At 44.2% G+C, this 72,089-nt stretch overlaps 2 pseudogenes; one reads left to right on the forward strand and one right to left on the reverse strand.

Moving 5' to 3' along the window:
• Nucleotides 1-21,892: 21,892 nt before the first annotated feature.
• On the reverse strand, nucleotides 21,893-22,011 carry LOC135052363 (5S ribosomal RNA; annotated as a pseudogene).
• A 2,909-nt stretch (nucleotides 22,012-24,920) lies between these two features.
• Nucleotides 24,921-25,039, forward strand: LOC135052426 (5S ribosomal RNA; annotated as a pseudogene).
• The last annotated feature ends 47,050 nt before the right edge of the window (nucleotides 25,040-72,089 follow it).

Here is a 72,089-nt window from a genome sequence, read left to right on the forward strand (position 1 = left end):
TTTGACGTCACAAACACGCCCTGCTTTCGGCCTGCCACTCCCCCATTTCTCCAGACACTCCCGCGTTTTTCCCTGACACGCCTGTGTTTTGTAGCAAACGCCGGGAAAACGCTGAGTTGCCACCCAGAAACGCCCCTTTCCTGTCAATCATTTACCGAACAGCAGTGCGACTGAAAAGTGCTGCAGAAGCCACAGCAAAACTGCTAAGTTTTGTGTTAAATAACTAAGCGCATGCGCCCTGCATGCCTTGCGCATGCACAATTTGCAACAAATCGCAGCATAGCGAAAATCAGCAACAAGCGAACAACTCTGAATGACCCCCATGGAGAGCAAACTCAGAAAAAGTTGTGAAGCCTCATCGGAAAAAATACTCAGCTAGAAAAGCAGCTTTCTGCAACTCAAAAAAGTAAACATGAAAGTGAGAAAATCAGAAGAGGAAAAGAAGTTGGATAACACTCAGGAATTTGGATTCTGGGCCCAAACTGGTGTCAGATCTCTTAACTGAACCTAGTCTTTCAGAAATACAAAACTCAAGCAGCAGTTACTCCAAAGTGATCATGAACAGGCTGGCATGATTATATACTACAGATGCAAAAAGACTTGTATGATAAACAGCTGACAAACAGTGAATTGCTTGAACGAATTAAGAAGTTCCAGAAGAAAAATAGCTGTCAGCAGCAATTGGACAATGGAGATATCCTCTTTAAATATCCCAGTGTGCAAGAAGGGGATGAAATATCAAAGTTGGTAAGCTCCCTAAAAGACTGTTACAAAAGTGGATAAGATGCCTTTCAGTTTCCCGTTATGTCTGAAGGAGTGAAGTCCTCCCAAAGTGTTACAATTCCAGACAGTAAAGATGTATATAAAGTTGATGATATGGATCTGACAAATACATATGGTGATTGTCCTGTGAAGCAAAGGTAAAAAGCATACAGAATCCTTCAGAGATATTGATGGCTTTCCAGGATGAGACACTTGAGGTGCCATGTGATCAGAGTGATATGAATGTGAACATGTCACACACTTTTACAGTGGAAAACAAAACATTACAGAAAGTTAATATTGACAGTATTTTGAAGAGTAATCCTGCTGTATGTAAAACAGTGCCTTTATTCAACCAGCGTGGAACTTGTAATGCAGCGGAAATTGTATGTAAGGAAGTGAATTTGTCTCAAACTTTAAAACTTGAAGCAAGTAAACCAGCTAAAGAGAATTTGAAAATAAAGACCTCTGTGGAGGAAGAGTATCAATCTGTACTGAGGGCACATGTTGAAGTTGTTCATCATATTTTCAATGCCTAACAAGCGGATGTCCAAGAAGATCCGAGAGTAATGAGCATTATTGAAGTTAATGATAGCCATCAAGACCATGAGATGAAATGTATGTATCAATGGAAAAAGCACTTGCATATGTTATGTGGACAGGAGAGTACAGAATCTGAGAGAGGCAGTGCCACTACGTCCTTTGATTATATAAATCCAAGGTGCAAAGAGTATGTTGATAGTGACTCTTTGAAAGATGGCGAGTTACCAGTGAAGTATGCCAATAGCCAATACAGTGCTTCAAGGCTGAAGTTTAGAGATGTTCCAAGTATAAGCTGGCCCTTGGGAGCCAATGTAAGAGGGTTAAAACAGGAAGAAAAAAAACTTTATTGTGTTATGAAGAAAATATAGAAAAGCTGAAGAACAAAACTTGCACGATTTTTATGCAGATAACAAGAGTAAAGATGAAGTATGTTACTGTTTGGAAAGTTACTTCAAATTATTAATGTCTAACGTTGTATCCAAGAATGAATACCAAATACTGCATACATAAAGCAAGGAGTTCAAGTGATACCATAAAATGAGGGGGGAAAGGAAACCTAAATGCCTGAATGATCTTGGATGTGGTAGATGGCCCTAATGAGAAAAGTGAAGAGGGACTACACGATGAGAATGTCTCATTCCAAGTTGCTCAACCGGGGTTTTGAGCTGGAGAAGAGGATAGGTGGCAGTAATCACATACAGGGCAATAATGAGCAGCAGCAGCTCTTACCTTGTTGGATGAAGGGGGCTCCTAGAGAGGAGTAGAGGAGACCACTGGGGGCCAGCTGGGTCCCGACTCCCATCATCTGCATAATGGATCTGGCAGGTGCCAGGACCGGTGCAGGTGACTAAGCAGTGGTGAGACTGTATATATGCAAAACGGGATCCGGTCTGAAGATCGACAGTGTCTAGGTCAACAATGTTTAGGTCGACCACTATAGGTCGACAGTCACTAGATCGACAGGGTCAGAAGGTCGACATGGTCAGAAGGTCAACATGTTCTAGGTCGACATGAGTTTTTCACATTTTTTTTCTTTTTTTTTACTTTTTCATACTTAACGATCCACGTGGACTACGATTGGGACGGTAAACCTTGCCCAAAGCATGCGAGGGTACATGGTGCACTAATTGGGGTTCCTGGTTACTCTACGAAGAAAATAACACCAAAAAAACATTAAAACCTCATGTCGACCTTTTGACCTGTCGACCTAGAACATGTCGACCTTCTGACTCTGTCGACCTAGTGGCTGTCGACCTAAATACTGTCGACCTAGACACTGTCGATCTAATGATCCACACCCGTGCAAAATACTAGCTTCTAGAGACTGCATAAGCAGCAGCTGAGATGGAGTGACAAAAAAGCAGGAAGTGGCTTCCCTCTGAAAGCATGCTCTCTGTTAATCAAAGACTGGACTGGCAGTCCTAGAGGGAGAAAAAAAAACACCCGCTGGGTCTGCCTGTCCCGTGTGTGATTGACAGGTAGCACTTCCAGTGGGAAGTCACTGCCAGTTAGAGTGTAGCCAGTGCAGTCATGGACTGCAATTGGCTCACTGACTGAGATTGTGGATTTTACTTAAAGTGCTGCAGCTCTGCAGCGCATAGATAAAATCTACCATTGATAATGAGGCATGGATTCTGTATGGAGCTGAGGGATCCAACAACACAGAAAAAAAGGGTGTGGGTCTGCTAGGGTGCTAGGGTGTACGGCGCCCTCCTGCAAACTAGAAATTTGCACCCTCTCATACTTTATAAAGGGACAGCATGCACCTTGAGAATATGCCACACAAAAAAGGGTGTGGCCTTACAAGGAAGGGGCACGGCCACACCACAGTATCCCAAATTCAAATTACACCACACAGTAGCACATTCTTATTCACATTACACTGCACATAGTGCCCCTGATTCATATTACACCACATACTAGTGTCCCTTTATTATGCACAGTAGTGCCCCTTATGCACATTACGCTAAACAGTAATACCTCTTATACATGTTATGTAACAAAGTAGTACCCCTTATATGCAATGCCAACAGTAGCACCACTTAAACACAGTGTCCACAGTAGTGCCCCTTATAAACATAATGGCCACTGTAGTGCCCCTTATACACATAACGTCCACAGTATTAGTTCTGATCAAAAAATAATATCAAAAGTAGTGCCCGTTATACACATAATGCCCACAAAATTGCCCCTTATACACATAAAACCCACAGTAGTAGTTCCCCTTATACACATAATGCCATGCAGTAGTGCCCCTTAAACACAATGCCCAAAGAAATACCCCTTATACACAATGCCCCAGTAGTACCCCTTATAAACATAATGTCCACAGTAGTAGTGCCATTTACACATTTTTGGAGGTGCTATAATATAAATATCACAATGTTCTTCATGCTTGGTCAATGAATGAGGTGGAAAATCTGGATCCCTGAAATTGGACTCAGCTATATAAGGAACGTATGGTTTATATTCAGTTTTATTGAAATATTCTGTGGCGCCTTGTGATATTTTACTCCTACCTTTTCTTTTTCATACTACTCTTTGGTGTCTATGGAGAGGCACCTATTCAGGTGTAAATAATCTAAGGGCAGCCCTCCTTCGTGTACATAGTTGCGCTGTTCGTGGTGCACAGGAAAGATTTGCTCTGTTTGCTGTCTATTTTGTTCTCCTACTTTTCCTGTGTTACGCATTGCGGCAACTATGTTTAAATATTGAGACCAGAGAAGGTCCATGCTTGATAATCTATTTAAGGATGAGGGCAAACATATTGATTTGTTAGATGCCAGCCTGGAAAATATAATGAGGAAGCTAGAAACAACGTTACTCAAGGAGAATAAGATTTGGTGGGAAACCGTGACACTAGAAAAGTAGATAGCCCATGATCTTATTCCAAAGGGTTTAAGGATTAACAAAAAAGCTTCCTTTAACACAGCTTCCGAGACTTTTAAAGACGAGTGGGATAAAATCGTCAATGAATGTTCTTTTGCTTTAATTAATTTAATTATTACTGAAAGAAGGAAGGAGTTAAGTGAACTAGATGATGAAATAAAAAACATAAAGATCTCATTGCCCCTTTCAGTGATCTGACTGACTACAAGGAGTCTGAAAATAGAATAGAGATGAACATCAAGAAACATGAAAAGCTCCTTGTGGACAGAAAGATCAGGAAGTTTATCAGGGATAAAAAAGAGGCTAAAGCATCTGAGGAAGAGACAATAGAAATTATAAATACCTCTCATGATTATATAGATGATCATTCACTTGAAAGACAGGCTACGCCACAGCGTAGCATTAGGCAAGGCCCAAGTAGAACAAATGGCTATCCAAGAGGGAGACCAATTAGAAAGGACAGGGAGGATAGATATACACCTAGATATCAGCAGAATAGACAAGAGGGAACAACAAACCAAAGGTATCAACAAGTTAGGTTCAGGAGATATGAGGAGAACCAAAATAGAAACTATTTTGAAAGAGAAAGAAATGGGGACCATCATAACATTACAAGGGATGATAATGAAGGAGTGAGAGATAGGAAAGAGTTAAGATCTAGAGATATAAGACCCATGCATCTGAGGAATGGGGTCTTAAATGAAAGAGAGGAGAATCTGCGTTTTTTAGACAAACGAGAGAGGACGACATGGTGGAGGTAAGATGTTCCAGGACCCATAGAGGTAAGAGAGGAGGGAAAAAGAAAACAAAGGGTCGGAGCACAAAAGATAGACAAAGAAGGAAAAACAAGTTGAAGAGGTTGAAAAAGATAGAAAGAAAGAAACCGACATCTATAGACCCATCAGATATTAGAGAGGACGGTCTGGAGATAAATTCTATAGAGAATCAGTCAGGAAAGAAAGATCATGGTGTGAAAATTTTCAATATAAGTTCACACACACTTACTAAATATTAGTGATGAGCGGGTTCGGTTTCTCGGAAACCGAACCCCCCGAACTTCACCCTTTTTACACGGGTCCGAGCCATACTCGGATTCTCCCGTATGGCTCGGTTAACCCGAGCGCGCCCGAACGTCATCATCCCGCTGTCGGATTCTCACGAGATTCGGATTCTATATAAGCAGCCGCGCGTCGCCGCCATTTTCACTCGTGCATTGGAAATGTTAGGGAGAGGACGTGGCTGGCGTCCTCTCCGTTATTGTTGAACTTGATTGTGCATTATTGCTTAATTGTGGGGAGGGCTGGGGAGCAGCTGTATAATATAGGAGGAGTACAGTGCAGAGTTTTCCTGATCAGTGACCACCAGTTATCCGTTCTCTGCCTGAAAAAAACGCTCCATATCTGTGCTCAGTGTGCTGCATATATCTGTGCTCACACTGCTTAATTGTGGGTACTGGGGAGCAGCTGTATTATATAGCAGGAGTACAGTGCAGAGTTTTGCTGACAGTGACCACCAGTATACGTTGTCTGCCTAAAAAACACTCCATATCTGTGCTCAGTGTGCTGCTTTATTGTGGGGACTGGGGACCACCAGTATAATATTATATAGGAGGAGTACAGTGCAGAGTTTTGCTGACCAGTGACCACCAGTATATAATATATAGCAGTACGGTACGGAAGGCCACTGCTGTACCTACCTCTGTGTCATCATTAAGTATACTATCCATCTACATTATATACCTGTGGTGCATTTTAGTTTTGCAGTTTGCTGACACAGTGACCACCAGTATACTATATATAGCAGTACGGTACGGAAGGCCACTGCTGTACCTACCTCTGTGTCGTCATTAACTATACTATCCATCTACATTCTATACCTGTGGTGCATTTTAGTTTTGCAGTTTGCTGACACAGTGACCACCAGTATACTATATATAGCAGTACGGTACGGAAGGCCACTGCTGTACCTACCTCTGTGTCGTCATTAACTATACTATCCATCTACATTCTATACCTGTGGTGCATTTTAGTTTTGCAGTTTGCTGACACAGTGACCACCAGTATACTATATATAGCAGTACGGTACGGAAGGCCACTGCTGTACCTACCTCTGTGTCGTCATTAACTATACTATCCATCTACATTCTATACCTGTGGTGCATTTTAGTTTTGCAGTTTGCTGACACAGTGACCACCAGTATACTATATATAGCAGTACGGTACGGAAGGCCACTGCTGTACCTACCTCTGTGTCGTCATTAAGTATACTATCCATCTACATTCTATACCTGTGGTGCATTTTAGTTTTGCAGTTTGCTGACACAGTGACCACCAGTATACTATTTATAGCAGTACGGTACGGAAGGCCACTGCTGTACCTACCTCTGTGTCATCATTAAGTATACTATCCATCTACATTCTATACCTGTGGTGCATTTTAGTTTTGCAGTTTGCTGACACAGTGACCACCAGTATATATAGCAGTACGGTATGGAAGGCCACTGCTCTACCTACCTCTGTGTCGCAAGTATACTATCCATCCATACCTGTGGTGCATTTCAGATGTGCGCAGTATATATAGTAGTAAGCCATTGCTATTGATACTGGCATATAATTCCACACATTAAAAAATGGAGAACAAAAATGTGGAGGTTAAAATAGGGAATGATCAAGATCCACTTCCACCTCATGCTGAAGCTGCTGCCACTAGTCATGGCCGAGACGATGAAATGCCATCAACGTCGTCTGCCAAGGCCGATGCCCAATGTCATAGTAGAGAGCATGTAAAATCCAAAAAACAAAAGTTCAGTAAAATGACCCAAAAATTAAAATTGAAAGCATCTGATGAGAAGCGTAAACTTGCCAATATGCTATTTACGGCACGGAGTGGCAAGGAACGGCTGAGGCCCTGGCCTATGTTCATGGCTAGTGGTTCAGATTCACATGAGGATGGAAGCACTCATCCTCTCTCTAGAAAAATGAAAAAACTTAAGCTGGCAAAAGCACAGCAAAGAACTGTGCATTCTTCTAAATCACAAATCCCCAAGGAGAGTCCAATTGTGTCGGTTGCGATGCCTGACCTTCCCAACACTGGACGGGAAGAGCTTGCGCCTTCCACCATTTGCACGCCCCCTGCAAGTGCTGGAAGGAGCACCCACAGTCCAGTTCCTGATAGTCAAATTGAAGATGTCACTGTTGAAGTACACCAGGATGAGGATATGGGTGTTGCTGGCGCTGGGGAGGAAATTGACAAGGAGGATTCTGATGGTGAGGTGGTTTGTTTAAGTCAGGCACCCGGGGAGACACCTGTTGTCCATGGGACGAATATGGCCATTGACATGCCTGGTCAAAATACAAAAAAAATCAGCTCTTCGGTGTGGAATTATTTCAACACAAATGCGGACAACAGGTGTCAAGCCGTGTGTTGCCTTTGTCAAGCTGTAATAAGTAGGGGTAAGGACGTTAACCACCTCGGAACATCCTCCCTTATACGTCACCTGCAGCGCATTCATCATAAGTCAGTGACAAGTTCAAAAACTTTAGGTGACAGCGGAAGCAGTCCACTGACCACTAAATCCCTTCCTCTTGTAACCAAGCTCCTGCAAACCACACCACCAACTCCCTCAGTGTCAATTTCCTCCTTACCCAGGAAAGCCAATAGTCCTGCAGGCCATGTCACTGGCAAGTCTGACGAGTCCTCTCCTGCCTGGGATTCCTCCGATGCATCCTTGAGTGTAACGCCTACTGCTGCTGGCGCTGCTGTTGTAGCTGCTGGGAGTCGATCGTCATCCCAGAGGTGAAGTTGGAAGACCACTTGTACTACTTCCAGTAATCAATTGACTGTCCAACAGTCCTTTGCGAGGAAGATGAAATATCACAGCAGTCATCCTGCTGCAAAGCAGATAACTCAGGCCTTGGCAGCCTGGGCGGTGAGAAACGTGGTTCCGGTATCCACCGTTAATTCAGAGGCAACTAGACACTTGATTGAGGTACTGTGTCCCCGGTACCAAATACCATCTAGGTTCCATTTCTCTAGGCAGGCGATACCGAAAATGTACACAGACCTCAGAAAAAGAGTCACCAGTGTCCTAAAAAATGCAGTTGTACCCAATGTCCACTTAACCACGGACATGTGGACAAGTGGAGCAGGGCAGACTCAGGACTATATGACTGTGACAGCCCGCTGGGTAGATGTATTGCCTCCCGCAGCAAGAACCGCAGCGGCGGCACCAGTAGCAGCATCTCGCAAACGCCAACTCGTTCCTAGGCAGGCTACGCTTTGTATCACCGCTTTCCAGAAGAGGCACACAGCTGACAACCTCTTACAGAAACTGAGGAAGATCATCGCAGAATGGCTTACCCCAATTGGACTCTCCTGTGGATTTGTGACATCGGACAACACCAGCAATATTGTGCGTGCATTACATCTGGGCAAATTCCAGCACGTCCCATGTTTTGCACATACATTGAATTTGGTGGTGCAGAATTATTTAAAAAACGACAGGGGCGTGCAAGAGATGCTGTCGGTGGCCCGAAGAATTGCGGGCCACTTTCGGCATTCAGCCACCGCGTACAGAAGACTGGAGCACCACCAAACAGTCCTGAACCTGCCCTGCCATCATCTGAAGCAAGAGGTGGTAACGAGGTGGAATTCAACCCTCTATATGCTTCAGAGGATGGAGGAGCAGCAAAAGGCCATTCAAGCCTATACATCTGGCCACGATATAGGCAAAGGAGGGGGAATGCACCTGACTCAAGCGCAGTGGAGAATGATTTCAACGTTGTGCAAGGTTCTGCAACCCTTTGAACTTGCCACACATGAAGTCAGTTCAGACACTGCCAGCCTGAGTCAGGTCATTCCCCTCATCAGGCTTTTGCAGAAGAAGCTGGAGACATTGAAGGAGGAGCTAAAACAGAGCGATTCCGCTAGGCATGTGGGACTTGTGGATGGAGCCCTTAATTCGCTTAACCAGGATTCACGGGTGGTCAATCTGTTGAAATCAGAGCACTACATTTTGGCCACCGTGCTCGATCCTAGATTTAAAACCTACGTTGTATCTCTCTTTCCGGCAGACACAAGTCTGCAGAGGTTCAATGACCTGCTGGTGAGAAAATTGTCAAGTCAAGCGGAATGTGACCCGTCAACATCTCCTCCTTCACATTCTCCCGCAACTGGGGGTGCGAGGAAAAGGCTAAGAATTCCGAGCCCACCCGCTGGCGGTGATGCAGGGCAGTCTGGAGCGAGTGCTGACATCTGGTCCGGACTGAAGGACCTGCCAACGATTACTGACATGTCGTCTACTGTCACTTCATATGATTCTCTCACCATTGAAAGAATGGTGGAGGATTATATGAGTGACCGCATCCAAGTAGGCACGTCAGACAGTCCGTACGTACACTAGCAGGAAAAAGAGGCAATTTGGAGGCCCTTGCACAAACTGGCTTTATTCTACCTAAGTTGCTCTCCTTCCAGTGTGTATTCCGAAAGAGTCTTTAGTGCCGCCGCTCACCTTGTCAGCAATCGGCGTACGAGGATACTTCCAGAAAATGTGGAGAAGATGATGTTCATCAAAATGAATTATAATCAATTCCTCCGTGGAGACATTCACCAGCAGCAATTGCCTCCACAAAGTACACAGGGACCTGAGATGTTGGATTCCAGTGGGGACGAATTAATAATCTGTGAGGAGGGGGATGTACACAGTGAAAGGGGTGAGGAATCGGAGGATGATGATGAGGTGGACATCTTGCCTCTGTAGAGCCAGTTTGTGCAAGGAGAGATTGATTGCTTCTTTTTTTGGTGGGGGCCCAAACCAACCAGTCATTTCAGTCACAGTCGTGTGGCAGACCCTGTCGCTGAAATGATGGGTTCGTTAAAGTGTGCATGTCCTGTTTATACAACATAAGGGTGGGTGGGAGGGCCCAAGGACAATTCCATCTTGCACCTCTTTTTTCTTTTTTTTTTCTTTGCATCATATGCTGTTTGGGGACTATTTTTTGAAGTGCCATCCTGTCTGACACTGCAGTGCCACTCCTAGATGGGCCAGGTGTTTGTGTCGGCCACTTGGGTTGCTTAGCTTAGTCACACAGCTACCTCATTGCGCCTCTTTTTTTCTTTGCATCATGTGCTGTTTGGGGATAATTTTTTTTATCTGCCATCCTGTCTGACACTGCAGTGCCACTCCTAGATGGGCCAGGTGTTTGTGTCGGCCACTTAGGTCGCTTAGCTTAGTCACACAGCTACCTCATTGCGCCTCTTTTTTTCTTTGCATCATGTGCTGTTTGGGGACTATTTTTTTGAAGTGCCATCCTGCCTGACACTGCAGTGCCACTCCTAGATGGGCCAGGTGTTTGTGTCGGCCACTTGTGTCGCTTAGCTTAGCCATCCAGCGACCTCGGTGCAAATTTTAGGACTAAAAATAATATTGTGAGGTGTTCAGAATAGACTGGAAATGATTGGAAATTATGGTTATTGAGGTTAATAATACTATGGGATCAAAATTACCCCCAAATTCTATGATTTAAGCTGTTTTTTAGGGTTTTTTGTAAAAAAAAAACACCCGAATCCAAAACACACCCGAATCCGACAAAAAAATTTCGGTGAGGTTTTGCCAAAACGCGTCCGAATCCAAAACACGGCCGCGGAACCGAATCCAAAACCAAAACACAAAACCCGAAAAATGTCCGGTGCACATCACTACTAAATATGAAAGAAGTGTGTTGGAAAAGGGGCTGAAATACGCACCTTCAGCCCCTATCAATAAATTTGAAACATTTGTGGACATACATAAATTTGTCCGGAAGCTCTGCATAAAGAATTTTTTTGCCACGAAACCACTAAAAGGAGATTTGGGCCAAGCGGAGGTAATCAATCCAACGCCCTTTAAACCAAAGTCGGTATTTTTTCCAGCACTTGTAAAGGGCAATTTTATAGAGACCTTCTGCGAGATGGTACAGGAGGATTTTAGGAATATAAAACCAAGTGGTTTTAAATGTAACCTTTCCTACAAAGAAAGGATAGCCCTCAAAGAATTAAGATCTAATCAGGACTTAACCATTAAACCCGCCGATAAAGGCGGGGGGGTGGTGGTTATGAGTAGAAAGTGGTATAACAAAGAACTAGAATTACACGTAAAAGATCAAATCCAATATTTTAAGCTCAGGTCGGATTCCACAACAAAGATAATCTCTAATTTACAAACACTGTTGGAGAAATATAACAATATGGGGGTGCTAGAGGACAGGGAGAAAGAATATATACTTAATATAACACCAACGATCCCAACCCTCTGTTTGCTTCCAAAAGTACATAAGAACGCGACACACCCTCCAGGTCGACCAATAGTGTCAGGGATTAATTCGGCCACGGCCAATTTATCGGAGTATATTGATTTTTTTCTCCAGCCGTTGGTACTGAATAATCCGTCTCACCTCAAAGACACGAAGGATGCTTTACAATTTTTGTCCACAATCATATGGGAGGAAGATTTTGTGTTAGTGACAGCAGATGTCAAATCGCTTTACTCCATTATTGAACATGATGCAGGGATTCTGACAACAAAAACCTTTTTAGAGATGAGTTCCCTGGAAAAGGAAACTCAGAATTTCATTTTAGAGGGCATCCAGTTCATACTTATCAACAATTATTTTATTGTGGACAATGACTAATTACGTTCAGACGGTGGGCACAGCCATGGGCACCAGGTTCGCTCCCAGTTATGCCAATATTTTCATGGGCAAATGGGAATCAGATTACATCTTTAACAACAACCCATTTGGAGCGAACCTGGTGTCCTGGAAGCGCTATATAGATGACATTATGTTTATATGGAGGGGAGATGTATCATCTTTAGATTCCTTCTGTTCTCATTTGAATAATAACTCCTTACATATAGATCTTACATTCACTATAGACAAAAAAATCTGTGAATTTTTTAGATTTAACTATCTATGTTGAGAATAACTGCCTCCATACAAAGACATACACAAAAGAAACAGACTCCTTAACCTACATTCATGTGGACAGTTGTCACCATTCCAACTGGTTAGATAGTATCCCTCAAGGTCAATTAAAACGTCTCAAAAGGAATTGTATGACAGAGGAAATGTATCAAAAACAAACACATGATCTGAAAGAGAGGTTTGAAAGAAGTGGATATAGACGGGAGAAAGTGTTAAATGCTGTACAGGAGGTTAATAAAATTGATAGGAAGGTCCTTTTAGAAGGAAATGTCCCGAAGCAACCGAATAAGGAGAAGTTTGAGTGGGCATTCGTCACGAGCTTCAATTCCCAATACAGATTACTGGAGAAATCTGTTAGACAAAATTGGCACATATTAAAAAAGGACCCTATCATAGGGAAGTCTATACTTGATCACCCGAAATTTATATACAAAAAGGCCCCTAATTTGAGAAAGACATTGGTCAACAGTTATCTCCCTCCTAAAAAACAGGAGGTAAGGATTTTGACACAGGGTTTTCACGCTGTGGATCCTGCATAGGGTGTAGGGAAATTCCTAATGATGGGTCTAAGAAGTTAGAATCCATATGTATAAATGGCAATAACATTAAGATTTTGGATTTCATTACGTGTAACATAAAAAATGTGGTCTATTTTATTCAATGTAGATGTAATCTTTTTTTATATCGGTCGTACTACCCGACCTTTTAAAACCCGTCTTAGTGAACACTGCAGAAACATCAAAAAAGGACTTGATACCCATGCATTGTCCAATCACTTTAAACTCCATCATGAGAGCTCTACGAGAGGAATAGTGAAATTTGCAGCAATTAAAGTAGTAAAAAATAATCAGCGTCAGAGGGATAGCGCGACATTACTGGCAAAAAAAGGAGATGCAACTTATTTATGAATGTAATACATTTCACCCTATGGGTTTAAACAAAGATTTCAAACTCAAGTGGTTCATTTAATACTATATTGTGCAGCATTCCAATTTCTGCTTTGAGCTTCCATCTTTCCTCCCTTCTGTCACTTTATTTATTTTGTGTCTCCTTTTATCCTCATTTTGTGTCTCCTTTTATTCTTGTTTATATATACAGTATGTTTTAATAAGGAGTTTTTCCATAAATGATGGTTTTTATGTAATAATGTGTTTTTCTTAAAAAGTGTTTTTATTATTTTTTATTTATAGTATATGTGACTTATAGACATTATGCAACGCATTAGCGGTAACCCTAATTGATAATAAACACAAAGTCACCACTATACTGGATTGTGGAGGTGCACACTTGACTTCCGCTATAAACAATGGACTTCCGTTACGGACATGAAATGGTGCGGCAACTCTGTGACACCATCTAAGCGACGTGGAGATGAGGACGCGACGGAAGTGAGCACACCTCCGCCGGAAGTGACACGCCGCGATGAGTGGTTGCCGTGGTAACATGTAAACATTCTGTCCCGGACGTCAGATGTCCCGCTGGAAAGAGACTCTCTGATTGGCTATTTTTACGTTTAAATAGAATACTCCTTTACATGCTCATTATGCCTTGAAAAAGACTCCAGGAAGGAGTCGAAACGCGTTGACTACCTGTACCAGCTACTTACAGCAGATCCGGCACAACAAGAACCAGGTTCCTTTTCCCAGTTTCCAGATCCGGGTAGTTTCATGGTGATTTAAGAGCTTGTTTGAGAACTGTTTTCAGGTTCTCAGACCATCTGGTAATTGTTCTGTGGATCTACTGTAGCTGCTATTCTATTGCATGTTTTATTGCATGTTTTGTGTTTATCAGTGTCCAGTTTGTACTGTTTTATGTGGGATTAAAATCAATGTTTTCTACACATGATGGTACTTTCCCCTCTATTTTACATAAATGTTGACAGGCTTGGTCAATGAATGAGGTGGAAAATCTGGATCCCTGAAATTGGACTCAGCTATATAAGGAACGTATGGTTTATATTCAGTTTTATTGAAATATTCTGTGGCGCCTTGTGATATTTTACTCCTACCTTTTCTTTTTCATAGAAGATATATCTACTAGAGATGAGCGGGTTCAGACAGGGCACCCCTGGAATTATATGGTAGACATATAGACATAGGTGGGTTTGGAAAATCTAGTTTTCTCCTGCAGTTGCCAGTGAAAATAAGTAGGAGATGTTGCCATGTCACATTCCGCTGGATTATGATTCTGTCTCTTCTGAGTCTAACTGACTTTGGCCACAAATGTGGTCTCTTCCCACTTTATTGGAAAATACTTTTTAAAACTTGGACTTTCCATTTCCAACTTTGTGGCTATATGTTTTTACAAATATGGTTGTGATGTTGAAGCTTGTTTCATATTCTGCTCTAGATTGTAGTTTAAACCTAGGATCAAGTACAGCAGCACCCCTGGAATTATATGGCAGCGCCTCTGGATTTATATAGCAGATAGGCAGCACCCCTGGATTTATACAGCAGATAGGCAACACCCCTGGATTTATGCAGCATAGGCAGCACCCCTGGATAATTACACAGAACATCAGACAGGCAGCAGCACCCCTGGATTTAAATGGCAGTGGGGAGCACCCCTGGACTGATAGGGCAAAGGGGCAGCACCGCTTGAATGATGTGGCAGACAAAGAAAAGACGTGTAAGATGGAATTGTCCTTGGACCCTCCCACCCATCTTATGTTGTATAAACAGGACATGCACACTTGAACAAACAATAATTTCAGCAACAGGGTATGCCACATGACTGTGGCTGAAATGATTGGTTTGTTTGGGCACCCACCAAAAAAGAAGCAATTAATCTCTCCTTGCACAAACTGGCTCTACAGAGGCAAGATGTTGTCCTCATCCTCTGATTACTCACCCTTACTTACATCCTTATCCTCACAGAGAAATAATTCCACACATAAGAGGAGGATTTTTTGGTATTTTGCCCAGGCATAACAATGGGCTTTTTCATCCCTTAGCCAACAACTGTCTCCACTGATGCCTTATTCAAACAAACCACATCACCATCAGAATCCTCATCATCAACTTCCTCCTCAGAGCAAGATACACCAATATCCTGGCATACAAATGGTGGTAGGAGCCTCCTCTTCCCATACAGTGTTTTGAAGGTCAGGCCTAGACATCGAAACCGCGGACATACTTGGACTCTGAACAGACAGTTGTTTTTCCCTGTGCTTTAACAAGCTTTATTTTATTTTTTTTGAGAGGGAGGAGGGTTTCCATCTTCATGAGAAGCTGAACCACCAGTCATGAACATAGGCCAGGGCCTTAGCCTTTCCTTGCCACTTCGTGTCGTGAATGGCATATTGCCATCAGATAATTTCTTTTTTTCTTGGTTATTAATTTTTGCTACTTGGATTTTACATGCCCTCTATGATATTGGGCATCGGCCTTAGCAGACGACGTTAATGGAATCGCATCATGAATGTCATGACTGGTGGCAGCAACTTCAGCACTAGTACTAGGAAGTGGTTCCTGATCTTTCCCTATTTTTTCCTCCAAATTTTTGTTCTCCATTTCACAGGACAGCACTATTTATTTTTACAGCACCCCTGTATTTTTATAACATACAGGACAGGTCCACAGCGTTCCTTTATATTAACAGCACCCGACAGGGCCACAGCGCTCCTTTATTTTTACAGCACCCCTGTATTTTTACAGCATACAGGAAATGGCCATAGCTTTACAGCACGCATGTATTTGTAATTTTTGACAGCATATAGGACAGGGCCACAGCGCTCCTTTATTTTTACAGCACCCCTGTATTTTTACAGCATACAGGACAGGGCCACAGTGCTCTTTTATTTTTACAGCACCCCTGTATTTTTACAGCATACAGGACAGGGCCACAGCGCTCCTTTATTTTCACAGCACCCATGTATTTTTACAGCATACAGGACAGGGCCACAGTGCTCCTTTATTTTTACAGCACCCCTGTATTTTTACAGCATACAGGACAGGGCCACAGTGTTCCTTTATTTTTACAGCACCCGAGAGGGCACGGCGCTCCTTTATTTTTACAGCACTCCTATATTTTTACAGCATACAGGAGAGGGCCACAGCATTCCTTTATTTTTGCAGCACCTTTGTGTTTTCACAGCATACAGGACAGGGCCACGGTGTTCCTTTAATTTTACAGCACCCCTGTATTTTTACAGCATACAGAACAGGGCCACAGTGTTTCTTTATTTTTACAGCACCCCTGTATTTTTACAGCACACAGAACAGTGCCCCTTTATTTACCCAGCACACAGAACAGTGCCCCTGTACAGCACAGGACTGCAACACCCCTGTACAGCACCCTAAACATGCCAGGACAGCACCCCTCTATAGCACAGGACAGCAGCACCCCTAACAGTACAGGGCAGCACCCCAAAACAGTACTCCTCCTGTACAACACAGGAGAGCAGCACCCCTAACAGCACAGTGTACCAGCACAGGACACCACCCCAGAATAGCACAGGACAGCAGCACCCCTAACAGCACAGTACACAAGCATAGGATACTCTCCAAGTCCAGAGTGAAAATGGTGGCAACACGCAGGTCCATATATAGAATCCAAAACCCACGAGAGTCCGACAGCGAGATGATGGTGTTTTGCATCAATCTGGGATTATAGTCTGGCGGGAAGTCCCGAGCCGGACTCGGATCCTGAAATCGAGGGGGGTCGGAACTCTGAGATCCGAACCCACTTATCACTAGTTATTTTGTACCTTCCAGTAACATGTTAGTTAAAATGCAATTGTAAGTGTACATTGCCAAATGTAAACTTTAAACATTCAAAAATGTCAAAAATTAGGCTAAACAGAGATGCTTCTTCTAATTTTTTTCACCTCCCCTTGTGCTCTGCAGACAATATAGGCTCACTGGTGGAAAGCAAAATGATTTTGCAGTGGGTACCACTGAGCATTCTTAAGGACGTCTATTGTTTTTTAATTAGAATTATTGAGCACCTAACACAAATATATACATATGGGATGCAGTCAATATACCGGCTATCGGGATCAAAGCGTTTAGGAGACTGACGTCATAATCATGACAGCCGGTGAAATACCGACAACAAGAATCCTGACACACGATTGGTATTCCCACTCGGATGGTGGGCCCACACCTCCAACCAAGTGTGGCAAGCGCAGTGAGCCTGCGAGGGGACACGCAGCTTCGCTGCCGGGATTTCAGCAGACGGGATGCCGCTGCATAGTGACAGCCGGTATCCCATCTGTCAGGATATCACATGTATCAGATAGATAGATAGATAGATAGATAGATAGATAGATAGATAGATAGATAGATAGATAGATTAAATTATGTGCTGTGTTTTTAGTCATGTGTTCATTTTAATAAGTATTAATTATATGCCGTTTTAATTTCAATAAAGCATCTGTGTTTTAGAGAGTGTGTTAATAGGATAGAATATACAAAATAATTTTATACACACATGTAAATATTGAACCATAAATAAAAGGATCATGTTTTTGGGCTATATAGAGATGGACACAGCAGCATCCATCTGGTCTGCGCGCGCGCACTGTCCATAGTGCGTGCACGTGACCCGTCCCCATGTGTTGCATAGTGATTAAAAGCCACGGGCATCGGCAGCATTTAGTGGGCATGGTCCGGATAATTCAGGCACGTTCGGACCATTTTTGGGGTGGCTGTGTGACGTCACACTCAGTCGCTCTGAGGAAAAAAATGGTGCCAGACCACTTGCCAGTGCAGCCAGGCTGCACAGGCATGGGTAGTACTCTAATTGATGCATTCACAATTAAATTGCGAACGCATCACGGGGCATGCCACACACATGCTGGGCAGCCCTGCCCTGTGCTGGGTGGCCCCCATCATGTGAGTAGATGGACTTAGATCTCTGAATAACCCCCTATATCCAGTAATGATTTGCTCCATTATCTTTACATTTAGCCTAAGAATTAAAAATAATGTAAAAGTCAGAAAGAAATTATTTAAAACACCAATATATCTGCAGATCTAACATTTATTTGAAACATCCAGAAAGCATTCATTTGGTGTATGCTGGTCTGGAATACTTTTGTAAATTTGTCATTATGTTCTTCCCTATTTATTTGTCCTCATAGCCTTCATAGAACGGCACCAGGATTTAATTTCTTGGTACTCAACATAAGATTTTCTCTTCAAAACACCAATTTTGTTTACAGACGTCCCCTAGCTCTCCAGTCTCCATGGTTACTAAAAGTCTCCTAGGTGTTGCTGACCTGTTGCTTTCGCATTGTAGAAGCCAAAAAAGAAAAATAAGTAGACAACAAGAGCGAAGTCTAAATGAACAGTTTTAGAATATCTCTTGTCTTATGCTGAGTGCTTGATATCTCCACAACAAATGAAAGTGTTTCTCTTGAAAAATAAGAGCAAAATTAGTCTGGAAAGTACATGTTAGTGTTCTTTATTTGAATAGTCTTTGAATAGTTTCAAGTACTTTGTTATTCGTTAACATTTTGAAAACTCAGTATTGCTGTATTAGAGGCATCACTCATGCAGTGCATTTGATATAGCCCCTTGTGTGCACTGAAGGCGTGCACAACCAAAAATCAGCATGGTCTTGTTGCAAAGAGGTGTAGCCTCTCAGCATGCCCCAGTTTTCATCATTCTGAGGGCATGCCCAGCATTCCTGGAGATGCTGGACTACCCCATGTCTGCACGGCCGGCGCCTCCTCATTGACAATAGCTAAGTACTGCGTAGAATGTCACAGTGCAGCACCCGGCTCCCTGTCACTGTGGAGGAGGTGGCATTTTGGTGTCAAACCCCCCCCCCCCCCCATCCCCCAAGGGTAACACCTGGGTGCAGATTCTGGGGTGGTAAGCACAACTCAGGGTAGGGTAAACTTGGGAGGTGGGGGTGGGGGAAAGGGTTAGCCTAGGAAAGGGATGAGTGAGTTTGCGTATGTGTTGGTGTCTTGATATCTAGTGTAGTGTCTTGTATGTCTCTGTGTTATTCAGATTATGATGGGTCGTTGGTTAAAAATTCAGTGGGTGTTTATTGAGTCACAATGCTCAAAAGAAGTCAGATTAGGAAAAATACAATTAGTCAGAAGAATTAAGTTCACAATTATCATTCAAAAGTTCAATGAAGGAATATGGGAAAAAGTTTGAAAAAGCATGAGGTTTGTCATGCAGACTACCCTTTTGCTGTATGCTATCCTTATTCGTATACCAGTGTTTAAAGGTCCCCCGTTAATGTTGGGTTATGTCAGGTGTACTTTTAGGGCACACCTTTACCATAGGATCTGATCCCAGAACCTATATCCCCTTTTTATGTATCCTTGTATATAAAATGGGATCTATTCGTGACTTACAGCGGCATCCCGCTGTTTCAGTTCCCCCCAAAGAAAAGATGTGACTTGATGTGATATGCAGTGACAGGGTTGCGGGCTTGTATGTTACTAAGTAACATACAAGCCCACAATGCCCCTAATACTGTTGTGACATGCCTGCCTTTTGGCTTCCACTTCCCATTACCTCCAAAAATGGCCTCTGCCTGTCAATCACTTTGTGAATAAATCTTCTCTGCAATCAGCACTGCCAGTGGAAGATGCTGTAATCTTCCATCAGCCGCCAATCTCAGAGGACCTCCCAGCCCCTTTGCATCCTTGTATCCTCCCCAAGTGTCCAATGTGCAGCTGATCACTGCTGTAACGTGTTTGATTATCCATTTTCTAATATTTTTCTATTCATTTTTTTAAACTATCGCTATTAATGTTCCGTTTAAAAAAAAAATTTTATAAAATTGTGTTGGACACCTTTTAAATAATCCATAATCAATCATAAAAACTCTGATAATTTCAGAACAATTTGTGTAAAAAATGTATTCAATGTTTTGTCACAATTCACAGTATTGCTGTATGTCACTGGGGACAGGGTTTCAATGATACAATTCACAGCGACTTGCAGCCATGACACCATGACCACCTCACTTCACCTGAGAAGTGGCAGCAATTTTGGGATGCTCACTTTCCCAGGAGTTTTTCCCTTAAATCCAGGAATATCCCAGAATTTCTTGAACTGGGGAATTTATGAGATATACTTCATGCATTGTCAGATAGCAGATTAATAGTAAATATTGTATGCCAAATTGCATATAAATACTTGCTGCTCGGCATACAAACATAATTGTAGGGGGGATTTGATAAATTTTGTGTCTGCATTTCATACAGAAAATGCGTCCAACTCTATATGAGGCCTTATATTGTCACAGGCTTGAGGGTCAGATCCATGTCAGGACCCGTGGACTAGACTGACAAGGAGAATAGGAAACAAAATGTGTGTATCAAACACTTACACATGGATTAGAGATATACGCCGCCATGGAATATGACCTTAGGTCATCAAGGAGATTGCTGACTGGAGCCCCTGGTCCAACACATGGAACCTATTGAGAGGAACTCAGACCCTGCTCTGACCCTCAAGACCGTAAAACTGGAACCAGTGTTTGAGGACTATGGATATGGGGAGGAGGCAACTCAGAAAACCAACAGTCTGACTAGAATCCACTGTAAATTATTCAACCCGACTACCAGAGCTGGGTGCCTGGAGCCTACACCCTCAAAAAGGGATGTAGATCCAGTACCCAGAACCCAGAGTTGACCACCCCACCAGAAACTCAGCACAAGCCCCAACACCTAATGAGAGATCCCCCAGGACAACAATCACCAATGATGGTCACAGTTATGATCCGATGCATAAAGAGTCCCAGAGATAAGCTTGGTGCAGATGTGTTGAGAAAAGTAGTGGAGACAACGTGGAACTCTCAGAGCAGCAATGCAGGCTGAAGTATCAAATACAATATCAGTCCACTTGAACTCACAATGAGGGTTCAACATTTTTTGCATGAGGTTACAAATGGTAGCAGACTGAAGACTTAGCACTTGGAAGCACTCTTACAGTTAATGGTAATAATTGGATACATCAGACTACTATAGCAATAACTCTGGAACCAGGCTGGGACTGGAATGTATTTAACAGACTTAACCAGACTGGAACCAGAATAATGGACATGGATGGAAACAGAGGCGTAACTGTGGGAGGCAATGGAGTCGGCTGCTGCTGGGCTCCTGCTCTGTTGTGGGGCACCTCTCCTCCTGTTCTGTGTTCAGCGACACCAGCTGCCGCTATCTTTTCCATGACCAACTCCCCCCCTCACTAGCCCCTGCACCTTACAAGTCACAACCTCTTTATTATAGATGCACATTTTAAAAGTGTCATACCCAGGATTAGAACCCACAACCTATTACACTGGAAGCAGGCACCTCACTGATGGAGCTATTTGCTCCTGTATAGAAAGTGTGAGAATTCTAACTATATGACATTACTTCTCTGACAATTACAAGTAACTTCATACAGTTAGAATTCTCAGTCTTCCCCAGTAAGGTAAATGTTGACATTCCAACAGAGGAAAAAAGCATTCCCTAAAAAAATTTTTGGAATGTTCAGATCTTAATTATGCTTAGATAAATGCATATTGGAAGATAGCTACATACCATGCTGCTTCCGTCTGCCAAAGATCTGTACAAACTGTGTTTGTATTAATAAAGCCCTAAATAGGGTTGATTTCGAGAGAGGGAACACCCCCAGACTGAGATCTAACCCTGATAATTGGAGTCTATCTTAGAGAAATTGTGTTCGATGGACAAGAGTGGGATCTTAACACTAAAAAATAGTGAGAATAAGTAGAAGTGGTGATCCTGCTGTTAGTGTTATCCCACAGGGAATGCGGTCTTCCTACTGCACTGAGTATTCCCTAGCGGTCGCCCGTCTAGATACTGACCTAGCCCACCTCCGTTTAGCTTCCAAGATCGGACGAGATTGGGCGTGAGCGTAGGGGTATGGTCGTAGGAAGACTTGCCCTGTGTCACTAATGAGAGTGCACCGAAACAGAGGAATGGGTTTTCTTCTGAGAGAGGGGTGAGGGAAAAGATGGGGAGAAAGAATGGGATAGATCTAATGAGCGTGAATCTGCTGTCCTCATTAGATGGGAGAAACGTGTCTCCTGAGGGACACGTTCACCAGAATCGTGGATGAGAGTTCATGGAAAAAAGAAAAGAATGGAAAGGGCAATAAAGAGAAAGAAGATTGACATTAGTGTTGGAACCACTGCAATGAGTGTTACGATATTGAGCAAGGACCAATATTGGCGTGCTGTAAAAATAGTACTGACAGGAGGAATGAGGTATTGAAAGACCCCCTGAGGACGTGTAACTACAGTACCTGCGGTGGACCTGATACAAGACCACACACCACCACTAGTCCTGACTGTAGGCTTTATAGGTTATACAATGGAGCGCCAGTGATATTAGTAGGTATAGTATTCAATTTTAAACACAATAAATCATGAACTGAAGCATCCAAAAACCTAATTAGTTGTGCCGATTTCAGTCTCTAGAACCACATGCAATTTATCAAAAAAGCGTAATATACACAGGACTCGACAGGATTAGGACAAAATGAAAACATGAAAAAAAACACAGTTTGAGATACTTTAAACAGACTTAACTGAGGGACCACATTCCACCTGTCCCTATGAGTTTCATGAGGGATTGAGCAGATATGGAGTATAAAGTATACCTGAGGATGCCTGCAATCACAAAGTAGGAAGTTTTTCCTGCACCTAGCAGTATAAAGGCTAAGGCATCAGAACTGGTATTTCTAGAGCAAATGATAGTTAGGTATCACCTCAAGCTTAGTTATAATACCCCTGGGAAAATCCACAATGGCAATGTGCAAAAAGGAATCTCACTAAGCTAGTGATAATTTAGGTTTAAGCCAAAAAACCAGTTCATTACTACAGGTAAATGTCAAATATCACCCATGCAGTCTTCAGGTAGAAGAGGGGCCTGCAGGAAAGAGGGGAAAACACGTTTCACCCGCTCACGGGCTTGTTCACTTCCATGGAGCAGCTGGTGTGTGCTGAGTAACTGAATATTTGAAAGCCCTTCCATTAACTAACAACCAATGATCATGGCTGGGGGCGGGATCAAAGTGGACAAGCCTATTGGCTGTATAACACTGGGACAGCTGCTATGTGGTAATGGGTGGGCAGGGGGATTGACAGGTGTACGGACGTTACATTCAGCCTAGTTTAAGAGTGGCGATGAGTGGCAGTATATAACCGGGAATCAGTGCTCTGAATGAGTCAGAGGACGTGGACAATAAAAAAGTTTTTTTTATATTTTTTAAATGATTGAATAATAAAAAGAAATTGTTATGGATAGTAACAAAATGATATATAAACAAAATGAAATAAAATAAAAACATATAGCAAAATAGATTGGTGGACAGATGTTGAATTTAATGAAAGCCATAAAAGTACATTGAAGAGGTAAGATGAAAATAATAAAAGGGAATTAGAAAATATTAATAAATAAATGGTGAAAAACAAATGAGGAATCTGTGAGTATCATAAGTAGCGAAGGTGAGCTGAAAATGATATGTGCGGGTTGAGGGGACATCTTACCTCCCATATAGTAAATAATTAATATGGGAATGTGTAGTGCAAAGTGTGAGACACAAAGGAGGAGTGTAACGTCCGTCCACCTGTCAATCCCCCTGCCCACCCATTACCACATAGCAGCTGTCCCAGTGTTATACAGCCAATAGGCTTGTCCACTTTGATCCCGCCCCCAGCCACGATCATTGGTTGTTAGTTAATGGAAGGGCCTTCAAATATTCAGCTACTCAGCACACACCAGCTGCTCCATGGAAGTGAACAAGCCCGTGAGCGGGTGAAACGTGTTTTCCCCTCTTTCCTGCAGGCCCCTCTTCTACCTGAAGACTGCATGGGTGATATTTGACATTTACCTGTAGTAATGAACTGGTTTTTTGGCTTAAACCTAAATTATCACTAGCTTAGTGAGATTCCTTTTTGCACATTGCCATTGTGGATTTTCCCAGGGGTATTATAACTAAGCTTGAGGTGATACCTAACTATCATTTGCTCTAGAAATACCAGTTCTGATGCCTTAGCCTTTATACTGCTAGGTGCAGGAAAAACTTCCTACTTTGTGATTGCAGGCATCCTCAGGTATACTTTATACTCCATATCTGCTCAATCCCTCATTAAACTCATAGGGACAGGTGGAATGTGGTCCCTCAGTTAAGTCTGTTTAAAGTATCTCAAACTGTGTGTTTTTTCATGTTTTCATTTTGTCCTAATCCTGTCAAATCCTGTGTATATTACGCTTTTTTGATAAATTGCATGTGGTTCTAGAGACTGAAATCGGCACAACTAATTAGGTTTTTGGATGCTTCAGTTCATGATTTATTGTGTTTAAAATTGAATACTATACCTACTAATATCACTGGCGCTCCATTGTATAACCTACAGTCAGGACTAGTGGTGGTGTGTGGTCTTGTATCAGGTCCACCGCAGGTACTGTAGTTACACGTCCTCAGGGGGTCTTTCAATACCTCATTCCTCCTGTCAGATTATTCTTACTATTTTTACAGCACGCCAATATTGGTCCTTGCTCAATATCGTAACACTCATTGCAGTGGTTCCAACACCAATGTCAATCTTCTTTCTCTTTATTGCCCTTTCCATTCTTTTCTTTTTTCCATGAACTCTCATCCACGATTCTGGTAAACGTGTCCCCCAGGAGACACGTTTCTCCCATCTAATGAGGACAGCAGATTCACGCTCATTAGATCTATCCCATTCTTTCTCCCCATCTTTTCCCTCACCCCTCTCTCAGAAGAAAACCCATTCCTCTGTTTCGGTGCACTCTCATTAGTGACACAGGGCAAGTCTTCCTACGACCATACCCCTACGCTCACGCCCAATCTCGTCCGATCTTGGAAGCTAAACAGAGGTGGGCTAGGTCAGTACCTAGACGGGCGACCGCTAGGGAATACTCAGTGCAGTAGGAAGACCGCATTCCCTGTGGAATAACACTAACAGCAGGATCACCACTTCTACTTATTCTCACTATTTTTTAGTGTTAAGATCCCACTCTTGTCCATCGAACACAATTTCTCTAAGATAGACTCCAATTATCAGGGTTAGATCTCAGTCTGGGGGTGTTCCCTCTCTCGAAATCAACCCTATTTAGGGCTTTATTAATACAAACACAGTTTGCACAGATCTTTGGCAGACGGAAGCAGCATGGTATGTAGCTATCTTCCAATATGCATTTATCTAAGCATAATTAAGATCTGAACATTCCAAAAAAATTTTTAGGGAATGCTTTTTTCCTCTGTTGGAATGTCAACATTTACTTATGTTAAACCTCATTATTGAGTTTTGTTTTGTGTTCCCATTTATTTTAAGAGTAGAAATAAAGAATTGATCATTTCTTAGACACATCACTAATCATTAGACACTAAGATACAACATGAGTGCACCCCAACAAGAGTCATACTTTTTCTTTCTTTGTTACATTTGCCTTCTCCTTGACTCTGGGCGCACCGCCACATGGACAGATGGGAATAATTAATATTTAATACCATTGTCCGATTTCTGGTATAAGTATCATCATCTCATACATACCTAATCAGGCCAGTGCAGGACAAACCCTCTTCTTTTCCCCAGTAAGGTGCCTGCTTCCAGTGTAATAGGTTGTGTGTTCTAATCCTGGGTATGACACTTGCATATAATATATATTGTATATAACATTTTATATATATATATATATATATATATATATATATACACACAGTTCCAGTTTCCCTGGGGGGCACTCTCCTAAACGGATGAAATCCAATCACAATCTTATGTAGTCATAATCGGCTTTTAATAGGTCGACGTTTCGGCTCTCCAACCAGAGCCTGTCTCAAGACAAGCCACGTACAATTTTCAAAATGTTGCAATGCAGTCAAGCAGTCATTTATAACGGCAAACTCAAACAGCTCCACAGTAGATCACTGTAATGGAATGGACTATCATAACAGCCAAAGTAACTTAACATGCGAAAGTCAGTGATCAAAAGTCCTGGTAATATCATGTCACCAAGTATAGGGGTCTCCCACCACGCTGAGAGGACCGGCATCCCTTCCAAATGCTGTGATTAGATTTCATCCGTTTAGGAGAGTGCCCCCCAGGAAAACTGGAACTGTTTGTGTATTTGTGGACCCACTAGAACTTGGTGGACTCCACTGGGTGCACCCCCACCGTTGAATTCATGCAGATGTGAGTGCAGGACTACCCTGGATATATTATATATATATATATATATATATACTGTATATATATATATATATATATATACATACATACATATACACACATACATACATAAAGCAGGGAGGTCCCGCACTCTCACCCAACACAGGTAGTTGCTGGGGTGCCAATCAAAGCCTGGCCCAAACGGGGTCAGACTAATAGTACAATACAGAGTACATCCACCAAAGTGGATGACAGATAGCACTCTCCAGACTTGCTTAATAAATATCAAAAAAGTTTTATTCAAAAATAATAATGGTTCCTTAGTCCATAATATACAGAAATGGAAAGGGCTCACCGACGTTTCGGTCCTCGGCTGGGACCTTTTTCAAGGTAATAGCACAGTAACAGATAATCCAGCAAAGTCACAGTGTCAGCAAAGTAATTCAAGGAACCAGGAGCACTGCAATATGCCTCCCAGGTCCCCTATAAATGCCCATATGCAAATTGGTCAATTCCATGCATCGGAAACATCAGAGTACGTCACTTCCGGTCCGCACCGGAAGTGACGTCGCGTCAGCGTCCGATCCTGGAGATAACATATATAAACAAATATACACAATTAGGGTGAATCAGTAGGTGCGGTGTAGTACATTGGGTCACGGTGGTGATGACACAGATAGCAGGTATATGGGGATATCGTAGGCAAAAGTACGAGGCCGCTACGTCACATCCGGTTTCCGGAAGTAGCGGTAACTATGGTAACGCCGCACGCGCCGGCTCATGCTGCATTAGTGACAAATTGTATACAGCGGTAACCATAGTGACGTCTCGTCACTGCTCAGTAATGCCGTTTACCGGAAGTGGACGTGGGAACGGTCCTGTGTGCAATTATATACAGGGACAGTGTGCAGGTTAAATATAATCCTGCACACTGATGGGCATCTGGTAATAAATCATAGCTGTCCCAACCGTATTCCATCATTAGAATACACACAATGCAAACTATGTGTATTCAAACTTTAACAGAGTAAGCATGGTATAAGCATAAGTAGTGATAACAATCAGGATAATTATACCGTGATAGAGCCACATTAATGCACTCACAATGTCGCAATCCCCCACTGATTGGAAGATGAAAAAAGGAATTCATAGGTGATAATACTCATAAGTGGTAGTGGTGCTGTGTGTAATTTATAGACAGAAATACCATGCAGGTAACATATAGTCCTGCATGGTGATGGGCATAACGGAGACCTGGTAATTACTCATAGCTGTCCCGACGGCAACAAGTTATTCAGATACACAGAACAGACCAGGTGTATCCATCTAAGCATGGTAATACGCATAGATTGTGGTAACAATACTAATAATCAGAACGTGATATAAACCACAAATTATCATCAAAGTGCCGCATTCCCACACATAATGAGTGATAAGAAAAATAATTCATAGGTGATTAGAATCATGATATGCTAGTAAAGTTAAACCAAAATCATCAATGTCCTAATAATAAAATTCCTACACATCAATGTGTAATGTAGAGTCATCTCGTGGAGCTGCAGGCATTAGACTACTTGAGAAATATAGAGAGGGGATTATTTTCATTCATCCCACGGGGGGAAATTGTGTCCAAATGATGGATCCAGTAACTCTCCTTCTTCCTAAGTGCCAAAACACGATCACCCCCCCGTGTAAGAGGGGGGACCCAGTCAATAATTTTGCACCGAAGATTAGAGACTTGATGTTGGTGTAGCAAAAAGTGTCTCGGTACCGGTTGGTCTGTTGTTTTGGAGGTAATTGCCTGGTGAATGGTGGTTCTATGGTTCGCCATCCTGTCACGAAAACGCCTCGCAGTCATACCCACATAATAAAGTCCACAGGGACAGGTGAGTATATAGATGACGTGGTCCATGAGGCAATGGAGTTTATACTTAATCTTTATAAGTCGTCCCGTGTGTGGGTGAGGGAAAGTTGGTCCAGTGAGCATACTCCTACACGTGGTGCAGCCGCTACATTTGAAGCAACCTGGCTTCTGCTCCTGTAGCCAGGTTGTCCTTATCGGTGCGGTTGGGCATCCTGTGGGTCTTAGTAGCAACTGTTTGAGGTTAGGTGCTTTCCTGAATGCCATCATGGGGGGTTTTGTATTCTTCATCTTAAGTTGGGTATCAGAAGAGATGATGGGCCATCTTTTCCGCAGGGCACTGCTAATTTTGTTTGAATGTAAATCAAAAGTTGTGGTAAATACCATGCGGTCAGGTTTCTGTTCGGAATGCCTTGGTGTGCCCTGCGGAAAAGATGGCCCATCATCTCTTCTGATACCCAACTTAAGATGAAGAATACAAAACCCCCCATGATGGCATTCAGGAAAGCACCTAACCTCAAACAGTTGCTACTAAGACCCACAGGATGCCCAACCGCACCGATAAGGACAACCTGGCTACAGGAGCAGAAGCCAGGTTGCTTCAAATGTAGCGGCTGCACCACGTGTAGGAGTATGCTCACTTGACCAACTTTCCCTCACCCACACACGGGACGACTTATAAAGATTAAGTATAAACTCCATTGCCTCATGGACCACGTCATCTATATACTCACCTGTCCCTGTGGACTTTATTATGTGGGTATGACTGCGAGGCGTTTTCGTGACAGGATGGCGAACCATAGAACCACCATTCACCAGGCAATTACCTCCAAAACAACAGACCAACCGGTACCGAGACACTTTTTGCTACACCAACATCAAGTCTCTAATCTTCGGTGCAAAATTATTGACTGGGTCCCCCCTCTTACACGGGGGGGTGATCGTGTTTTGGCACTTAGGAAGAAGGAGAGTTACTGGATCCATCATTTGGACACAATTTCCCCCCGTGGGATGAATGAAAATAATCCCCTCTCTATATTTCTCAAGTAGTCTAATGCCTGCAGCTCCACGAGATGACTCTACATTACACATTGATGTGTAGGAATTTTATTATTAGGACATTGATGATTTTGGTTTAACTTTACTAGCATATCATGATTCTAATCACCTATGAATTATTTTTCTTATCACTCATTATGTGTGGGAATGCGGCACTTTGATGATAATTTGTGGTTTATATCACGTTCTGATTATTAGTATTGTTACCACAATCTATGCGTATTACCATGCTTAGATGGATACACCTGGTCTGTTCTGTGTATCTGAATAACTTGTTGCCGTCGGGACAGCTATGAGTAATTACCAGGTCTCCGTTATGCCCATCACCATGCAGGACTATATGTTACCTGCATGGTATTTCTGTCTATAAATTACACACAGCACCACTACCACTTATGAGTATTATCACCTATGAATTCCTTTTTTCATCTTCCAATCAGTGGGGGATTGCGACATTGTGAGTGCATTAATGTGGCTCTATCACGGTATAATTATCCTGATTGTTATCACTACTTATGCTTATACCATGCTTACTCTGTTAAAGTTTGAATACACATAGTTTGCATTGTGTGTATTCTAATGATGGAATACGGTTGGGACAGCTATGATTTATTACCAGATGCCCATCAGTGTGCAGGATTATATTTAACCTGCACACTGTCCCTGTATATAATTGCACACAGGACCGTTCCCACGTCCACTTCCGGTAAACGGCATTACTGAGCAGTGACGAGACGTCACTATGGTTACCGCTGTATACAATTTGTCACTAATGCAGCATGAGCCGGCGCGTGCGGCGTTACCATAGTTACCGCTACTTCCGGAAACCGGATGTGACGTAGCGGCCTCGTACTTTTGCCTACGATATCCCCATATACCTGCTATCTGTGTCATCACCACCGTGACCCAATGTACTACACCGCACCTACTGATTCACCCTAATTGTGTATATTTGTTTATATATGTTATCTCCAGGATCGGACGCTGACGCGACGTCACTTCCGGTGCGGACCGGAAGTGACGTACTCTGATGTTTCCGATGCATGGAATTGACCAATTTGCATATGGGCATTTATAGGGGACCTGGGAGGCATATTGCAGTGCTCCTGGTTCCTTGAATTACTTTGCTGACACTGTGACTTTGCTGGATTATCTGTTACTGTGCTATTACCTTGAAAAAGGTCCCAGCCGAGGACCGAAACGTCGGTGAGCCCTTTCCATTTCTGTATATTATGGACTAAGGAACCATTATTATTTTTGAATAAAACTTTTTTGATATTTATTAAGCAAGTCTGGAGAGTGCTATCTGTCATCCACTTTGGTGGATGTACTCTGTATTGCACATACATACATACATACATACATACATACATATATATACACACATACATACATACATACATACATACATACATATATTTATCTATATGGGGGGGCACCAATATTTATCTTGCTTCCGGTCAACTGGGACGAACTTACGTCATTAGATGGAAACATACAGGCTTAACCGTCAGGGTATAAGCAGCTTAGTCCCTGGTTTGTAACATGTATTTGTTAATTCTGCATTCCAAATTTCAAGAGATTATTATGAACTTTTATTGATAAGACACAACAAGTTGTCTGTAGCACCATACAGTTTCCACAGCAACATATAATTGTATATACAGTAATTGTATAACACATCATTATAGAATAACACATAGCATAACATAAAACAGATAAAGCTAAATAGACAGTGTGAATTCACTCTGCCAAGTGATGAGGTTGGTGAAGTATTAAGGAAATCTGCATAGATAAATGAAATCCAAATGTTGCTGCAGAAACATAGAAACCAAATGGGGCAAATACTGCACACACAGAAGTAGAAGTTTGAATAAAATGACTCATCTCTCATCTAGATAACCCAAATGTTTATCATGAGCCAGCATGTGACAAGGGCAGTGACATAGCTCAATAAATCCACGTTAGTGCAAGATCATGCTGGAAACATATTTTCTTGTGAAGAAATAGAAGAAAAAATACATTTGCAGAGGGTATAATCACATCTAGGTGATGTAAGTTATTTTGCGAAAGAACACTTTAATTAGTTTCTGTAGTACAAAGAAACCCTTTATGAGAATCACTTAAATTAATTAATTTTAACAATACAGAATCAAAATAATCTATCATATGGGAAAGTAACACTGAATGTTGCTGTCTTGTTCAGAAGCTACAAAACATTTATAGCGATGATGGGTGGACACATTTACCACTATTAAAAACATTTTAGTACAATATATTATATACTGTCATAAATTACCTAGTGTTTTCAAAGCTGTAATACCACTGTTTTTGTTGAAATCTTTTGTACTCAACATTATGGCATCTGGACAATTTTCCAGTACTCTCCCAGGGAGCATAAATAACACTCCTATCTCATATTAATGTTATCTGCGATTTCCTTGCCTTCTATTCCAGCAATCCAGGTCTTGCCCAGAATAGACTTTTCACAGAAGCATTACATGGATTTCTCTCTTCCCAGTATGTTATACCATATATCATAGTACGATATAATCTTGTCATATAGTTTTGTATTAATCAAAAATGTAAAAAGATACAGACAATATTTCTTACCATATAACCACTTAATAATAGCCCTTTCTTTATTTTGAATCTAGGAAAACAAATCTGTCAACTCACAAGGCTCTACCACATTATAAAGTTTTTCACTTCACCATTGGTTGCAGCCCTAACTTTGTGCTTTCTACAGTAAACGCCATCCAAATGGAGTTCCCTATAAATGGGATTCACACTTAGGGGCCATTGCATAGTTACACAACTTTGGTTGATGCATATTTTTGCGCTGAAAATGCTCCAGACCAGAATGAACATAATTACAGGTGATGCAACTTAGTTGCATTTCCACTTGTGACTGAAGGAGTGTAACTGGGCGGTAATGGGGCGTGCACATTTATCTAAATTCAGTGAGGATATGGTGAAAGAACGTTTGGCTTTAAAGAGTTGTAACATGAACGTAACTAGACCAGTTTTCAGATTAATCTTTTGCACCAGTGATATTGCAGGTGCATGTGCTCACTGGTAATGACGATAGAATCAACGATTGCATGTGTACATGGCCGGATTATAGGAGGGGCAACAGCGGCGGTCGTCCTGGGGCCTTCACTCATTAGGGCCCCCCACAATCCTCCCTGTGCCGCAGCAGCTCTGGTTAGTCTGTGCCTCGCAGGATAATGACATCAAATCCAACGAGGCACTGACTAACCAGAGCCGCTGTGGCACAGGTAGGAAAGAACTGGTCGCCGCAGCTCTGGACCCCGTCCCTCACATGGTGCACATCGTCGGCACTGACTGTAGGGAAGCTCCTCAGCAGCACTGCTGTTAAGAGGACAGCTGAGCCGCCGAAGAGGGAGCTGGTCGCCGAGGCTCTGGACCCCCTCCCTCATGTGGTGCACATTGTCGGGGCTTGGATGCCAGGTATGCTGCTGTGCGACTCCCACACTGTCACCAATGGCGTGAAACTTAATATTTCTAAATATGGGTGTGTGTGTGTGTGTGTGTGTGTGTGTGTGTGTGTGTGTGTGTGTGTGTATGTATATATATATATATATAATTGATCATTTTATTGATTGGGCCCCCCACAAAATTGTTGCCCAGGGGCCCCCACAGACCTTAATCTGGCCCTGCATGTGCACAAACAGGACTGGCAACAGACATCTTGGGGCCTGGTACAGTGGTATCTCTGTGGCCCCCTCAGATTATATATATATATATATATATATATTATTAGTGTAACTGGTGCCTTGCGGTTGTTATAACACCCCTATTTTTCTGACAGAATCTTGTTTAGGAAAGCAAACAATATGTTCCAATACGCAAAATGTATTAAAATTTATAAAAGATAATTTGATACTGTATTGATATAACTGTCCATAAAACATTTCAACCACCACTAACATCCAGTGGTGGTCCACATAAGAGCAGATGTACAAATATTTATTTCGCAAACTCCTCCTTCAAGGATTGTAAATTGGAGGTCAGATCACAACAAATTCAATAACCCAACACATTTCGTCTCTCACAGAGACTTCATCAGAGGTACATCTAAAACATTAGAACATAATTTTAAGAACATATGTTCACAGGCTTACAAACATTTTAACCACAAGTTATAATACAAATAAAAATAAAAATTGGAATAAAAATTGGAACACAACTGTTAGACAGGCTAATGGAACACAATGTGAAGATAACATAACCGTTTGCATAGAGTAATATGTAGGCACATACCTTATTCGAGTAATTAGCCTCAAACAATCAATGTCCCGTAACTACCTGCAACAGAGCTGGACTCGGTAGAGCGGGTGCACACTCCCACCACACAGTCACTGAGTGTGAGAGGCTCCTGTCACTCTGAGGCTGCGCCCACACTACCTACAGCTTGCTGCCCTATTTGGACAAGACGGCTTATATCCCTGCTGGGCACTCAGTGGCAAATCCTTGGGGCCCAGTATAGGTGTCCCCTTTGCCCCCCCCCCCCCCCCCTCGCTGGCCCTATGCACAAATACTGTATATAATAATTTCATTTTGTGCACCAAATGCAAGAGCTATAATACCCCATTTCAATTCATCTCTACATATGGGCTGTGTATAGTTTGTAAGCAGTGGCGTATCTATAATGGGTGCAGTGTGTGCAGTGCACATGGTTCCCTGCCTTTGTGAGCGATTCAGCTTCTTTTTTAGCCACCTTGTTTGTTTTTCTCCTGTGATCTGCATTTTGCCTATGTTTTCCTTTTCATACCTTTATACTCTGTTGCTAGGCTCAATAGACTGTGGGGCTTATTGCGTAACACGATGTTGTGCCGCATTAGCATCTTTTGCCATAGTTGAAACTTTGGGGGTCATTCCAAATTGACCGTAGCTGTGCTAAATTTAGCACAGCTACGATCAGCAACAGACATGCGGCGGGACGCCCAGCACAGGGTTAGCCCACCCCGCATGTTAGTCCCTGCCCCGTCGCTGAAGTACAAAAGCATTGCACAGCGGCGATGCTTTGTACTTCAGGAGTAGCTCCCGGCCAGCGCAGCATTTGCACGCTGGCAGGGAGCTACTCATCGCTGCCCAGCTCGCAGCGGCTATGTGTGTTGTCACGCAGCCACTGCGGCCCGCCCCCCGCATGGTCTGGCCATGCCTGCATTGGCCAGACTATACCCACAAAACGGCAGCCAAATGCCGCCATCCTGCCCCTCACGCCCAGCGACTGCCTCTGCCTGTCAATCAGGCAGAGGCGATCGTTAGGCAACAACAGCCATCGGCTGTCAGCCATGCGCCGATGCACTGTGGTGCCGGCGCATGCGCAGTTCTGACCTGAACGCTGCGCTGCGAAGAACTGCAGCAAGTGTTCAGGTAAGAATGACCCCCTTGACTTTATGCTAATGCTAGTAAAAGCAATTCCCCTGGTGAACAAGTGTGCTTTTTAACGTACAAGGACTGCAGTGCCCACATTGTGCATCATTAGACACCACAATCCCACTTGGTGAATCTTAAGAGGCAAACATATAATTTTGCATCAGCCCTTGCTAGGTATAGATTCTGTATAACAGTTTTGCCCCCAGTGTAAGTGCTCAAGCCTCTGATTTTACACCAGTTATTTGACACTCCCGCTACAGTCCCAAAACACGCCATAAGACATCCATGCACATGAATAGCCACCGTCCAGGTATGCCCATTTACAGTACCAACACATTTCTTAGGTCACGCATCTCAACCGGTTTCTAAATATAAGCAATCAATTAAATGCTAGGATAGCAAGGCATACTTGCCTACCCTCCCAGAAGCTGCTGAAGACTCACAATTATTTGGGTAGTCCCCCACTCCCCCAGAATAGTAGGCAGGTCTCTCACATCCCATCCACTTCCTAATGAAGCGAGCAGGATGTGGAGTTAAAATGTTGAAATTCGCGTCCATGCAGAGAGGCTGGGACTAAATGACACAAATCACGTCATTTAGCCCCATTCCCTCCACACAGTCCAGCAATTCATGCCATTTTGCCTAATGCTCTAGAGAGCCTGTCCCCGCCCCCAAAATCTGTCAGCTTCATCTCGATTCCAGGCTTCTTCTGGAGAGGAGAGAAACAAAGTCGGCAAGTATGTAGAAAGGGTCAGTAAATTTGGAATTCACTTGATATGGGCAATTGTTAATATGCAATAAGTTATAAACCTTCCACTACTACTCCTTGGATATATTGGAGCACATGGCTGCTACAAATGTCTGGTATTCTAGCAATAACAGACCTCTTTTCAATGGAAAAGGCAAATTGTGACTCTCATTGGTATTAAAAAGCATATTCTAGAAATGATCTGTGAAGCAATGTCCTTCATGCCTAAACTTATCCAGCCATGGTTCCCTGGAGAATGGGGACGTTAGTGGTGGCATGGGATGTAGCTACTTGCAACAAGAAAGAAAGGGGTAGCATTGTGGTGCACTCTGTCAATAAGCTTAAAGATAATTATTAAAACATAACTTTTATTAGATATATCTAAATGCAATGAATTCCCCACCTACCAGTTAAAAAGTGAAATATTTAAAAGATAGAAGTAAATAAGAATGAAATATGAAAATATTGTGCTGGAATGCCTGTAGTAAGTCCTGCTATAACTCAATAACAGATTCATATATCAATCAATCTGCTGTGACTGGAAGTGGTCTTATAGCATATCTTAGCCACTAGCTGTATTGTCATGTGGTTCACTGGGATGAGCAGAGATCACTCCTCTTTAGTTGTAAAAATATTAAATATATTATATTTTCTAATCATAGAGTGATCAGTCAGAGGCTCTTAGTCCTAAAAATTGAGCATAATCCTGCCCAATGCAAATCTGGCTAATATTTACTGTGGGAAAATGGTCCACTAGATGATTCTAATTGTGTTATATTTATTTTACCTTATAGCTGTCTTCAGACTGAACTAATGCACCCAGAGTTATAATACTGCAGTTAATGAGATAGTATAGTTGTTCGATCGCTGCCGTTTTTAGCAGAATAGCGATCAGGCTAAAAATGGGCGATTCTGCGCATGCGTATGGGCCGCAGGGCGCACGCGCTAAGTATTTTCACACAAAACTATGCAATTTTACACAGGTCCGAGCGACGCTTTTCAGTCGCTCTGCTGATCGGTGAGTGATTGACAGGAAGTGGGTATTTCTGGGCGGAAACTGAGCGTTTTCCGGGAGTGTGCTAAAAAACGTAGGCGTGTCAGGCTAAAACGCAGGAGTGGCTGGAGAAACGGGGGAGTGGCTGGCCGAAAGCAGGGCGTGTTTGTGACGTCAAACCAGGAACTAAACGGACTGAGGTGATCGCAATCTAGGAGTAGGTCTGGAGCTACTCAGAAACTGCAGGGAAATATTTAATAGCAGAACTGCTAATCCTTCGTTCGCAATTCTGCTAAGATAAGATACACTCCTAGAGGGCGGCGGCCTAACGTGTGCAATGCTGCTAAAAGCAGCTAGCGAGCGATCAACTCGGAATGAGGGCCATAGGGGGTAATTCTGAGTTGATCGCAGCAGCAAGTTTGTTAGCAATTGGGCAAAACCATGTGCACTGCAGGGGGGGGGGGGCAGATATAACATTTGCAGAGAGAGTTAGATTTGGGTGGGTTATTTTGTTTCTGTGCAGGGTAAATACTGGCTGCTTTATTTTTGCACTGCAATTCAGATTTCAGTTTGAACACACCCCACCCAAATCTAACTCTCTCTGCGCATGTTATATCGGCCACCCCCCCACCCCCCGCAGTGCACATGGGCCCTCATTCAGAGTTCTTCGCTCGTTGCTGAGTTTCGCTATATTGCGATTAGTCGCTTACTGCGCATGCGCAAGGGTCGCAAAGCGCATGTGCTTACTTATTTTACTCAAAAGTTAGGTATTTTACTCACGGCATAACGAGGATTTTTCATCGTTCTGGTGATCGGAGTGTGATTGACAGGAAGTGGGTGTTTCTGGGCGGAAACTGGCCGTTTTATGGGAGTGTGCGAAAAAACGCTGGTGTTTCTGGGAAAAACGCGGGATTGTCTGAAGAAACGGGGGAGTGTCTGGGCGAACGCTGGGTGTGTTTGTGACGTCAAACCAGTAACGAAAGTGACTGAACTGATCGCAATGGCTGAGTAAGTCTGGAGCTACTCAGAAACTGCTAAGAAATTTCTATTCGCAAATCTGCTAATCTTTCGTTCGCAATTCTGCTAAGCTAAGATACACTCCCAGAGGGCGGCGGCCTAACGTGTGCAATGCTGCTAAAAGCAGCTAGCGAGCGAACAACTTGGAATGAGGGCCATGGTTTTGCCCAACTGCTAACAAATTTGCTGCTGCGATCAACTCAGAATTAGGCCCATAATCTTTTCTGTCCTCTGTGTAGTCTATTTCCCACACAGTAAAAGGTTATAAGAATGTATCCATGTTGTGTTTATTCATGCACTGTTACATACTTTCAGGGTAAATCCTGTAGCATTGTTGTAACAATTTATCTTATTGCTAAAACCTCTATGTGCTTGCTGCTCGTATGTAAAGTCAGATCTTAATTCAATGGTCAGCACATATTATAGATTTTATATATTTTTTATTAATTTTCCTTGTCCTTAGGGTATATGGAGTTGTGTTTACAAATAATCCCTAGGTATGTATGTAACTTTATATATACTGCTTTGTAAGAATTCAACATGAATATATTGTTCATGCGACTGTATAGCAGGGCGTCTCTCACATTGTAAGTACCAGCTTGTGGGGGAGGCTTGCTGGGACTTGTAGTTCCACAGCAAAAGACAATTATTATTTTTTTACACAAAAGCTATGAAGTCGCCACCCACAGCTCAAGGGTGGCAGCCCTAGCCCAGGCTTCATCCCTGTCCCTTGGGTGCCTGGAGGGGGGACCACTTTATTTGGAGGGTCCCTACACCCCCAGGGAACCCCATCCAGGGGTGACTAGTTGGGGAGGTAATGCCATGGCTGCAGAGCCGGCGGATCCCGCTCAGCAATGGTATGCATTGCTGGGAGGTGCCGGCCAGGAGAGGCGCTCTCCCCTCTCTGCTACCATGCTACTAGGTCCACCATTGCTGCCGCTGCACTTGTCAGACTGACAGACAGCAGCAATGTGAAGATCGGCGCCTCCTCCTTCTGGTTGTGTTACCGGCGTTTCTGGGTAGGTTTCAGCGCCAGAGCCTGCACAGCTTCCTCAAATATCCACTCCCTGTATAACTCTGCTGACAGGGAGCAGAATCCTCTCTCACACTGAAGGCTACTATCGGGTTTGTGGAGGTAGGCGCTCACACTGTATGATCAGCCGAGCCGCAGCTGGATACAATGTAGGGCTCCACATAAGTAGCACAGGCTGTTAGTGTTGCGGCAGGGTTCCCTATAGTGTACAGGAGGCGTAGCCCTGCGCAACATCAAAGGTCAAAGGACGCAGAAAAGGGGGATGATGAGACTTCTGCCACGGAGGCTGAAGGAGGATTCCAGGATACCAATAGACAGAAGGTACTGCAGTGTAATCCTAACCCTCCCCACTGCAGCCTAATCCTACCCCTCCCCCCCTCCCCACAGCCAAACCTCAACCGCCCCACAGCCTAACCCTACTCCCCCTGCAACCCGATCCTCCCCACTGCAGCCTAACCCTCCCCCGCAGCCTACCCCTAACATCCCCCCCACAGACTAAGCCTATCCCTCCCCCCGCAGCCTAACCCTAACCTTCCTCTCCCTCAGCCTAACCCTCCCTCCCCACAGCCTAACCCTAATCCTCCTCCCCGCAGCCTAACCGTAACCCACCCGCAGAGTAACCCTCCCCCTGCAGCCTAACTCTCCCCTCCCACAGTCTATCCCTAAACCTCCATACCCACATCCTAACCCTAATCCTCCATCCCCGCATCCTAACCCCCCCCCCGCATAGGCGTGCGCAGGGGGGGTGCCTGGTGCACCCCCTAATGTCTGTCACCCCCTCACACACACCTGCTGCTGCTGCAGTATAGGCGATCGCCGAGTGTGCTCATTTCTGTCCTCACGCCCATTGCGCCCGCCACCCCCTCCACTCTGGCTGTCATTCATTTGTAAGGGTGCAGCATCACTGACGTAATTCTACTCCTAGTTCCTCTAACCTGTGGGATGTGTCGTGATGATGTCATGCCGCGTGCATGCCCGCTCATGCTCCCACCAACGCTCTCTCTCTCCTCATCATGTGCCAACGCCACAGAATACAGCGTTCCTCTTGGAGGAGGGCAAATTCAAATTCAATATCAATATATATTTCGAGAGATTAGGATATTATCTATGGTAATAAGATATACAAATTGAACATATATTAAACTGATATATATATATATATATATACATACATACACACACATATACACACACAAACAGAAAGTTCAGCATATATGTATATATATATATATATATATATACACATACATACATACACAGGGTACTAGAACCGGCACTCACCCTGTTTCACTTTTCTCCGGTGCCCTCTGGAGACATTAAGATACAACCAGTAGAGACATGCAGCGGCACTCAGAGACTTCTCCCGAATGGTTTAAAGTGCAAACTGTATTTAATGCATCATAAAATCATCAATTCTCTATATTATTTAGTTTGCATTGAGTGCCAATACGTGGTGGTAGACACGCCTGATAGGTGGTGCTAGACACGCCCATTAGGTGGTGTTAGACATGCCCAATAGGCGGTGCTAATAAAATGTCCTGTGCACGCCTATGCCCCCCCCCCCCGCAGTCTAACACTAACCCTCCCTACCCGCAGCCAACCCCAAACCCTCCGTCCCCACAGCCTAACCCTCCCCACAGCCTAACCCTTCCACTCAGTCTAACACTAACCCTCACTAACAGCAGCCTATCCCTAATCCTCCCTCCGCATTCTGACAGGTGTCTGGATTCCGGCACTGGTCTCCTGACATGCAGCCTTCCCAAGCAAAAGATGCAAGGCAGGCCATGATTACCATCTATTTAGAGGGAGTAAACCGCCACCCTCAGACCCCACCCTCTCAAACGACCGACCCCTATCAGGGCTGCTTCAAGTATGTATACAGTGCCAGCGCAACCCTCTCAGTGGAACCTGCTACCCGTGGGCATTGTATGTATAAAGGGGCTACTACAGGGGGATTGTGTGCATAAGGGGCACTACTACTGTGATCATTGTGAATAAGGGGCACTACTGTGTAGCGTAACGTGGATAAGGGGCACTACTATGTGGTGTAATGTGAATAAGATTGTGCTACTGTGTGGCAGAATTTGAAATGTGGTTATTTTTGTGTGACCATGCCCCTTGTGAGACCGCATCCCTTTTTTGTGGCACGTTATCCCTTTGTAAAGTATGGGAGGGAGGGCGTAAATTTATTGTTTGCAGGAGGGCGCCGAACACCCTAGCACCGGCCCTGCATGGACCAGTTTAAATGTGTCGCCCGGCTGTGGAATTATCCCCTTGACTAGGGGAGCCCAGTGCTGGTTTAAATAATACGGGGGACCCCTACGTCCTTTTGTTCCCCATATTTTGGGAACCAGGTCTGATCCAAGAGCCCGGTGCTGTTTTTTTAAAACACTGGGAACCCCTACACAGTTTTTCCTCCCGCATATTAACAACCTGGACCATCTCAAAGAGCTCGGGGCTGGTTATGTTCAGGTGGGGTGACCTCATGCAATTTTTTTTTTAACTAGTTAAATACTGTACACAATGAAGCCCTGCCAGATCTCAGTGATCCGGCCAGGATTCATTGTGTTATGTCCGGCAGTGTTTTACTAAAATCTCCCTTAAAACACTGCCCAACAATACAAATTACATCGACATCAGAAAACTCTAATTGAAAAACATGGTAGTTTAGTAAATTACCGTGGGGGGGGTTTCCAAAAAACTTGCAATCTCAAAAGCCCGATGTCAGCTGAGATTGATCTCAGCTAGAATCTGCTGCAACACAAATCTTAGTAAATTTACCCCAGTGTGTCTAGTCCACAGTCAGAACTATATGATACAGAGATATACACGCATCAAAACAAAATGCACAGATATGTCTCAAATGTGACTTGTGCTGGGATTTGGAAATAATGACCCGCCGAGCACACCATCACAAATTCAGCAATTTTAATCAGAATAAACAAAGAAACTTTCTGATCTCATGGTGGTATGCTAGTTCTGGGTGGTAGCAGCCATGGTGGACCAGGAATCCATGCAAATTGACTTAAGTAGGCCGACTGAATATATTATGTGCGGATTTATTTGCTCTCGAGGCTCACAATTTTGCAGTCTTAAGGTCATCATGTCACAGCTTTAATTGATTTAAAATACTATTTTTTCACCTAGCAGAATAAGAGAAAACAGTGCATGCAGTGAGCCAGCTTATAGCTGCACAGAAGGGCTTGTTTACTTGTAGAAATCAGAGGTAGGGAAATCAAAGATGATTGTGATGTACTGTACAGAGCCCTTTCAGCATACGGCAGTAAGAAGTAAACAGTGTAGGTCAATGCTGCTATCTATGTAAGACAGGTGCCATCTAGTGGCTAAAAGAATACACAATTTAAATAAGAATTGCGTGGATCTGTAGTTTTGTGATGACACTACTAAATCTTCACTTTCTTCTACCTACTTATCCTTAAAAATATATCTACTAGGAGTGTACTATTGAAGAGGAAATTCTGCTTTTCAAATATGAATATAAATATGATTTCAAACTCTACAGTTCAAGCTCTTGCATTTGAATGGACATAACTGGGTGGTAACAGGCAGTGTCGGACAGGGGTATGAAGGGCCCACCGGGCGAATGCAGTGATAGGGGCCCATACTTAGGGGTGTGACCAGTCTACCATGTATAATACAAGTGCACAGTCTGGAACCTGATCCCTAGAGGAAGAAGTGGGCCAGTCCAACCCTGGTAACAGGGTGTTCATGGATAGGCTAAATTCAGTGAGGGTGTATCGTGGATGTGTAGTCAGAATTGTGTGCTATGCAGTGGCGTGCGGTGAGGTCAGTGGCTGGTGAGGCACTACAGCCATAATGTCCGCTGAATCCTGGCGATGACCCCTACCACCGCCGAGCCAATGCCCGCTACTGCCTCTGAGCCGCTGCCACAGCCAATGGCTTACAAACTCGCCCACCATCAACTGACCCAGTCCTCCGCCAGTAATTTGCATCTCACTCTGATGCCGCCAATGCTCGCTGCCTGTCTGCTCATCAATACTTGTGATATACTGTACATTTTTATAGGAAAAAATACAAATGAGTGTTTGGGACTGGGAAGGGAGTGGAAGAAGGACATGAATGCAATTTTGTTGTCCAGGGCTTCCATTAACTTAATGGAGAAGGGTCTGAATGGGTTAAAAAAAATACGTGGGGTCCCCCCTCCTAAGTATAACCAGCCTCGGGCTCTTTGAGCCGGTCCTGGTTGTTTAAATACTGGGGGAAAAATTGGACAGGGGTTCCCCATATTTAGACAACCAGCACCGGGCTCTTAGGCCGGTCCTGGTTCCAAAAATACGGGGGATATAAGATGTAGGGGTCCCCCGTATTTTTAAAACCAGCACCAGGCTCCACTAGCCAGGGACATAATGCCACAGCCGGGGGACACTTTTATGTAGGTCCCTGCGGCCGTGGCATTACCCCCCCAACTAGTCACCTCTGGCCGGGGTTTCCTGGATGAGTGGGGACCCCTTAAATCAAGGGGTCCCCCCCTCCAGGCACCCAAGGGCCAGGGGTGAAGCCCGAGGCTGTCCCCTGCACCCCTGGGCGGTGGGTGCCAGGCTGATAGCCATGTGAGTAAAAAAGAATATTGTTTTTTGTTGTGGAACTACAAGGCCCAGCAAGCCTCCCCCACTTGCTGGTACTTGGAGAACCTCAAGTACCAGCATGTGGGGAAATAACGGGCTCGCTGGTACCTGTAGTTCTACAACAACAAAAATACCCAAATAAAAACACAACACACACACCGTGAAAGTAAAATTTTATTATAACACACACACTCACACATACTTACCTACATCCCACGCCGATCACGTCCACTTGTCTAGTAGAATCCAATAGGGGTACCTGTAAAAATGAGAGACAGATTACTTACCTACATCCCACGCCGGTCACGTCCACTTGTCCAGTAGAATCCAATAGGGTAGGGGGACCTGTAAAAATGAACATTGTACTTACACATCCACGGGAGAGAGAGAGAGAGAGAGAGTCACACAAACTAACCTGCTGCTGGAGGACGGAGGCGGCGGAGAAGGACGGGGGAGAGACGCATGTACTGCCGGCCCACCGCTGCTGGGTGTCAGGTGAGCAGGAGGACGGAGCCGGAGAAGGAGGATGGGGGGGGAGAGCCGCACACACTGCAGGCCCACCGCTGCTTCCCGCTACCTCCAACGCCACTCACCGCCTCCAGCGCCGTGTGTGGGTGATTGGACAAGCGGATCCAGCCCTGGATCCGCTGTGCAATCACAGGTGCCTCGCTGACATGGGGGTGATGTCCCTGTCAGCGAGGCACTTGTTTAAGTGCCGCTTTCCCTGTCTTTTTTAATGGGCTTTTACAGCCCAGTGCTTGGCCCCGACCCCCGCTCTGTTCCCGTTCCCATTATCCACGGGAGGCACTGCTATCAGTGCCTCCCAAAGTACTTTAGGGACCTCAAATTATTAGAATAAAATAAAGAAGATACTTATGACACAGAATGTGTGTCATAAGTATCTTCTTTTTATTATTTTAATAATTAATCACAGGGGAGGCCACTGCCTCCTACCTCCCCTGCCAGCACATCCCTGATACAGGGGGGCAATGGGCTGAATGGGAGGACACTGGGCTGGATCGGAAAGGGGGGCAGTGAGATGGTGATTGGAGGGGGACACACTAGGCTGGAGAAGGGGGACTCTGAGCTGAATGAGGGGGGACACTGTGACTGTACTGGCTGGGGGTTTCTGGAAGTAGGGGTAGCATACCTCCCAATATGACCCCCACCAGGAGAGACACAATGCTCTGCTTCTGAACTTTTCTCATCATTTATGATTACCAGCACCTGTGTTGAACAGGTTACTGGATAAGAAAGGTGTTTCACCACAGGTGATGGCAATCATAGATTAAGAGGGAAGTCCAGGGGCAGAGCATTCTGTCCCTCCTGGAGGGGGTCATGGGGTAGTGAGATGGCTGCAGTGGGCTGGTAGGGGATGGAAGGGAGACACAGGGATGGGGGAGTCAGTAATGGTGGGGGACAGGGACACCGGACTGAGCACTGACCTGTTGTTGTTGCTGTTGTCCCTGGTGCCGCATGCTAGCTGCAGCATCACACCCTCACACAGCAGCCCCTCAGATGCCTGGTCGTGCTCTTCAGTGGGATCCTGAGGAAAAGAGACTGTTGTGCCCAGCGTTTGTCTCATGCAGCCTCCATCAGCGAGAGGCTGACCTCCTGTGAGGTCAGTAGGCGTGGCCTCTCTCTGACTCCGTGGCTGGCTCCTGATCAGTGCTGGCAGAGGCATGAGTCATGACAGATGACTTCAGTGGCCCCCACACGGATTGATCTACTGTGTAAACTCCTGGTAAATCCGCCTCTGGTAAGTGTATTGTAAGCCATAAAAATGCATCCGGCCCGTGGGTGGGGTTGGGGGGCGGGGGGGGGGGGGGGGGAGGGCGGGGGCATCTGACTCTCTGCCCATCTGTTCCAGCCCACCCCCTGCCGCTGTCCAATGATTGACAGGGGTGTGCCTTGATGTGAGCTAAAGGCACAGCCCCTGTCAATGAGGCAATTGTGCTGGTGCCGCTTTCCATTCATTTTTCAATGGGCTTTTCCAGCCCGTGATATGGATCCGCCCCCTGCCCGCCCCCCTCTTCAGACACTTTATTATTGTCACTGGGAGGAAGCGCTCTCGCTGCCTTCCATTGAGATTTGGCTGCATTCTCAGGCTAAAAATTATTAAAATAATACAAAGTAGAATCTGTGTTATTAGTATCTTCTTTGTATTATTTTAATCATTATGACAGGGGAGGCACTGCCTCCCCTGCCTCCCCTGCCTGCACGTCCCTGGTGCTATGCAGTTGCGCATACAGTATGTACAGATATGACAAAATTCAGACAGATCTCTTGCACCATGTGTGAGTCTGGTGCATGTACTGGTCCGCATGATAGTGTGTGTGCGTGTGCGTGTGTGTGCGTGCGTGCATGCATATAGATAGTAAAATGTAAAATTCAAGTGCACAATCTGGAACCTGATATCTGAAGGAGGAGGTGGGGACCACAATCAGTGGGACTCACCAGGGGTTTCTCCAGTGCCCCATTTGGATCCATGCACGCAGTGCGAGTTCACTTGTGGTCAATTGAGTGCAACTCAGAATCAGCCTCACAGGGGCGATGCATCAAACCTTGAAGAGAGATAAAGTGGAGAAGTTGCCCAAAGCAACCAATCACGTTCTGACATTTTTCCTAGCACAGTCTTTACAATGACGGAATATGATTGGTTGCTTTGGTCAACAACTCCACTTTATCTCTCTCCAAGGCTTGATACATCTCCCCATAAGTATGATTAATTAATTAATCAATCAATCATATCATATTGAAATATATCTATGTGTATATTGTAGGAAGGTTGAGCTAGCCAGTAGGCCTATAAACTAATTGCACATTTAATGAAAATGTTAATAAATGCATTATATTTTCGTATAGTATTTACAAATTTATAGAATAGTATCATTTTCAGTCATGCCCAAAGATGATACTGACAGATTACCCTTGTCATCGCCACCTGCTAACAAGGCTTCCAGGTGGTCTGGTTATACAGCTTGAGCACTAGTCTATTGTACTGGATCTGCTAATCTTTGTAGCCAGAGACACATAAGCCAGAGGGGTTCTGATGGAAGGTGGGGGATATATATTAAATTGTGCATACCTCCCAACATGTCCTATTCCAGGAGGGACAAAATGCTCTGTACCTGGACTTTCCACTAAATGATTGGTGTCACCTGTGGAGAACTATTTCATTGATAAGAAAGGTACTTCAACACAGGTGATTGCAATCATAAATTTAGAAGGAAGTCCAGGTAGAGAGCATTTTGTCCCTTCTGGAACAGGTCATGGTGGGAGGTATAGATTGTGTATATTTAATTTAAACCAATGGTGTATATTAGTTTTAATTAATAGTTTAATAATGCCTGGGTACTGTTTATAGGTCCACCTAATTGAAAGACAACTATTTTATAAACCTTTCTTATAGCGGAACAAAGACAAATTAACCTTAAAATACACATAGAAAAATAAAATAATTTATCTTGTCACATGCAAGAATAGCAGAAGAATCTGTATTACTTACACACTGGAACAGGACTCAGGAGGACTCTGTGTGTGTGTGTGTGTCTCTATCTCTAGACCCAAATGGCTTAGTTACATAACAGTTTACACAGACTCAGGCACCCAGAAGGGGAGAAGGAAAAGCTGGGATCCCTGTGACACTGATCTCTCCACCCTCCTATTTCTCTTCTGGTCAGAATGCTCTGTCGGTAGCTCATGAAACATGATATTCTTGTGTCTCTGCCTGCACTGCATACTGTCCTGCTCGAATTCTGGCTGCTGGTTCTGCTGTTTCTAAAGCTAATGATGTCAGTGTGCTCTGGCCATGGGGCCCCCTGACAAAGGGGAGCCCAGGGTACAGTATGCCCTGTATCCCCTCCTTAATCTGGTTATGGGTGGGGTATGAGGAGCAATGCACCTTGGTAGTGTCACCCCTCTCCTGCTTCTTCTTATCTTGGCAGGCAGATTGAAACAACATCCTTGTTTCCTTAGACTTATACCCCTTTTCCACCTACGTACCGTGTCCGATCCGGGATGTTTAACACGGCTACAACCCGTGTCGGCTCCCCCGTTTCCACTACACTTCGACACGGGTTATTCCCGTGTCTGATCTGTTTCCACCTAACCCGGGTAAGCTCTGTAAAAGCCTATTGCTGTCATTACAAATGGACTTTTTACTGTCTCATCAAGATGATGTCATCAAAAGGACCAAAACAGAGGGGTGGGGCCTGCTCACAGCATTGCAGCAATGGACGCCGGTGCAGTAGCTGTGTCTAGCATGGAGTCGCAGACTGTTTGCAGTTTACTGCTGCTTTCTGCTACAGACAGCTTGATGCAGCTTTTCACCTTGTGCTACCTACTGCAGAGCTGGAGAAGGAGAGCTCAATTCTTTGCAGAGAGGGCTACCTATCGACGCAAATATTTGAAAAGGAGGAGAGCGCGTATATCATCCACTGTTGTTATTTCTCTCATAACAATGAACTGTACACCAAGCCGAAGAATGTGGATGAGAGATCGCAGACATGGGGAAGCATTCATGCAGACTATTCTAGCATATCAGGAGGAGCAGTGGATGGCAAACTTCAGGATGTCTCGCGCTACATTCAAGTATGTTTTGGAACTACTGTCCCCCGCAATAACCATGCAGACCACCAGGTTCCGTAAGCCCATTGAGCCAGCCAGGAGATTAGCGATTGCTCTCTGGTGGTATGCTACCCCTGGAGAGTATCGCACAGTTTCCAGTTTATTTGGAGTAGGGATTGGCACGGTCTGCAAGATTGTCTACCAGGTCACGCGGGCATTGCTGGATACCATGTACCATCGCTTTATTTCCTTGCCACAAGGACAGCAGCTAGATGAGACTATAAAAGGGTTTAAGAAGCGTGGCTACCCACAGTGTGCTGGTGCCATAGATGGGACCCACATCCCCATCGTCGCCCACCGTGACAACCCAGCAGACTATTACAATCGTAAGGGTTGGCATTCCATTGTTCTGCAAGCGGTAGTGGACCACAAATACTGGTAAGCACTGTTTCACTAATGTGTTTGAAATAGGCTTGGCCTGTTTTATGATAATGCATAAACCTTTATTTTTAGTTTCACAGATGTCTTCATAGGGTGGCCCGGACGGTCACATGATGCAAGGGTTCTCGTCAACTCCGATCTTTACAGTATTGCTGAGGACAAGCTTGGTGGATGGCTTTTCCCTCGAGAGGTAAGATTATTTACTACTTAAACTGAAATGTTCGCCCATAAACCAATAGTCAAGTTTTACCCCTGTAATAATATTAATGTTTTATTAAAAGAAATCGGTCCATCTCATTGGTGATGCAGCAAACCCATTACAGCGCTGGCTAATGAAGGGCTACACCCAGCATGTTCACTTATCCCCCGAACAGACATCATATACCCATGCCCTAAGTTCGGCCCGTATGGCAGTGGAGAATGCGTTTGGGCGTTTAAAAGGACGCTGGCGCTGCCTCATGAAGAGGAATGATGTGGACTTGAAAAGATTGCCAGATATAGTAGCGGCCTGCTGCATTCTCCATAACATATGTGAGATTCAAAAGGAAAACTTTCTCCCCGAGTGGAATATACATAATCATGGGGCGGGGGTCGCTGTACATGATGCACCAGGCTTGGTGGGGGGGCATGACGCTGCCAGCGAGTGCATAAGGGCCACCATTGCAGCTAATCTTCAAACAATGTTGCAGTAGAGAAGACAGACAAGTTTTTGTGTGCAAACAATTTTTGTTTATTTCGTTTTTCAGTTATAAAAATTTGGTTCAAAAGTTGTTATTATATTTTTTCTTTTAAACAGTTGGCACACATTTTCTGAGGTAACAATATAAAATATTTAAGTGCAAACATGTCACTGTAAAATTCCACATAACGCAAGGGGTCTTCAACATGTGTCCCTCCAGCTGTTGTGGAACAACATGTACCAGCATGTGTTGCTATGTGTTTCCACAACAGCTAGAGGGCCACATGGTGAAGACACCTGCCCTGAGGTAAAAGAGTAAAGTGCAAACAGGGCACTCTGTAAAAAAAAAACCCTAATGTTTGGTTTGGCAGGTATCGGGTTACCCCCAATATTTGGATCACACTGCCGCACATTTTCTGAGGTAACAATATAAAATATTTAAGTGCAAACATGTCACTGTAAAATTCCACATAACTCAAGGGGTCTTCAACATGTGTCCCTCCAGCTGTTGTGGAACAACATGTACCAGCATGTGTTGCTATGTGTTTCCACAACAGCTAGAGGGCCACATGGTGAAGACACCTGCCCTGAGGTAAAAGAGTAAAGTGCAAACAGGGCACTCTGTAAAAAAAAAACCCTAATGTTTGGTTTGGCAGGTATCGGGTTACCCCCAATATTTGGATCACACTGCCGCACATTTTCTGAGGTAACAATATAAAAAGGTAGCCCCAATATCTGGATCCCACTGCCCATTTTCTGAGGTAACAATATAAAAGTTTAAAGTGCCAACAGGGCACTCTGTAAAATCAAAATAATGTTTGCATTTGTAGGTATCAGGGTTGAGGATACAGTGCAAACAGAACCTTAAAACACAAACATTGTTTTATAACCCGCTGCTCTAAGGCAGTTGTCTATATACCCAAAATTCTGAGGATTGCGGGATTTCTGTTGGGGGATTTGAGGGAGGCTCATAGTTGTATGGACCATATGGGTGCTGTGGGTAGGCTGTGTCTTGCTGTTGTGTTTGTGTGGTATTCCCTATGGTACGTGCAAACGTGCGTTCAAAAAATGTCATCTGCCTATCATGCATGGTCATTAACTGACTCATAAAAGTTTGATGCATTTCTTTTTCTGACGCAAGAAATCTCTCAACCCGTGCATCTTCCTGGGCATTGAGCTCACTATCTGCCTCACGCAGGTGATCCACGATAATGGACTTCATTGCTTTGACCGTTTGTTCTGTTTTGTTCAGTTTCTTTTTCCGCTGTGGAACGTTGTAGACTGTGAAGGAGATGAAACAGAATGTAAGCAACAATATAAAAATAGCAGTGGTAGCATATACGTGTTTGTGGCCTTCTCCCACCTGCACACTAGCTATACTCTGCAACATTACCATGATTCTATTAAAAAATAGCAGTGGTAGCATATACGTGTTTGTGGTCTTCTCCCACCTGCACACTAGCTATACTCTGCAACATTACCATGCCTTTACATATAGGGACTGCTGCAACTGTATTTGTAATGGTAATACTTACTATTTGAGCGCAAAGTCGTGGTCTTGGGGGGTTGCGACGTCTCCGCCTGAGACTGTGGTACGTCCTCAATAGTGGCACTGATGGAATCATCATTGACGGTCGAGTCTTCGAAACTGCTGTCCGATATAAGCAGCGGGGATGATGGGCTGCATTGTGAGCTGGGAAGGCTGTGCTGTGTTTCGTCACAGTCCTCGTCGACTGACATCTGGCGACTGGCAGAGCTGGATGACGATAGTGCTATGGGATTTGTTATCGCAGTTTTGCCGAAGACACTATAGCATAGGTCCAGTGGCGGTTCTTGCCACGGGCAAGCAGGACTTTTGCCCGGGGCGCCGCCTTCCGGAGGGCGCTGGCGCCATCCAGAGGGCGCCGCACCGTGGCAAGATCCGCCACTGCTGCCCGCTGTGTCCCCCGTCCGCCTCCGCTGCCCGCTGCCGTCCCCGTCCTCGGCGCCTCCTGTGAAGGGAACTAGACGCTATGCGTCTAGTTTCCCTTCGTGGAGAGTAACTGCTGAGCGGTGCGCGATGACGTCATCGCGCACCGCACAGCAAAGGTCCTCTCCGCGAAGGGAACTAGACGCATAGCGTCTAGTTTCTCTTCGTGGAGAGGACCTTTTGCTGTGCGGTGCGCGATGACGTCATCGCGCACCGCTCAGCATTCAAGCGGCGCTTTCAATGTACAGGGGGCGTGACTCACCACGCCCCCTGTATTAGGCCACGCCCCTTTCCTGCCCGGGGCGCTCTGCGCCCTTGAACCGGCCCTGCATAGGTCATAATATGCCCATTCCATACGCCCAGCACCACTTTTCTTGCAGTTATGGTCGTGTACTTTGGTAAATTGTCTGCGTAGTGCCTTCAATTTGTTAACGACTTGTTGCTGGGTTTTTTGGATGCCCCTTTCTGCCAGCATAAGGGATATGTTCTTGTAGATGATAGCATCCTTAACTGTTCCAGTCACCTGCCTTCTTATTTCTTCCTCTCCCCGAATATTAAGCAGCTCTTTGATCTCTGTGTCTGACCAGGTATGGCTAGCCATGTTGCTGTGCTGGAGCTTCTGCTGCTGTATATTGTCTGTTTGTTTGGAAGCTGCTGCAATAAAAATATCTGTATGTACCCAGCGCGACTTCAGAGTGTTTTGTTTGCAAGCTGCCTCAATGCCTGCACGTGCCCAGCGTAGTGTTGTTTGCTGCTGCGGTGCCTGCATGTGCCCAGCGTGTCTCCCAGGGATGACATCATCTTCCAGTGCCCCAGAAGCAGCCAATCAGCGTCTCAGAGCGTTACTCGGGTCTGAAAACACGTGTAATGACCGTTTCCACTGCACCGCTATCCGTGTCATTACCGTGTTCTACCCAGGTAAATAGCCGGGTTGGATTCCCGGGTCACTCAACCCGTGTTGACCCGTTTCCACCTACTAAAAATCCGTGTCGATGCGCGCCCCCGTGCAAAAACACGGGTAAAAACAGCTAGTGGAAAAGAGGTATCAAAGTGTTTCAGGCACTAGTCTGCAATATCATAGCCAAACACCACTCTCCGACCATCCCCATGTAAGAAGCTTCTGTTTGTTTCTCCTTCAAGTCAGCTGCAGGTGCTATCTGTGGGGGTGCAGCAAAGGCATTGCAACAGTGGTTCATTGAAATACTGTTATATTATTACCACTGACATCTGTGGCAGAACCCTGTTGATAAATGGCCCCAATAAAATATTGTGACAATCCTCCGAAAACATCTGTTTACAGAGAACTGACCACAAAAACACCTTGACATATAAGCCTTTAGTACTTATACCGGGTTCTTGGACATTTATAGATATGAGTGCAATTTTAAAAGCTGTCCTTGTGAAATATTCATGCAATTACACGTTTGGCTGGGAAATGTCATACTTGGTAGCGGTCCTATCCCAACCAAACCACACAACATAATAAGTTAACCTCAGTCATTCTAACTCTATGTATGTATTTGTTATGTACAATCACTGAAATATAAATTGATAAATACAATGTGGAATTGCAAAGCAAATGACTAATTATAAGATTAGGGGGTCTATGTAGTAGGGGGGTTATTCAGTAAGAATTCCAGATCCTGCTAAAAAGCAGAATTTGCAATCCTTTCTATCGCATGCTGGGGGCCGCATGCTGAATGGCCTGCCCAGTGGCTGCGACTGTGAATTTAATTGCGGTCTCAGCAACTGTGGACGACCCCCTGCAGTCGCAGCTAGACTGTGTATGCTGGCAGTCCGCTGCCATTTTTCTTATCGGAGCGGCTGCACATGATGTCACGCAGCCACCCCAAAAACACAGCTGACCTGCCCCCATTTTACCCTGGCTTCCCCCCGCAATGGTCCATTGCTGTACCCCTCCCACCCCAGGCAGCGGTGTCAATCAGGCAGAGGCGTTCGCAGCCAATCACATTCGGCGGCTGCGCACGTGCAGGATGGGACCTGCATGTGAGAACTGGGATATTGCGGTCGCATCACGTTGCTGAATAACCCCCTCTGTAGAGAAATTGAGGGGTCTATTTACTAAGCCTTGGATGGAGATAAAGTGTACGGAGATAAAGTACCAGCCAATCAGATCCTAATTGTAATTTTTCAAACTCGACCTGTAACATGGCAGTTAGACAGTGATTGGCTGATACTTTATTTCTCTCCACTTTATCTCCATTCATGGCTTAGTAAATAGACCCCAAAGTGGATGGAGATAAAGTACCAGCCAATCAGCTCCTAATTGCCATGTTACAGGCTGTGTTTGAAAAATGACAGCTAGGAGCTGGTTATTTGGTACTGTATCTTAGAGATCACAAAACTACATTCCACTGCAGAATAGCCGCCTCCACTATGAATATTGACTTGTGCAGCCACAACATCAGTAATCTCTATGCATACTGTGGGTTTCTAGTGCCTACAAACAGTACTCTATGCATATTCTGAAGCTAGATGCTTGCTTGCATCCATACCTATATATTACTGCTACATACTGAAATGGCTAAAAGTATTACTAATAAAATGGGTAATTACCAGGTATAAAAAGAAAATAAATGTTATGCACAAAAAGTCAACCAAATAGCTCCTTTAAATTATAGTTTGCAAGAAATGTAACACTAAATACTATGCAATTTATTCATATTTTAAAAACATGAAGGTGTTTTGATCCTTTAATGCAATCTATTAAATTGCCTGATTTTGCCACAATAAAATAGAAGCAGTTACAATTGATTTAATAATGGTTATAATTGTAGAGTTCTGGGCTAAACAAACAATGTGGTTTCCCTGTCTGAAAGGCATACAAATCTGTACTATAATATACTATTGTTTCCTTTAATTACAATCTAACAGGATTTAATAGATGCTGTATAAAGAGCAGTGTAGCATTTAATACAGCCGGAAAGGACAATGAACTTGACATTCATGTTCAGAGAGAATTTGCTTACTTGGCAGTGGAAGTAAAGTATGAACCAATTTACTTGTTCAAGTATCTGATTCAGGTGGACTTTTGCTGTCAACGAGCATATAATGATAACTTTGTTTCTAGGCACTTCTTACATCTTAACCTATACGTGACTGAAGGGCCTAAATGATCAGACCAATTTTCATGTTGTGTGTGTGTGTGTGTGTGTGTGTGTGTGTGTGTGTGTGTGTGTGTGTGTGTGTGTGTGTGTGTGTGTGTGTGTTTATACATACCCAGGCATATATACTGTATGTACTGTAAATACACATATATAATATACAGTGTTGGACTGGAGCATGAAGGGCCCTCCGGGGGAATGCAGTGGTAGGGGTCCATGTTTAGGGGTGTGGCCATTCTACAGAGGGGGTGTGTCCAGCCTCCACAGAGGCTTGGCTAACCACTAGAGAGTGCATGGTCTGGGCCCCTTGATATATTTATATAGTAAATACTGCTAATGCATCATAATGTACCAGATTAATAACAGCAATGTAGAAAATACAACATAGTGCAGTATAAGGTAACACATGTAAGGTATAAAAGTGCACAGTCTGGAACCTTGATCCCTAGAGGGGAAGGTGGGGCCCAACAGGCAGTGGGGCCCACCAGTGGCTTGCCCTGTACTCCCTGTGGGCCAGTCCAACACTGATAATAAATATATATATATATATATATGTATGATCAGTATGTTTTACCGGGAGATGGGATGTTGGCTGACAGTGGCATCCCATCTGTCGGAACCCAGCAGCGAGGCAGTGAGTCCCCTCGCGGGCTCGCTGCGTTCGCCATGCGTTCGCGGTGGCTCGTATTGCTCGTCACAGTTTATGTTCCCTCTTGGTTGGTGGTATGGATCCACCAACTAAGTGGGAATAACCTGCAATGGTCGGGATTCCGTCCGGCAGTATTTCATCAGCTACCGGATTCTGGGGTTGGTCTCCTGAGTGACGGGATCCTGACAGCCGGTATTTTAACTGCACCCCATATTATATATATATATATATATATACACTGTGTGCATGTGTATGTGTATGTATGTATATATATATATATATATATATATACATACACACACACACACACACACACGTAAACAAACACATTGCACATTGTAATATATGTACAGCCATTATGTCCTTAAACATGGTGCCCTATGTCTGATATGAATTTTCCAATCCTCTAAGCCTCAATATTTAAATACAATTAAGTATTGTCATACAGTATATATAGTCAGAAGTATTTTGTTCTATTTATTATTATCGCTGATTAGAAAGGTGACAGTGTTATACAGCACCAGACACTGGAGAAAACAGGTCATCCTCTACAAAATAGACAAAATAAACTCTTGAGATCTTACATTCTAATTGGAAGATATCATGGGCTAAATATAATAACCTCCAAGTTGCCACGTTGTGGCACTTTCTGCCAATCTGACCATTTATTTAAGAGCAGCAATCATTTACAAGGCAAAACCAGGTTGTATTGCTGCTTTAGAAAAAAACATACATCTATTTTCATCCAAAGCTGGAGGCCAGGATATATGCCCACACTAGGCCTCATTCAAAGTGAGGAGCAAATGAAAAAACAAATGTTTTCACCTTGTTAAAACTGTGTTGTACTGCAAAGGAGCATAATAAAATGTGTACAGAGATTTGGGGCCAGATTCAATTACATGTGGTAATTTACTGCGGCAGGAAATGATTACAACCCTCTTTCCTTGCAGTAATTAACCACACCTAATTGAATTCAGCCCTTTAAAGTTAGGAAGGGATGTTGTACCTTAATTGTACATTGCAATGTGAAAACAAAGCTACGTGAAAAAGCAGCCAGTGTGTTGAGTATCCCTTTTCCAAAATTCAAAATCACACATTTTTGGTTCCTCTACTGAGATAATGAACCTAAAAGTTACTCAGATGACCGACGGTCACGCAGAGTGATGTGATGGTGTGTCTTGAGACACAACAGCGGATCACGGAAGCAAACAGGAGGCGTCTATTTGTATCAGACGCTTCCTGCTGCATTTGCATAATAGCAGTATGGTATTGTACAGCCACTTCCTTGTGGCTAGGCAGCAGAGGCGGATTTAGACCTCATGAGGCCCTAAGCAAAATACTGATTTGGGGCCCCCCTACCTCAAACAATTCATTGCACTATAGTTTTGTTCTGATTTATGTCCCCTTACATTACAGATGGAGCCATGCTAATCATGGCGCCATCTGAACCTGGCCATAAGCCCACCCCCCCCCCCCTCCCCCCAGATGCGCCTATCACCACGTCTGGGCTGCACGTGTCTGTGACATGCACACACACCATTCACCAGAATGGGAGCGTCTGTGTGCACTCCCGGCGGGGCTAGGCGGTCAGCAGTCAGATAGAGAGTGTTTGCAGTGGCAGGGAAGAGAAACTTCCCTCCGCTGCTGCTCTCCGAGGAGGTTAGGACAGGGAAGAGAGGTGAGAGAGATTTGAAGACGGGAGAGAAAGGGAGGTGAAGATGCGAGAGAGAGTGAGGTGAAGACAGGAGAAACAGATACAGGGAGGTGAGGACGAGAGAGAGGGAGGTGAGGATGGGTGAGAGAGAGTTGGGAAGGTGAAGGCAGGAAAGAAAGAAAGAAAGAAAGAAAGAAAGAAAGAAAGAAAGAAAGAAAGAAAGAAAGAAAGAAAGAAAGAAAGAAAGAAAGAAAGAAAGAAAGAAAGAAAGAAAGGTGAGGATGAAAGAGAGAGAGAGCGAGCGGGAGGTGAAGACAGAAGAGAAAGACAGAGGGAGGTGAGGATGGAAGAGAGAGAGAGAGAGCGAGAGGTGAATACAGGAGAGAAAGAGAGAGGGAGGTGAGGAGGAGAAAAAGGGGAGGTAAGGATGGGAGACAAAGAGATGGAGGTGAAGATAGGAGAGAGGGAAGCGAGGACAGGAGAGAGAGAAGTGAGGATGGGAGAGAGGGAGGAGAGGACGGGCAAGAGGGAGAGAGAGAGAGAGGCGAGTTAGCCAGGGCAAGTGTACACCTGCACTCACCCTCCGCTGCTGCTCCCAGAATGCCGTGTGTGATGACATTGCTCCCACATCGGCATTCTGGGAAGGAGGGATGAAAAAGAAGAACGCAGCAGTAAGGATGGATGGGGAAAATATGGCAGCGGGCATGCAGGCAGGGTGACTGTGGCTGCGCTGTGAGATCACGTCAGTCAGCCTCTCCCTAAATATACATATACAATTAAATACATATAAAAATACACACACAGATATATATATATATATATATATATATACACATACACACAGTAAATATACATACATATATGCAGCATGCCTATATTTGCTGGACATTTTTGAATAAAGTAGAGCAATTCTGGGTGCTGTGTTCAGTGCGCCCCTGCATTTGTACAGCACCTTTGTAGTGGGAAGGGAGGAGGAGAATGGCGGCTAAGTGTCCGGAGTCTGACTGACTCCGTAGAGGACCATGGGAGGAGGAGCTGCTGCAGCTGGGCATGCGCAGCAGCCCTCCTCCCCGATTGGTGGTCATATTTGTTAGGGGTAGCCAGGGGTGTCTGGTCTTCTGACGCTGGCATACCCGTCCCACACTGCCCAGCGATGCATCAGCGAACTGTCTGTACCCACTCTGGCGCTACCGCTGTTGGCTCTGCTCAGTGTGCAAGAGCAGAGCTGCCTGCAATGCCGATGAGCGGGTGCTCCACAGACCACCACCGTTGGCTCTGGTTGTGACTGCAGTTTTCGGGGGGCCTGTCTCGGGCCCCTTTGGACCTGTCAGGTCCTAGTCAACCGCTTAGGTTGCCTAGCGGTAAATCCACCTCTGCTGGGCAGTAGCGTACAACTCTGAATTAGATCCTATGTATGGTTACTTTTCCACTTATTGTCTAAAGCCAGGTACACATTGCAGCGATGTCAGGACGATTTGCTGTTTCGTAACAACAAATTGCCTACATCACTCAGTATGCATGCTCAATATGCGTGCTCCCGCGGTCACATGCAACATCATCAGGGTTGATGTGCTGCACATCATTAGTGGGGTCTAATTCAGATCTGATCGCAGCAGAAAATTTGTTATCTAATGGGCAAAACCATGTGCACTGCAGGGGCGGGGCAGATATAACGTGCAGAGAGAGTTAGATTTGGGTGGGTTATTTTGTTTCTGTGCAGGGTAAATACTGGCTAATTTATTTTTACACTGCAATTTACATTTCAGTTTGAACACACCCCACTCAAATCTAACTCTCTGCACTTGTTAAATCTGCCCCCCCGCAGTGCAGATGGTTTTGCCCATTAGCTAACAAAAAACGATATGTCGGACCGATTTCACATCACCTGAAGGTTATTCTAGTGTGTAGATGAGCAACAATAAATCGCATGTGACCAAACAATGCAATATAGCGATCAGTAGTTAGCAAGATTGCAGTGTGTGTATGTTCATTGGGGGTCATTCCGACCTGATCGCACGCTAGGTCTTTTTCGCTGCGCTGCGATCAGGTCAGAACTGCGCCTGCGTATGCACCGCAATACACAGGCGTGTTGTGCGGCTACAAAGCGGATCGTTGCTGGGCGATGGATTGTATGAAGAATCCATTTGCACGGCTGATCACAAGGAGATTGATAGGAAGAAGGCGTTTGTGGGTGTCAATTAACCGTTTTCTGGGAGTGTTTGGAAAAACGCAGGTGTATCCAAGCATTTGCAGGGCGGTGTCTGACGTCAATTCCAGGATTGGACAGGCTGAAGTGATCGCAGCTGCTGAGTAAGTTCTGAGCTACTCAGAAACTGCACAAATTGTGTTCGCATCTCTCTGTTGCGAAAGCGATCGCACCCTTGCATAGCAAATATACACTTCCTGGTGGGCGGCGACTATGCTTTCGCACGGCTGCTAAAAACAGCTAGCGAGTGATCAACTCGGAATGACCCCCATTGTCGCTTGTTCTTGGCTCTAGGAAAATCGTCAGTAATGTCGGAACCATTTACATTCCGGTGTGTACCCAGAAGCACACTTCTGTTTACATTGCTTGGTTAATACCCAGGGAATGGTGTGAATTTGTTACTGGAACTACAAGCTTCACTCAGATTCACACAAACTGGGCGTAGTTTTCTTCATACCTCCAAGCATTTGGGAGTTCAGAATCAGGGGAATATCTCCAAAAGCCTCCGCTCCCTTCCTGTAAATAGGGATAAATGTCCTGATCATGGAACTGGCCACTGAAAACAAGACAGTTGAAAGGTTCCTTGATATTATGTTTTTTATCTCCACTAATAAGTACAGGTTTTATTTTACACTTGTTTTTAAATTATGTTCAATTATTAAGGTGAGTGAGTTTTTGCACAGAGAGTCACCAGTACAGATTCTCCATCCTGGAAACTATTAATTAAATAAAAATAAAAAAAATCCCTGCAGGTAGCATTAGGGACAGCAGAAAAAAACAACTCAAGCAAAAAACTGCTTCTTAGAAGTTTGTTAGTTTCCTTGCACCTGTCACACTAGCGATTAAGCAGCTGCTGAAAAACTGCTTGTATAATTTAGAGCTTTTATAATGGCATTTTTCCTGCCAGCAGTAAAATACACTGTGAAATATTGAAGAGCTTCATTCTGTTGCTCTTATACAGTTGAGTGAAAATCTCTCATGTGGCACGGCCGTGAGAGGGTGCCTGGCCAACTGAGGTGAATTCTAGCAGAAAACACTCTAACAAGGGTCACCTGTGCAACATTTACTATTAAGCTCACATTTGATGTAGTTAAAGATCTGGATATATTCTCTAGGTGGAAAGTTTTTTAAGTACATGATTGCACTCACCCCAGGTACGTATTCAACAGTCAGCAGCCCATTGAGCAAGATTTCCACTTCCACTTTTTTTAAAATAATATCTTCCCTTGGGAACAAAAGACAACATTTATTATCTGCCATGGAACAATAATAAAGGGTCTGATACATAGATTTTTGCTTGAGGCAGCCTATGCACCTTTGTATGCAGAAGCTGTGCTAAAATATGCAAAAACCACAGGAGGCGCCAGATGCTGTGCGTGAACATCGGCTATCTGAGTAACCCTGAGGTTACTAAGGATACCTGCTAAAATCAAGCAGCTGAGGCCAGTGCAACTGAGTCTGAGGACACAGCTACTGGCTTCTGCACACCCAGAAAATGGGGCCAACACGCCCCCCAGTCCCCTCAGTTTTCTGGAACGCTCCACCTTCATGTCCCCAAATGGATGCAGATGTTCACTCACCCAGTGCTACTGATATCACAAGAGCTAATCTGCACATGCGCAAATAATCAGAGATTTGCATATAGGCTTTCCAGAAATCTCCTAATTAGTCCCATAGCTGGTTACTTGATGTTATATTTAAGATAGATTTCTTGAAGACAGGCTGGACATACATGTAGATGTAGCTAATCAGAACCTTTCATGTGGAACTTGATATTGTTGGGTTTACCTGAATTCTCAGTGAGTTACCATTCAGAAATTTACCAAGGGCTTAATGTACAGTAATTGCCAGCTATTTTTGGCAAATGACAAGATTTAAAGGCATATTACCAATTTTTTAAAGGCAAAACCAACACGGCTTTATTACATTTCTTGTGTATCCCTTCATACATACATATGTATGATTTATTTTATATATATATATATATATATATATATATATATAGCAACACAATTTTTGAGAGGCACTCCTCGGCTTTGTAAATAATTTCCACAGCTACAACTGCATGCTTTCAACATTTCAGGTGCGCTTTATTAGCACCTTTCGTCAGGATAAAGACCAGAGGCGTAACTAGGGTTTTCGGAGCCCACGGCAAGATGAAGAGTGGCGCCCCCCCCCAAAAAAAAAAAAAACCCACACACAAAAATAAGTACACCGGAAAAATGGGTGTGGCCACACACCAGGAGGGGTGTGGCCACGCACCAGAAGGGGTGTGACCACTGAAAATGAGGCGTGCCAACATGACTATCACCTACCCTCTGTGTCGCCTTTCAGCACACTATCACCTACCCCTTGTGTCGTCTCTCAGCACACCTTCATTCAATGTTTGCACAGTACGCATGCAGAGTCCCCTTTTTACACAGTGCCAGATACACAATTGCCCCACAGTGCCAGATACACGTGCCCCACAGTGTCAGATCCACAGTGACATATACAGCTCCCCACAGTGCCAGATACATATTGCCCCACAGCGCCAGATACAATGCCCCACAGCGCCAGATACAATGCCCCACAGCGCCAGATACATATTGCCCCACAGCGCCAGATACAATGCCCCACAGCATCAGATACAATGCCCCACAGTGCCAGATACAATGCCCCACAGTGCCAGTTACAATGCCCCACAGTGCCGGATACAATGTCCCACAGTGCCAGATACAATGTCCCACAGTGCCAGATACAATGTCCCACAGTGCCAGATACAATGCCCCACAGTGCCAGATACATGCCCCACAGTGCCAGTTACATGACCCACAGTGCCAGATACATGCCCCGCAGTGCCAGTTATAATGCCCCACAGTGCCAGTTACAATGCCCCACAGTGCCAGATACATGTCCCACAGTGCCAGTTACATGCCTCACAGTGCCAGTTACAATGCCCCACAGTGCTAGTTACAATGCCCCACAGTGCCAAATACATGCCCCACAGTGCCAGTTATAATGCCTCACAGAGCCAGATACTCCCCATCCCCCCCCCCCCCCCCCGCTTACTTCAGTCAGGATCCCGGCCGTCAGTCACCGCTGCCCTCTGCTTTGTGAGGGGAGGAGAGCGCCTCTCCTGCCCCTCAACGCTCCAGGTCTCCAGCGGCGGCTATCTTAAATGTGGCAGCCAATCAGGAGCCTGTCTGCAAGCTCTGATTGGCTAACGCCGCCGGAGACCTGACAGACACGCAGCGCTGCTGGCAGCAGCGGTGAGGACATTGAGGGGCAGGAGAGACGCTGCACTCTCCTCCCCTCACATTGCAGCGGGACGGGGGCGGGTGGGCATGATGCCCTGGACGCCGGCAGCGCCGCCCTCTGCTGGGCCTGCCAAGGTGCCCAGGGCATGTGCCCCACTCGCCCTACCTTAGTTACGCCTCTGATAAAGACAGATACAGACATCGTACCTTAAATACCATGTGCAATAAAGGATCAGGTCCCTGCTCCCCCTGCACTTCCTGGAACAGTGCGTGATGACATCACACCATGTCCAGCTGGCTGTGGGGGTGGGCGGAGCCATTTTCCATAGTAACAGTGTAAACACTAAAAATAATACAAAAAAAACCACACAAATGCTCGCTCAAAATAACATTAATAAATAAGCAACCTTGACCATAAGCTTAGCAGACTTTAGTATTGCATATCATGTGATAATAATCAAATGCTATTTGTATATATGAACAACCCCAGTCCCCGCTGGTCATACATCCGGGAATGGCCAAACCACAACTTTGTGCAGTGACCACTCAGGAGCAGAAGCAGACGGAGCCGGTAAGTATGTGAACAATCTGCTTTGTTTTCATTACCATAAACCGAAGAGTAGTTTAACAGCCTAGTGATGGAATAGGAATTCAATTCCTGTGTCTTTTGACCACAGGTAATACTGAATAATCATATATAATGTCCCACCAGAAATTGAGAAAAATAAGTTAATTCAACTACTATTAAAAAATGGAAATCTAAGGAAGCTTTCACTTCATCATGTATCCAATGGAGTGCTGTCTTCCATTACCATACACTAATAGAGAAAAGCATATGCATAACAGATCACTAGCTTAAATGTTCCTACAAGAAGCATAAATAAGACAAATTTTCGTTTAGGCCAGCTGGCGCCGCCGTATTCAATTCAAAAATCCATCTTGCTTCCATTTGTAACAGTTTTTTGTTACGATCTCCTTCCCTTGCCATGTGAGGGACATGGTCAATTAATTTGTAACAGCGTGGCCAAAGAATGTCCTGCTTCTTTGAAGTGCCTTTCTACCGGCTGCTCTACGACCTTCCCTTCTAAAGCATGTCTAATGGCAGATCTGTGCTGTGCAGCTCTATCACGGAAAGTACAAATCGTTTTGCCCACATATGTCAACACATGTTTGATTGCTAACTTCTTTCCTGAATGTGGGTGCATGAATGAAGGTCCCTTCTCTAGATAGCGGCAAGTTGTGCATCCCGCACATTTATACGATCCAGGGGCCTTACTGAGAAAGTGTGACCTCAATTCCCTCTATTGTGTGGTATCAGAGTGGACAAGCCAGTCCTTTAAATTCCGGCCTCTACGGTGACATTTCAGCAATTCACTGTTATTAAACGATGGAATAGAACTATCTGTTTTCACAATAGGTCATAACTGACTTGCAGTGTTTCTGATTACATTGCTTGCAGTATTAAATGTAGTGATGAATGGTATCATTTTCTTGTTAGACTTTGGTTTCTTAGAGAGCAAGCATTGTTGATGAGGTACTGCAAGTGCTTTGCTGATAATAGATCATCTTTATGGTACCCTCTATTTATAAATTTCTCCAACATCCCATCTATCTCCTTTTCGGCCTCAGCCGGATTGCTGGTTATCCTCCGTGCTCGCAAGAATTGCAAGTAGGGTAAGCCCTTCTTCATAGCTTCTGGGTGGAAGCTTTGCACATGGAGTAGAGTGTTCATATCTGTTGGTTTGTGATATACTGACGTCGCTAATAAATTTCCATTTCTCTTTATAAGGATGTCCAGATAATGGATCATGTCAGTGCTTGCTTCAAATGTAAATTTGATGTTCTCATCCATCCCATTGATAGTTCTCATGTGCTCCTCGAAATCCTCCATTTTCCTCCATTTACCCTTGGAGCAAATTGGGTGTTTTCCATAAATAGCTTTCGTTCGACCGCCAACATAAAGGCGTTCGCAAACGCCGGAGCTACGTTGCTCCCCATGGCGCATCCCAGGCGCTGCAAGTAATATTCTCCATTAAAGGAAAAGAAGTTCCTTGTCAGGGTCATTTCCAGTAGTTTTAGAAAAAAATCAACATCTGGCCCTCTATAATGTGTATTGCCCTCGAATAAGTGCCTCATTGCTGCAATCCCTTCCTTGTGAGGGATATTAGTATAAAGACTGATCACGTCAATACTCGCCAGGACGCAAGCTTTAGGGAGTTCTGTGATGTTTTGAAGAATAAGTAGGAGCTGTGTTGTATCTAGTAGCACTGTTGGTTCAGCTTGGATGACAGGCTGTAGGTAAAAGTCCAAATATCTTGCTACATTGCTGTAAAGTGAGCCACGGGCTGAGATTATCGGGCATCCAGGCGGACATTGCAAGCTTTTGTGCACTTTTGGGAGTGTATAGAGGACTGGCATAATAGGGTATTCTGTTATCAATGCCTTATAGGTAGTCTTATCAATCAAAGAATCTTGCTGCGCTTTTGTCAAAATATTGTCCAATTCTTGTTAGAATGATGAGGTTGGATCATATGTCAATTTACTGTATGCCAACTGATCGTGTAATTGCCGGTAGATCTCTTCTTTGTATTTGTCCACATCCTGTAATACAATGGCGCCTCCTTTGTCAGCCGCCCGAATTGTTATGGTTTTATTTTCACTCAAGTGTTTAAGGGCTGCAGATTCCCCTTTTGTGAGATTAGATGGTCTTCTTGGAAGCTTCTTAATTGCTGTATCTACTTTAGTCTCCAATAGGCATGAATAATTCTTAATGGAGGCACTGTGTGTCTGTGGATCAAATCTTGAGGTTGGTCGTAAAGGGTGGTCAGGTTTATTTATTTCAGGAGATGTATTTTTGCTGTAATATTCCTTAATTTTCAGATTCCTTTGATGCTTCCAGGAATCCACTCTCCACTGAAATTGATTGAAATGAGTTGTAGCTATATATAGCGGCGTGTTGGCGGCACTCGGTATGAATCATCACAGTACACCTGCACGATTACTGTGATGATTCTTACAGAGTGCCGCCAACACGCCGCTATTGATTGGACCCGTTGAGGTACCTAGGAGGGCACCGGACCTTTTTCATTTTATTGAGAGTGCTACTTGAAAATTTGTACTATATATATATATATATATATATATATATAGAAATAGTCTCCACGTGCGGCACTCCTAGGCAAATAGCAGTCAACTCTTATATCGGCATACCCTATATGCCGATATAAGAGTTGACTGCTATTCGCCTAGGAGTGCCGCACGTGGAGACTATTTCTATTGCAAGAGGTGTGGGGGCACCCGGGCCGGTAATTATTTGAATATGGAGAGCCGGACCAACTGTGGAGTATATATATATATACATATATATTCTACATCAACATGTTGCTTTACTCCATGTACATTTTTTATTAAATACTAAAATCCATTTTCCTACATTCATAAATACGCTTGAACACTGACATTCTATGGCAAATTGTAAGCTACAGTATTTCAAATTTTATATATGTTTGTTAACTGCCTGCTGTGTACAGGATAATACCCACTGTAGCTGATGCTGAGTAAGTACAACGTGCATGCAAAGACAAAGTAGCTGCCTGCAGAGTTGCGTGATACTGCCACTTACACCTGCTTGTGACTGGACAATATAGTAAGAGTCTGTGCAATTGTAAAATGTTGTAGACTGGGGCAAAGATGCATACAGCAAGTATGTGCTTGAGAAAGCTACATCATGCACAAGATGGAAGTTGTGTTTGCTGTATTAACCACTTAACTGACGATTTATTTAGCCAAAAACCGCTCTGAAATTGCCGGGGTTTTTAAAGAGTGAATTAGGTGAAGAACATGGCTGTAACCCTGTCCCAAATGATTTTAGTAAAAAAAAAAAAAAAGAATTCCCCCCCCCCCCAAAACATCGACACATCGATCGGGAACATCGCGACCATCAGAACATCGCAACTATTGCGGTTTTCAATTTGAAAGCCGGGACAGCCTGCAGGTATGCAGGGGGGGTCTGGGGGTGGCTTGGTAGGGTTAATTTACTCTCACCAGCGGCTGCCATTGTCTGCAGCCGCTGGAGGAGGGGGGGATCCTGCCGTGCTGACCGATCAGCAGTGATCGGCAGCACGACAGACACAGGGAAAGTGCAGGGAGGCAGAGGGACCTTCCGGTCCCTCTGACAGCAGCAGCGGAGGGAAGTTTCTCTTCCCTGCCGCTGCCAACACTCTCTATCTGACTAGTCGCATCCTGTGCGACCAGGTCAGATAGAGCACTTGCCAGCATGGTCGCATCTGATGCAACCATGCCAGGCAAGTGGTTAAAGAGGTTTCAGCTGCTGCGTTGACACCTACTGTAATAGACATATATATTGGTAGATGCTCAATTAGCTTAGTAATATCATTCAGGTGCTCGAAAGGGAGGGGTATTTCTGAGCAAGAAAAAATGGCATTTGGTTTCCCCCAGCACCCTGAATGATAACAGTAACCAGATATAAATCCCACATAATAATAGAATTCAGAGAGCTTCGAAACACATATTTGCGCAAATGTGTGGTTAAGCCCCAAAGCCGCATCAAGGCGTCTCTGTATATTTGGGGTCCCTAGCGCTATATCTAGGTGCAGGGTGTGGCACCCCAAAACACCAGCATAAGCCAGAAAGCCCAGCGTAGCATACCAGTGAAAAAACTATAGTGTTAATAAATTAGTATTTAGGAAGCCGAAGCTATAGAGAGGGTGATACAAACATAAAATGTAATTAAAATAGAGAAATAGTGTTAAAAAATTAATAAGTGAAAAGTGTTAATAGAATGTAAAGGTATGCCACACTAAAGCCATCCAGCTCAGACAGTCCAGAGGCACCACACCTCACACCTCCATTACCCCAATCTGGGTCTAATACTAACCAGCAAGGAGCCACATGATAATGGCTCCTTACTGCAATATGTCTAAGCTAAGAGCTACCTACCTTGGAGCAACCCCATAAAGCTCCATGTGGCATGCCAGGGCCTGCACCTCCTCCTAATGCAGGAACCTCTCTGCCTCTCACAAAAGACATATATATTGATAGATGCTCAATTAGCTTAGTGATATCATTCAGGTGCTCAAAAGGGAGGGGTATTTCTGAGCAAGAAAAAATGGCATTTGGTTTCCCCCAGCACCCTGAATGATAACAGCTACTGTTATCATTCAGGGTGCTGGGGGAAACCAAATGCCATTTTCACCTACTGTAATAGTAAGTGCATTTGTTGCAAATAAATTAAATGTTTAAAAACATAGGGTATGATTCAGAGGTGGAGGTTGCAGCTTTGTACTAAAATATGCTAATGCTGCAGGAGGAGTCTTGAGTCAAAAGACACCTACTGTCAGCTTCTGTGATCTGCTGCTGTGTCCAAGGATGCATTATTGGATCAACCACGTGACCATCACACAGGATGTCTGGTGGAATCACGCCATTGAAGCCAGTGAAGCTGCATCCAAGGACGTAGCCACTGGCTTCAGCATGCCCATAAAATGGAGCAAATGCACCTATTTTCGGGAACGCTGCCTGTTACTGCCCTTAAACGCCAGCACCCTTTCAGTCATACTATGGAGTTTGGTGCAGCCCCAGATCTATGCATGCAGTGCAGCATCTGCAGCAGTAGCGGATCTTGCCACGGGTAAGCAGGACTTTTGCCCGGGGCGCCGCCTTCCGGAGGGCGCCGCACCATGGCAAGATCCGCTACTGTGCCCCCCGCTGTGTCCCCCACTGGTCCCCCGCAGTGAAGGGAACTAGACGCTACGCGTCTAGTTTCCCTTCCTGGAGAGGACCTTTGCTGTGCGGTGCGCGATGAAGTCATCATGCACCGTACAGCATTGTGGGACTGACAGACGCTAGGGGTCATATTTGACCTCTAGTGTCTGTATATGCTGTGCTATGGGAGAGACGTCATGATGTCTCTCCCATAGATCCGAGGAGAGGAGCGGCGCCAGCGCAGGTCTGCAGCGGTCAGGAGCGGGGATTGTAAGTATTTTTTTTTTGGGTGTGTGTGTGCAAGCGGCGCTACGCTACAGGGGGCACAAATGGGGGCACAACTCTACAGGGGGCATCACTGACCATGCCCCCTGTATGAAGCCACGCCCCTATTCTCCGCCCGGGGCACCAAAATACCTAGGACCATCCCTGATCTGCACATGTAAAGACCTAAAAAGATCTGCTTTACGTGCTTCTCTGAATTAAGGGCCTAATTCAGCATAGAACGCAGGTACGAATGCATTCGCAGACTGAATCCGCCACAGTGTGCGCACGCACAGAAGCCACACTGCACATGCGCACACCTCACATGTGCGAACACCTCTAACCTCGACGGGAGGGGGGCGTAGTGTCGGTGTTTCGCGGGCAGCATTGTGGTCGGGAGGCCATGGTCCGAACAACACAGGCATATCTGGACCGATTGCGGGGTGGGCCGCAGCAGCTGCGTGACATCATGCATAGCCGATGCGACCCCAAAAGATGCCGGGTTGCCGTCTGCTTTCACATTTACGCTGCATAGGCAGAGGGCAACCCTAAACTTGTTAGAGCATCACCGTTGTGCAATGCACTCACATGTTTGTGGGGGGAAGGGGGGGTAGGACCTGTGCTTTGCATCCCCCCACATGTCAGTGTAATGGATTGTAAATGTGCAATCTTTCGCACATTTAAGACCCATTCTGAATTAGGCCCTAAAGCCCATAGTCACAAATGGAAAGCGCAGCAAGTGTACGTGACAGGAAGTCCATAGTCACAAGTGGAAAGTGCAGCAAGTGTACGTGACGGGAAGCCCATAGTCACAAGTGGAAAGCGCAGCAAGTGTACGTGACGGGAAGTCCATAGTCACAAATGGAAAGCGCAGCAAGTGTACGTGACAGGAAGTCCATAGTCACTAGTGGAAAGTGCAGCAAGTGTACGTGACGGGAAGTCCATAGTCACAAGTGGAAAGTGCAGCAAGTGTACCTGACGGGAAGCCCATAGTCACAAGTGGAAAGTGCAATAGTGTACGTGACGGGAAGCCCATAGTCACAAGTGGAAAGTGCAGCAAGTGTACGTGACGGGAAGCCCATAGTCACAAGTGGAAAGTGCAGCAAGTGTACGTGACGGGAAGTCCATAGTCACAAGTGGAAAGTGCAGCAAGTGTACGTGACGGGAAGTCCATAGTCACAAGTGGAAAGTGCAGCAAGTGTACGTGACGGGAAGTCCATAGTCACAAGTGTAAAGTGCAGCAAGTGTACGTGACGGGAAGTCCATAGTCACAAGTGAAAAGTGCAGCAAGTGTACGTGACGGGAAGTCCATAGTCACAAGTGGAAAGTGCAGCAAGTGTACGTGACGGGTAGTCCATAGTCACAACTGGAAAATGCAGCAAGTGTACGTGACCGGAAGCCCATAGTCACAAGTGGAAAGTGCAGCAAGTGTATGTGACGGGAAGCCCATAGTCACAAGTGGAAAGTGCAGCAAGTGTATGTGACGGGAAGCCCATAGTCACAAGTGGAAAGTGCAGCAAGTGTACGTGACAGGAAGTCCATAGTCACAAGTGGAAAGTGCAGCAAGTGTATGTGACAGGAAGCCCATAGTCACAAGTGGAAAGTGCAGTAAGTTTATGTGAACAGGCACTTATAATACTTCTGCCAACCAACATGCATATTCAGATATTTTTTCCCTTTGCATCAGCCCTACTGCGATTTTCATTTTAGGCTTTGATTATGTTGCTGCTTAATTGTACACTATAGTTATTTAAAAATAACATGCAGAGGCAAAACAGGCTTCACAAGAAAGTGTAAACATTATTTTGAATATATTTAAGTCTAAAATGTACTTGGGACTAAGATGAAATTGGGTTTATGTTTGTTACCCATGGTAAATGGTCGTGAAAAAAGAAGTATTCTGTTCCTGGGGCACCCAATCTTTTAAAATTAAGTTGCAGTCAAATATCCAAAGCAACTACCTAATTAATACTGTGTATGATAATTATGGATAATAAAACACTCAGCAGTGCTACTTCCATTTTTTAGACTGTAGATTGAGAAGACAGGAAAGATGTAAAACCCTCCAGCGGCAGTAAAAATGACGAATACAGAACTTCTTAATTCAGCCATATGCTGCTGACAGGATAAAATATGAAAGCAAGAATGAGCTCTAAAAAGAAGATGTTCCATGCAATTATTTTAGTTAAAAGGTCTTCATTGTCAAGTTGTCAAAAGGTTTTTATGTGCCCTTTCCAGCTGGTGAAAGAGTGTTATGTTTTAGAGTGTGTTCATTGATCAAAATGAATCCGCAGAACAGGGCAGAACATAAAAAAATGCGTGTTGATTTCCATTAAAAGGAGCTAAACAAGGTTTTCTTTTAATAAGAAAAACAACATGTGCCTATTTTTTTTCACTAGAGGATCTCAATGGTAAGGAATGTCTGTTTTTCTAAGACAGCAGAAGCTTCTACTAAAAAACAACAAAAAAGGAAAAACACAACGGCCCTCATTCCGAGTTGATCGGTCGCAAGGCGAATTTAGCAGAGTTACACACGCTAAGCCGCCGCCTACTGGGAGTGAATCTTAGCTTCTTAAAATTGCGACCGATGTATTCGCAATATTGCGATTACTAACTACTTAGCAGTTTCAGAGTAGCTTCAGACTTACTCTGCCTGTGCGATCATTTCAGTGCTTGTCGTTCCTGGTTGACGTCACAAACACACCCAGCGTTCGCCCAGGCACTCCCACCGTTTCCCCGGCCACTCCTGCGTTTTTTCCGGAAACGGTAGCGTTTTCAGCCACACGCCCCTGAAACGCCGTGTTTCCGCCCAGTAACACCCATTTCCTGTCAATCACATTACGATCACCGGAGCGAAGAAAAAGCCGTGAGTAAAATTACTTTCTTCATAGTAAAGTTACTTGGCGCAGTCGCAGTGCGAACATTGCGCATGCGTACTAAGCGGATTTTCACTGCGATGCGATGAAAAATACCGAGCGAACAACTCGGAATGAGGGCCAACATACACTATGTATTTATCTGAGTTGTAGAAACATATGTTTCAGAGAAATTGTGGTATTTAGATGTAGCCTAAAGTCATGCTGTGCCATAACAAAATATATGAAAACAAAGCAAAGGATCAGTCCTTTACTAAAAGGCTCAATAAAGAAAACTTGTGCTACTTGAGTATGTAAAAAGTGGGTGGTCTGGGTGTAATCTGGTTTAGATATCCAGTAATGACTACATTTTGCTTGAATTTGTAGACTTTTCAATAAAAAAATATGTACAGCATTTTTACTGTGATATAAATTTACATTTGAATGTAGACACCTCGGAGCAATGAATTCCAAAATCCCAGGTGTGTATGTTCAAGTGTTTATTGAGGCAATAAAACACAATACATACAATATGCTCAGTGGAAAATAAATACATAATAAATGATTGCACTTAAGGCAGCATATACTGTAACTTAGAAATGGGCATAATATACACAAGATTTTTTTGATTTTTTTTTAAATTAACCGATTATTTTTCTCCCAAAGTCTCTCAGAAAATTCCTTTTTTTGTTCATTTAATTAGGTTTAGAACATATTTAGAAAAATGTATTTAAATAGTGTATTTTATTGACAATACATATTCCTGCACTTCCAGGGGGTGCGTTTTACAAAGGCCTCTGAGTGAGGATTCTCCATCCCTGGTTATTACCACTTTCACAAAGAATTATCAATGGTTTGATGAGCACCATCATCCCTTACCACCCCTCTGCATCCCCTCGTATGTTCCATTCAGAGGACTCCTTTGTTTCCCTCAAAGCTGATTGGTTGATATGGGCAACTTCTACAATGGTTCATTCCTTCACTCTATTCCCTACTTGATACATGCACCCCCATGTTTGAAAAGGATAAATGAGTTTAAGCTTTCTTTGAGAGCTGGGAAAGCCACATAGGTAATTTATTTCCTCATATACATTAGAACAGGTCCACCAAAGTTTAAGTCTTATTACTTGTTATGAATTTAGACTTTGGGCAGGTGATCCCCCAATACATGCTTGATAATTTTGGTCTGTTTACTGTCCTTTTTATCTACTGTACTTGTTTATTGCTCCTATCTGTCTACAACTGCAATGATATTGTTCCTTACTATTCTATATGGTTTATTGGACGGAACTGCTGACTATTATATACTGCTCAAAAAAATAAAGGGAACACTTAAACAACACAATGTAACTCCAAGTCAATCACACTTCTGTGAAATCAAACTGTCCACTTAGGAAGCAACACTGATTGACAATCAATTTCACATGCTGTTGTGCAAATGGAATAGACAACAGGTGGAAATTATAGGCAATTAGCAAGACACCCCCAATAAAGGAGTTGTTCTGCAGGTGGTGACCACAGACCACTTCTCAGCTCCTATGCTTTCTGGCTGATGTTTTGGTCACTTTTGAAAGCTGGCGGTGCTTTCACTCTAGTGGTAGCATGAGACGGAGTGTACAACCCACACAAGTGGCTCAGGTAGTGCAGCTCATCCAGGATGGCACATCAATGTGAGCTGTGGCAAGAAGGTTTGCTGTGTCTGTCAGAGTAGTGTCCA

This window comes from Pseudophryne corroboree, chromosome 2, assembly GCF_028390025.1.
Source record: "Pseudophryne corroboree isolate aPseCor3 chromosome 2, aPseCor3.hap2, whole genome shotgun sequence".
NCBI lineage: Eukaryota > Metazoa > Chordata > Amphibia > Anura > Myobatrachidae > Pseudophryne > Pseudophryne corroboree.